Source organism: Pistacia vera, unplaced genomic scaffold (assembly GCF_008641045.1).
Source record: "Pistacia vera cultivar Batoury unplaced genomic scaffold, PisVer_v2 Contig119, whole genome shotgun sequence".
Lineage (NCBI taxonomy): Eukaryota > Viridiplantae > Streptophyta > Magnoliopsida > Sapindales > Anacardiaceae > Pistacia > Pistacia vera.
Genome location: NW_022195237.1, coordinates 142,336 through 214,424, shown reverse-complemented (window position 1 = coordinate 214,424; position 72,089 = coordinate 142,336). Strand labels below are relative to the sequence as shown.

At 36.2% G+C, this 72,089-nt stretch overlaps 2 protein-coding genes across 2 annotated transcripts; both read left to right on the top strand.

The window, feature by feature from the left end:
- The first annotated feature begins 55,274 nt into the window (after nt 1–55,274).
- On the top strand, nt 55,275–57,044 carry LOC116111389 (extracellular ribonuclease LE-like). Its single transcript, XM_031397585.1, has 4 exons — nt 55,275–55,426; nt 55,504–55,659; nt 56,440–56,638; nt 56,733–57,044. The coding sequence occupies exons 1-4, from the start codon at nt 55,322–55,324 to the stop codon at nt 56,954–56,956; spliced, it is 684 nt and encodes a 227-aa protein (XP_031253445.1). The 5' UTR covers nt 55,275–55,321; the 3' UTR covers nt 56,957–57,044.
- Nucleotides 57,045–61,338: 4,294 nt separating this feature from the next.
- On the top strand, nt 61,339–62,609 carry LOC116111424 (ribonuclease 3-like). The gene is made up of 4 exons (XM_031397611.1): nt 61,339–61,443; nt 61,579–61,734; nt 62,080–62,278; nt 62,386–62,609. The coding sequence occupies exons 1-4, from the start codon at nt 61,339–61,341 to the stop codon at nt 62,607–62,609; spliced, it is 684 nt and encodes a 227-aa protein (XP_031253471.1).
- Nucleotides 62,610–72,089: the final 9,480 nt, after the last annotated feature.

The following is a 72,089-nucleotide window of genomic DNA, read 5'->3' as shown; positions in this document are numbered from 1 at the left end:
ACAGAGAACCAGTGGTTGAGAGATTACCATTCCACCTGCAAAACGAACAAAAAGTAATCTTCGATCCAAATAAGTGTTTAGTAACATATTTAGAAAGTAGAGCTATTGCACATACTTAATTAACAGAGTGGATGAAATGCAATGAAGAAAACCCTCAAGCAAGATCATTGACGTATTCTAATTTTCTAAGTAAATGGGTTTGGAATGATACAGAGAGAAAATGGACGGAAAGAAAAAATGGAAGATGTATTGGCAGAATCTACTTTTCAATTACAGGTAGTGGTGAGAAATATTATTTACGAATGCTCCTAAATTTAGTTAAAGGAGCAACATCGTTTACAGATATTAGAACTGCAAATGGAGAAACACACCGTACATTCAAAGATGCATGTTACGCTTTGGGTCTGTTGGATGATGATAAAGAATGGAATGATTGTCTAGACGAAGCATCAGTGTGGGCTTCTGGAAGTCATTTACGACAGTTGTTTGTAACCATTCTATTATTCAATGAAGTTGTTAGTCCTGCAGATTTGTGGAGAAAAAATGAAGTTAAGTTATCTGAAGATATGGCATATATTCTAAAACAGCAAACGGGAATGCAAGCAGTTAGATTCAGTGATGAACAACTACAAAATCATGCATGGATTGAAATTGAAGACTTGATTAAAAAGGGAGGGAAAACAATGGCTGATTTCCATGGAATTTCGATTCCAAATCGTTCTGAATTCGAGAGTACACATAATAGATTGATTGTTGAGGAGATGAGTTATGACATTGCTAGCAGTATAACATTGCACGATGATTTGTATGATGGTCTCAATGATGGGCAAAGAAATATATATTATTCAATTATGGATTCAGTTGAAGATAAAAAAGGTACAACTTTTTTTGTTTACGGTCACAGTGGAATAGGCAAGACATTCCTATGTCAACAATAATAAGCAAGTTACGATCTGAAGGCAAAATTGTACTTGATGTTGCAACCTCAGGAATTGCTGCATTGTTATTACCAGGAGGAAGAACAACACATTCACGTTTTTGGATACCTTTAGATACCATTGACAATAGTACATGCAATATTAAAAAGGGCACGCAATTGGCAGATCTTATCCAAAAAACGTGTTTGATAATTTGGGATGAAGCACCTATGACAAATAGGAACTGCTTTGAAGCTCTTGACAGATCATTGAAAGATATTTTATGTGATGATGACCAATCAAACGTTGACAAGATGTTTGGAGGTATGACTATTGCTCTTGGCGGCGATTTTAGACAAATTTTGCTTGTTATTCCAAAAGGAAAAAAATTCGATATAATGCAAGCGTGTTTATGTTCATCTCATCTTTGGAAAAATATAACACTGTTGAAACTTACAGAAAACATGAGATTGAAAAAAAAACACAGCAGCATTGCAGATTTTGATAAGATGTCTGCTTTTGACAGATGGTTACTTTGTATTAGATAAGGAATAGGTGTATCAGAAGATGAAAGCCTGTTAGAAATTCCTAATGACTTAAACCTTACTGAAGATTGTGCTCACAAGAGACAATTCTCAATGTTGTTTTCCTAGGTTTAAGTGATCAAATAGGAAATGCTCACTATGTGAGGGAGAGAGCAATTCTTACAGCAAAAAGAGAAAATTTAACTGACCGGCCATCTCAAGTTTGGATTTAAAAAAATGACCTTGAAACTGTTTACCATTTTTTTTTTTATTTAGAGAAGCTGACGTGGCACAGTTAGGAGCCATTAAACATGTAAAATGGGTTAAAATGAAAAGATTAAAACATATAAGGACAAAATCATAATTAATGAAAGTTTTTAAAATTTAAAATTTACAAAAGAGCCCCAAATATTCAAATCGCTTAATCGAAACCAATTAAGGCAAAAATTGATATCTTCAATCCCTAAACGCATCTTAGCAATTTTCGACGATATCAGTCCACATTCCGGCGATAACAGTCCACAATCTGGCGAATTTTCACACCCAAATTCAATCCTAAAACTTCTTCCTTTCTTAAAACTATGGCTGAGTTTAATAATGAGGAGGAAAACCCAACGCCTCTTCGAATCGTAGACTCCGGCCACGCAAGCAGTTCAATGGCTGCTTCGGTGGATCCTCCGATCAGTGAAGGTGTTCCAGCAACGGAGACGACGGCGGCACAACAAGAGAGAGAAGAGGAGCAAAACGGTTCTGAAGGGGAAGAGAAGGCCGAGCATAATTCAGGCTAGGAAGAGGAGTCCGGCGAGACTTCAGAGGAGGAGGAGGAGGAGGCCGCGGAGGAGGAGGCCGCCAAAGAGGAGGAGGCCGCCGAAGAAAAGGTATTTGTACTTGCCGAGACCTAAGATCGCTTAAGCGATCCTTTGTATCACTTAAGCAATTGATGGCTTTTACTCCATTGATGGCTTTTACTCTTAGTCGCTAAGCCATTTTGGATGCTTAAGAGTAAAATCGATGAATCCCTTAAGCAATATAAAGATTGCTTAAGCGATCTTAGATCTGGCAGATGTTGATTCTGTCTCGTACAAGATCTCTTAAGCAATCTGTAATCGCTTAAGCGATCTCTTCCGAGGCAGAACCAAATCTGCCCAGATCTATAATCTCTTAAGCGATCCTTTGTATCGCTTAAGCGATTTCAGATCGCTTAAGAGATCTTATATGAGGCAGAATCATCTGCCCATCGCTTAAGCGATTCTTCCGGAGCGTATTTTATTATATTTGATTTGGTTGAAATTTGTTGCTGATATTTTGTGTTTATCGATTGTGCAGATTTTTCGGAGCGTAAACTATAGAGAGTACGGATTGGAGGTTGTAAGTGATACGGTATCGTAATTCCCTGTGAGGGTGACAGTGAGGTCAAGTTGGGATGTTTTAATGAGAATAATAGGGATTTAGGGACAATGAGGAATGGTGAAAGGAGATTTAAAGAGACTTGTTTCAGTCATTTTTAGGATATGGAACAAAATGGAAAAAGACATTCTGGGGGTCGGGAGTGCGTTATATTTGCTGCACTCAATAAAAAGCAACAAAAAGCACGAAATGTGGTTATGGTGGATGGAAAGCCAGTACGTTTGGGATGATGGAATATGCGTTGGTGACTGGCTTAAGATGTGGGGAATTGCCAGGTGAGGTTGAGGAAAAAAGAATAACGGACAGTACGAGAGCCAAAAGGTTGGCTAACAAGGTTTTGGCGGGAAAGAAGTCTATTAAGGCACAGGAATTAGAGGACAGGTTAAAGATGGTGAGTTTAACGATTCAGAGACATTCAAACTGTGCTTGGTATTGTTCTTACATTCGATCCTAATGGCTAGTGACTCAAAAAAGCCATTGATATTGATTGGGGAAGTTTGTAAGCAACTTGAACTTCTTTAATGCTTATCCGTGGGACGGGTATCATTTAAGCGAACCATGGAGTCCTTGCAAGCAAAAGACCTGGCGTTAAAGCACTCCCAATGGGCCGAGAAGAAAAGACCGGCGACGTACAATTTGTTTGGCTTCCCATGGGCAATGCAGGTAAATATTAATAGCTTTTTGTTATTATTTTTTTTAATATATGTGTTTGAATTATGATATGGACTATTTTTTTAAAATGTAGGCTTGGATGTATGAGGCCATCCCTATCTTGGCTAAGGCAAGGGGAGGATTAGGGCTTCGGTTGTACAACAGACATTTCCTAGGATGTTACGGTGGCATGACCAGAAGTGTACCCATTCGGTTATGAGTAAATAGAGATTGAAATTCACATCAGCTCGGGTAAGATTAAAGGATAAGCTTGAACATGCACTTGCTTTAAAATGTCGATTAAATCTGATTGATTTGTTTCTTATTACAGGGGGTTGTCCGTCCCTTCCTCACCGCTACTGGGGGTGAAGCGCAACAGCACTATGTCACATCTTTTCGAGCACTGGAGGATCAAAGGGATGAAGGGATAGACCGCCTGACGCGGGACCTAGAAGGGTCACACATGTGAGGGCAGTTGCAGGGCCACTGCTTGAGAATGTGGTTGACGCTGAGGAGGATGAAGGCGCAATCGGTGGGAGGAGGAGGAGGGGAGGGAGAAGAGGTTCGTATGTTTGTAGCAAACCGGTACAACAAGTACCGCTTTGCCGAGGCGTCGGGTCGGGAGAGTGAGGTGGTTGACCTCATAAAGAGTTTGTTTGATAAATGGAAGAGCAGTTGAAAAGGGTGGAGGAGAAAGCGGATAAGGTGCAGAAAAGTTGTTAGGGTGGAGGAGGAAGTTGGTAGGGTGCAGGAGGAAGTTGGTGGAGTATTGAGAGGCGGTTAAAGTGCAACCTGGGCTGAAAAGAGAGAGCCGAAAGAGCAGGTTTGTGAAATCACCTTACACTGTACTAACACATGGAATTAAGAGGAAACAAAGAAACAAATTGAGGAAGAAGCCAAAATTGAGAGGGTTAAAGAGGTTTCTGGAGGAAGTGGGGTAGTTATAATGGAGGAGGTTGAGACGGGAGGCAAAGGAAGTGGGGATGTACAAATGGAGAGGGGGAGGAACGGGCAAGCAAAAATGGAGTCCACTGTCGATTTGTATAGGCCAATAGAGGAGGAAAGAAAAAAACCCTTCTATGCCTATTACAATGAATCCGGAAGTGATGCCCTTGTAAAGTGTAAGACTGGGGATTATTCTCGGGATTGGTTTGAAAAGATTTTGACGATGGGTAGCTGGCTTCACGACTCAGTGAGTTATTTCTCTTAATTTTCCTTATTTTTGTTTATATTTTCCATGAGGTATTGTATACTTATATTTGTTTTTATTTGATGCAGCACATCGATGAGGTATTGGCACTGATGAGGCTGCGACAAACCAGCAATGGTGATCTACTATATCCCAATTGTGCCATCACCGATGTGGCCTTTGGCCATACACTGGCATCGACATATCATAGTACATCTGTAGTAAAAGGAGCCAAGCGAAATGATCAGGCACAGAAGACTTGGACTGCGTCCCTAATGATTTTAAGTTTGATGACAGGATGATGCAGTATGTAATGGGGGACAGGCCCAAATATGGCCACAGTTGGGCAAAGTTAAAAGTGTCTACTGCATCATCCTGGTCAAGGAAATGCACTGGATATCAGTCGTCGTGCCTTAGAGGAGAGGTTGCTGAAGATCCTTGACTGCAACCCAACAATTTTTCGAGACAAGCAGTTGGAGGCCGAGTTGAGGAACTGTCCGTGTTGTCCCACGGCTGTGTTGCGCGAAAGCGGGATGTTTGAGCACCTCGGTGATGAAACATTGACGGGAAAGTGGCCACTCAAGCGCGTTCTCGTCCCAACAAATGAGTCAAGGTAAATTTTGTATAAAACTAATTTACATAATACAATTGTTCTATAAGCTGATTCTAATGCTAATGGCATCTTCCTATTGTAGTGCTGATTGTGGGGCATATGCCCTGAAATTTATTCAGTTCGACATGACCAACAGCCTGATGGACGGATTGAATGACGAAACAATGACCATCTTTCGGGAGCGCTGGGCTGTTGAGTGCTTCCATGGGGAGATGAATCCGTTTTGAGTGACCACAACCCAATCAAAAGGTTTGGAGCTTGTACTTTTAATTTTGTAGTTTATGTGATGTTCATGTTGATACTGGGTTATGGTGCTGATGTTGCAGGTGTCATGCTTATACACAGCTTTACTGAAATAGACGGACTCCAGTGAACTTTTAAATCTTGCACTCCTTAACTTCGGTTCGTGAGGAGAGAACATTTTACTGTCCCGACATCCCAACTTTCCATTTAACAAATTGGCCCTGAAAAACTTTTTTGTTTTTTTGTGTTTTATTTAGAAAAGCTGACGTGGCTGCAGGTGTGCTGGAAAATTTTGCAGGTTGCTGGCAAACAATGAGAGGGAACTCCTCAAACTGGCTTGGGCTGTCAGATTAGGCGCCGACAAGGCATCTGCAATCAAGGTGGTGGCTAGGAGGAGAGGTGCAATCAAGGCTGCTGGCAAGCCATGGTACCATGAAATGATCTCAGACAGTGATTATACCGAATTTGAAAACTTCTCATAGTGGCGGCATCTGCAATCAAGGCTGCTGGCAAGCCATGGTACGAAAGAATGATCTCAGATAGTGATTATACCGAATTCCAAAACTTTCAAACTGGCTTAGGATTTATTCATTTTGGCACTATTATGATGATATAGTAATATAAACTTTCAATTACATTGATGTCTCTTATATTTTGATCTGTGATGGATTAGATTGATGTAAATGACTTCATTTTGCTGCTTATTTTTTTCGTATTTAGGAGTAAAAGTGTTATAAATGACAGATTATTACATAATACAGGAGAAATGTAGGATTTTTTTTTTCATGATCGCTTAAGCGATATATGAGCGACCACAAATATCTCTTAAGCGACCAAGATTTTTTCTCAATGATCGCTTAAGCGATCTACAATCGCTTAAGCGACCAAGAGTGAAAGCGAAGAATCGCATGAGATACCAGAGGATTGCTTAAGCCATCATAGATCTGGGACGATTTTATTTTGCCTCGGAAGAGATCGCTTAAGAGATCCTAAATCGCTTAAGCGACCAAGAGTAAAAGTGAGGAATCGCTTAAGAGATACAAGAGGATCGCCTAAGCGATACAAGAGGATCACCTACGGATCATAGATCTAGGCAGATTTTATTCTGCCTCGGAAGAGATCGCTAAGAGATCCTAAATCGCTTAAGCGACCAAGAGTAAAAGCGAGGAATCGCTTAAGCGATACAAGATGATCGCTTAAGCGATCAGAGATCTGGGCAGATTTTATTGCTCCTCGGATGAGATCGCTTAATCGATCTTAAATCTCTTAAGCGACCAAGAGTAAAAGCGACGAATCGCTTCAGCGATACAAAGGGATCGCTTAAGCGATCATAGATATGTGAAGATTTTATTCTGCCTCTACGAGATCGCTTAATCGATCCAAAATCGCTTAAGCGACCAGGAGTCAAAGCGAGGAATCGCTTGAGCGATACAAGAGGATCGCTTTAGCGATCATAGATCTGGCCATATTTTATACTAATTAAGAGATCCTAAATCGCTTAAGCGACCAGAGTCAAAGTGAGGAATCGCTTAAGCGATCATAGATCTGTGCAGATTTTATTCTGCCTCAGAAGAGATCGCTTAAGAGATTCTAAATCGCTTAAGCGACCAAGAGTAAAAGCGACAAATCGCTTAAGCGATACCAATGGATCGATTAAGTGATTATCTGTCTGGGCAGATTTTGTTCTTCCTTGTAAGAGATCGCTCAACCGACCAAGCGCGACTAAATAAACACGTAAAATAGGTTAAAATGAAAGGATTAAAACATATTTGGGTTGAATACACAAATTTTTTTTTTTAAAATTTGAAAATTCTCAAAACAAGCCGCAGCTAACTGTTCACCTCTCGCTTAATCGAAATTCATTAGGGCAAAATCGATTTCTTGAACCAAAAGGAGACAGGCAATTTTCGATCGAACCCCGCAAATTTTCACACCATATTCAATCGTAAACTCAATTTCTTGAACCCTAAACGGAATATAGACCGATTTCTGGTGATAAGTCACGATTTTTCTATCAATTTCTTGAACCCAAAATCAATTTCTTCAACTGTAAATGGAATCTGTGCGATTTCCGGTGATACAGCCCTATTTCCGATCAAACTACAAATTTTCACACCAAATTCAATCCAAAACCATGGCTAACACTCACAATGACGACGACAACCCAACGCCACTTCGAATCCTAGATTTCAGTGGCGCAAGCAGTTTAATGGCTGCTCCGGTGGATCATCCGATTAGTGAACGTGGTCGACAGGAGAGAGAACGCCCACGGCACAAGAACAGAGGAAGAATCGTCAAACGGTTAAAGACGAGGAGTTGGGCGATCAGTCGGCCAGGAGGAGGATTCCAGTGATAATTCAGGGCAGGAGGAGTCTTCTGAGGATTCAGGCGATGAGGATGGGCGGGGCGGGAACGAGCATGCAGCCGAAGAAAGGGTATGTTCTTAACTATCGCTTAAGCGATCATTTGTATTGCTTAAGCAATTAACCTCTTTCACTCCATCTGCCCAGATCTAAGATGGCTAAGCAATCCTTTATATCGCTTAAGCGATTGATTAAGTTGACTCTTGGTCGCTAAGCAATTTAAGATCGCCTAAGCAATCGCTTAGGCGATCATTTGGAGTCAGAATCATAGATATAAAATCGCTTAAGCGATCTTGCACAAGGCAGAGTCAAGATCTCTAACCGATCTGACATCGCTTAACCGACCACAGTCGTAATCTTTTATGTTGAGTATCTTGTTTATGTTGTTTGGGTTTATTTTTGTTGATCACATTTTGTTTATATCGATTGTGTAGATTGTGCGGGCCGTAAACATCAAAGACTACGAGTTGGACCTTATAAGCGATAAGGTGCCCTACTTCCCTGCAAAGGTGACGGTAGGTCAATTGGGAAGTTTTTGACAGAATACAGGACATTTTGGATGGAATTAGGAATGGTAAACGATATTTCAGTGAAACTTGTTTTGGTCATTTTAACGACTCGAAAATCATTGGAAAAAGGCATTTTGGGGGCAGGGAGTGCATTACATGTTGTGCACTCAGTAAGATGCAAAAAAAAAAAAAAAAAAAAAAAGCATGATGGAATAGACCCTCGTGACGAGCTTAGGATGTGGGGAAGTGCCAGAAAAGAAGGCAGAGAGAGTAAAGAATAGTCGGGGAGCCATACAGTTTCTTAATAAAGTTTTGCAGGGGGTAACTCTATTACAGCACAGGGTTTAGAGAAGAGTCTAGAAACAGTTGAAATACTGTTAAAGAGAGATAAAAGTGTGCTTGGTTTTGTTTTTACATTCGATCTTATTAGCTGGTGACTCAACAAAAGCTGTTGAGAAAGATTGGTTTTTGATTGCAAGCAACTTGAAGTTCTTTAATTCTTATCCATGGGGACTGAAATCATATGAGCGAACCATCAATAGCCTGACAAAACTCGACATGGCGTTAAAGCAGTCCCAATGGGATGGGAAGGATAAATCAAGCACGTACAATTTGTTTGGCTTCCCATGGGCAATGCAAGTAAATATTAATAGCTTTTTATTATATTTTTTGTAACATATGTGTTTGAATTATGATATGGACGTTTTTTTTTTTTTTCCAAGCAGGCTTGGATGTATGAGGCCATCCCTATCTTCGCTAACCAGGGGGGGGGGGGGGGGGGGAAGAGCAATAGTTTGGCTATGCAACAGCAATTTCCTAGATGTTGCGGTGGCATGTCCAGAGGTACACCCATTCGGATTACGATCAAATAGATGTTGACATTCAAGAGACTGCGGTAAGATTGAAGGACTAAGCTTTTGCATATGCAGTTGCTTTAAAATTTCGCTTTAATCTGATTGATTTTGTTTCTTATTGCAGGGACTCGTCCGTCCCTTTCTCCACCGCTACTGGGTTGAAGCAGAAGAGGACTATGTGAAATCTTTCAAGGCACGGAGGATGCAAGCGATGAAGGGATAGACCGCCTGATGCGGGACCTAGAAGGGTCACGCATATGATGGCAGTTGCAGGGCCACTGCTTCACAACGTGGTTGACACCGAAGAGGATGAAGCTCCAATCAGTCGGAGGTCCGAGGAGGAGAAGGAGAAGAGAAGAGGGAGGAGAGGTTCATATGCCTCAGCAAACCGGTACAACAAGTACAGCTTTTCCGAGACATCGGCATCGTGAGAATGAGGTTGTTGACCTCATAAATGGCTTGTTTGAGAGTTTTACAACAGCCGTTGAAGCAAGGTTTGAGAGTTTTACAACAGGCGTTTATGCAAGGTTTGACAAGATGGAAGAGTGCCTGAAAAGGCTGGAGGAGAAGTGTATAAGTTGCGAGAGAAAGTTGGTACAGTGGAGGAGGAAGTTGGCGGAGAATTAAAGGTGGTTGAAGTGCAGATTGGCTTGAAGAGAGAGAGTCGGAAGAGCAAGTTTGTGAAATCGCCTTACATGGTATGACACGGGGAAAGAATAAGAAAATTAAGAAACAAATGGAGCAAGAATCAGAAAATAGAGGAGGTTGGTGGAGGAAGTGGGTGCGGTAGATAGGGGAGGGCGAGGTGGGAGGCGAAGAAGCAGGGATGAAAAATGGAGGAAGCGGGAGGAAGTGGGCAAGGGGAATTGTAGTCAAATGTCGATTTGTATAGGCCAATAGAGGAAAGAAAAAACTCTTCTATGCCTATTACAATGGATCAGGAAGTAATGGCCATATAAAGTGTAAGACAGGGATTATCCCCGGGAATGGTTTAGGAAGTTGTTGACGATGTGCACGTGGCTTGAGGACTCGTGAGTTTTTTTTTTTTGCTTAATTTTCCTTATTTTTGCCTATGTTTTCCATACTTATCTTGTTGTTCTTATTTGATGCAGCATATCGATGAGATATTGGCACTAATGAGGCAATGACAGACTATTGATGGTCATCTATTGTATCCGACTGTGCCATCACTGATGTAGCGTTTGGCCAAAGGCTTGTTTTTGGCATATCGCACTTTACTTAAAAATGTCGTTGCTAGTGGTGTAGTAAAAGAACCGAAGCAAAAAAGATTGGCCCCAGTACAGATGGACTGCATCCCTGATGATTTTCATTTGATGACAGCATGATGCAGTATATATGGGGGGATAGCCCAAATATGGCCACAGTTGGGCCTTTGTCAAAAGAGTGTACTGCATTATCCTCGTCAAAGAGATACACTGGATAGCAGTCGTTGCACATCTAGAGGAGGGTTGCTAAAGATCCTGACTGCAACCCCACTATTTGTCGAGACAAGCAGTTGGAGGGTGGAGTTGGAGCCACTGTACAGGTTGTTCCCGCGGCTGTTGCGTGACAACGGGATGTTTGGGCACTGGGTGATGAAGTACTAACTGGAAAGTGGCCAATTAAGCGCTCTACCGGCCCAATAAATGAGTCAATGTAACTTCTGTATAAAACTAACTTTATAATACAATTGTCTATAAGTTAATTCTAATGCTAATGTCTCTTCCTATTGTAGTGCTGAATGTGGGGTATATGCCCTGAATTTATTGAGTTCGACAGACCAACACCCCGATGGATGGGGTTGAATGACGAAACAATGAGAGACTGTTGGAGGGCTGGGCTGTCGATTGCTTCCATGGCAGATGGATCCGTTTTGAGTGAGCAGAGAGGTTGCTGGGAAGGCATGGTACAAAATAATGATTTGAGGGAGGTTGCTGGCAGTGTATAGGAAATTTTTGTAAAGAATTGATCTGACTTTGGCAGATATTTTTTTTGTCCATTAAGATATCTCATTAGCAGGTTGAATTTACTATGTATGGTGTGATCATTTGCTTCACCAAGCCGGATAATGGTTTTTTAGCATTTTGTTTCATTTGTGTATCACTACAACGTGTGATATACAGGTGTGATTATTTGATTCACCCAAGTGGGGCTAATGGTTACTTGTCATATATTTTGATATTTGCCGCATCCATGCCTATTTTTTATTTTCTGTTTCAATTACATTGATGTCTCCTATATTTTTGATTTGTGATGAATTTGATTGATACAAATTCTTTTCGGATTTGCGAGGGAAATGAGGGATGTACAAATGTTTCCCAAATGACTAGACTTATCCAGATATGATCGCTTAAGCGATCTAAAATCGCTTAAGCGATAGAGACAACGTTTAGGAAGCATCGCTTAAGCGAACCGTTAGATCGTTTAAGCGATGACCATCTGGGCAGATGTTCATTCTGCCTTGATAAAGACCGGTTAAGCGATCTAAAATCGCTTAAGTGACAGAGACTCGTTTAGGAGCATCGCTTAAGCGATACGTCAGATCGCTTAAGCGATTACCCATATGGGCAGATGTTCATTTGCCTTGATAAGATCGCTTAAGCGATAGAGACTCGTTTAGGAAGCATTGCTTAAGCGATACGTCAGATCGCTGAAGCGATTACCTATATGGGCGATGTTCATTCTGCCTTGATAATGATCGCTTAAGCGATCCATATCGCTTAAGCGACAGAGACTCGTTTAGGAAGCATCGCTTAAGCGATACATAAGATCGCTTAGGCGATCATAGATCTGGGCATGCATTCTGCCTTGGCCAAGATCGCTTAAGCGATTTCAGAATCGCTTAAGCGATCAAGAGTGTGTTTATTTGAATCGCATAGCGAAACAAATGGGTAGCTTAAGTGACCAGGAGTAAAAGCAATCAATCGCTTAAGCAATACATGAATCGCTGAAGCGATCATAGATCTTGGCCATTCATTCTGCTTGGCCACGATTCGCTTAAGCGATTTTAGATCGCTTAAGTGAGCAGGAGTAAAAGCAACGAATCGCTAAGTGTTCCTATGTATTCGGTATATTTATTGTATTTCAGAGCATCGGTTTAGCGATTAACACTATACTAAGATATGGGTTTACGATTCGTCTTTGTGGACTATGACCTTATTATATTTATATTAAACCTATGTTTCTTTTACGTCAGTAGAAACTATAAAGTATAGAATGTATACGTCTATGCTCAACATATAGGGTTTACGATTCGTCTCAGTGGACTATGACCGTATTATATTTATATAAAGGTATAGTTCTTTTACGTCAGTATGAACAATAAAGTGTAGAATGTATACCTTTATGCTAAACATATAGGGTTTACGATTCGTCTTTGTTGACTATGACCGTTATATATTTATTAAACATATAGTTCTTTTATGTCAATATGAAACATATAAAGTGTAGAATGTATACCTTTATGCTAAACATATAGGGTTTACGATTCGTCTTATGGACTATGACCGTATATATTTATATTAAACCTATAGTTCTTTTACGTCATTATGAAACATATAAAGTGTAGAATGTATACGTCTATGCTAAACATATAGGGTTTACGTTTTGTCTTTGTTGACTATGACCGTTTTATATTTATATTAAACATATAGTTCTTTTACGTCAATATGAAACATATAAAGTGTAGAATGTATACGTCTATGCTAAACATATAGGTTTATGATTCGTCTCAGTGACTATGACCGTTATTATATTTATATTAAAGGTATAGTTTTTTACGTCAGTATGAAACATATAAAGTGTAGAATGTATACTCTATGCTAAACATATAGGGTTTACGATTCGTCTCAGTGGACTATGGCCGTTATTATATTTATATTAAACCTATAGTTCTTTTACGTCAATATGAAACATATAAAGTATAGAATGTATACCTTTATGCTAACATATAGGGTTTACGATTCGTCTTTGTGGACTATGACCGTTATTAATTTATATTAAAGGTATAGTTCTTTTACGTCAATAGAAACATTAAAGTGTAGAATGTATACCTTTATGCTAACATATAGGGTTTACGATTCGTTTTATGGACTATGACCGTATATATTTATATTAAAACCTATAGTTCTTTTACGTCATTATGAAACATAAAGTGTAGAATGTATACGTCTATGCTAAACATATAGGGTTTACGATTCGTCTTTATTGACTATGACCGTTATTATATTTATATTAAACTATAGTTCTTTACGTCATATATGAAACATAAAAAGTAAGAATGTATACGTCTATGCTAACATATAGGGTTTAGATTCGTCTTAGTGGACTATGACCGTATTATATTTATATTAAAGGTATAGTTCTTTTACGTCAGTATGAAACATATAAGTGTAGAATGTATACCTCTATGCTAAACAATAGGGTTTACGATTCGTCTCAGGACTATGACCGTTATTAATTTATATAAACTTATAGTTCTTTTACGTCAATATGAAACATATAAAGTGTAGAATGTATACCTTTATGCTAAACATATAGGGTTTACGATTCGTCTTTATGGACTATGACCGTTATTATTTTATTAAAGGTATAGTTTCTTACGTCATTATGAAACAATATAAAGTGTAGAATGTAACGTCTATGCTAAACTCATAGGGTTTACGATTCGTCTTGTTGACTACCAATCGTTATTATATTTTGTATAAGTATGTTACTTTTACGTCTTATGAAACATATAAAGTGTAGAATGTATACGTCTATGCTAAACATATAGGGTTTATGATTCGTCTTTGTTCAGAACATAAAGGGTGCGTTTGTTGATATTCGATAATATTATAATCCTATTCCCATAATATTTCTTTGTTTAATTATTTAGCAAATATAAGTATTTTTTTAATAAATTTTAGACCCATTAACTGATTAATTTAATTAATACCGCCTGAAAAAGTTTCCAAAGTAACAAAAACACCCCCACCCACCAAACGTCCTAGATTCTGGCACCACTGACGGCTACAAATGACCAAAAATGGCCGGTAATTCATAGATGCAAGACATTTTCTGGCCAGATCCACTGTGGATCTGGCCGAAAAAAGCCACATCAGGTCGTCATCGACTTTCAAAAGAAATGGTTTGACGTTGAAGGTCAACGCGGCCAAATCTTGGGCATTGTTGACCGAAAATGATGGCCAATCTTTGGTCGTCGTTGACGGCAATGTCGTATTTTCCACCATCGACGGCCAGATATGGCCGTGATCTGGCCTTTTTCGGCCCATCCATGGTCGATGTGGCCTGAAAAGGCCATATCGACGCCCTATCAGCTAATCCGGCCGCATGCGTCATAACGCCCTTTGATAGGTTCCGACAGTGGTGGCAGGATCTGAGAAGTTGGGTAGGTAGGGGTGTATTTGTTAAATTTTCAATCTTTCGTTGGTCCATTAGCGATCGTAATAAAAGGAACTTCGTTTACACAGGGTTCTTAAGCGATCATAGATATCGCTTAGCGATTCTTTATTTTTAGTTGGTCGATTAAGCTATCGTGGATCGCTTAAGGAGATTTGATTCTGCCCAGGTGCATGATCACTTAGTGATTCTTCTCTTTTTGTCTCTCGTCGATTAGGCGATCGTAAATCGCTGTAGGCGATCTCGCACCTGGGCAGAATCAAATATTTCAGTGACGAGCGTTAAGCGATCCGTGATATCGCTTAAGCGATTTTCTCTTTTTGTCTTGTTCGAGTTGGCGAACGTGGATCGCTTGGGCGATCGTGCCCCTGGGCAGAATCATCTACCCAGTTGCACGATCGCTTAAACAATTCTTGTCTTTTTGTCTTGTCGATTAAGCGATCGTGGATCGCTTAAGAGATCATGTGATTGGCAGAATCAAATCTGCCCAGGTGCATGTCGCTTAAGCGATTCTTCTCTTTTGTGGTTCGTCAATTAGGCGATCGTAAATTGCTTAAGCGATCGCGCACCTGGGCAGAATCAAATATTTCGGGTGCACGATCGCTTAAGCGATCCGTTATATCGCTTAAGCGATTCTTGTCTTTTGTCTTGGTCGATTGAGCAAACGTGGATCGCTTGGGCGATCGTGCCCCTGGGCAGAATCATCTGCCCAGTTGCATGATCGCTTAAGCGATCGTTAATCGTTAAGGATCCTGATGAATAAACCGCGTAGTCGCGTAAGTGATATACTTAGTCGCTTAAGCGATCATTGGCGATATATACTTTCCTGCTTTTTCTCGATTATGACAAACTAAAATTACCAACATGTATTAATTCCATACTTTCTCCTCAATTTCACAACCTAATTCCAAACTAAAATCAACAACAATATTTAGGCCATGTACAAGAAATATAAAATTTATAACATCAATAATTGAAAACAATAACTCATCACGGTTGGCTTGTGGCAACTCGCTGAATTTCATCCTTCTTCGAACCTAATTTTCTGATGTGCATGTGATTGCTTTTGGAAACTGCTTCTCTTGTGCCAAGTTGCTTGCAAATTGAGCACTTATTCATCTTTTGCGAACCTCAAGGGCTGATGGAATATGCTTAACTCTTTTTCTCCCCTTTGCTGTCTTCTTGAATGGCGGTGTGGATGTATGTTAGCCACCTTTGCGGCACTACCCACTCCTTTCTGGTGGCACCGGATATATCGTTTCTGAATGAAGCCAAGTGTCCATGTAAATCTTGAACCGAAGACCAAAATTCAGCGTTCCGTTGTGTTTCAAGCTGGCTAGTGCATGAGGACAAGGTAAACGTTGAATGTCACAACACTTTATAGCTGCAAGTTTTTCTTAACAAGGTTACTAGAGCATCCGGACCATAGCCACACACAGTGAACTCTTGAGCATAAGAGGATAGGCAAACAGTGCATTTTGATAGTTTCATACTTCTCGCAATAATTTTCAGTTGACGGAACAAGGGTTGTATAAAATTATCTAACTCCGTACAACGCTCATGGACCACCCGCGACAGTGTCCTTTGGATTGCATCACAAAAGATGAACTATTGGAAACCTCTTTCTATTAACAGCTTCGAATTGATGGACTCGGCTATGTTCGTGGTCATGAAACAAACCTTCTTCCAGAAAGTAAGCTTTCTCCATTGCTCGAAACCAACAAATCAGCTCAAGATACTTAGAACTCTATCATCCTTGATTCGGATTTGCTGGAACGCTCCTACGATGCATCAACCCGATAAGCTTTGCTGCCATGTAGTTATGTTGAAGAGGCCAGCACACTTAACTTTTGTTTTATATTCTTACCAAGGTGCTCATACAGAATCCGTGATGTGCTTGACGGTAAATAGTGGCAATCCCCTTCTTTATAGAGTTGTGCCTATCGGATATTATGCATAACTCATCCGTGTCAGGCACTATCGTATGTAACTGCGGAAAAAACCAAGTCCACGACTCGTCATTCTCAGAGTTAACCACACATCATGCAATAGGTATGTGTGATTCTCGCTGTCCTGCGCAGTGGCCACCAACAATGTACCTCCATACTTTCCCGTCAGAAAGAACAATCAACAACCAACACCTTTCTCATGTTACAAAACCCCTTATAGCAGAATCGTAAGCATAAAAAAATATTTAAACATAATATTCCTGCCCACTTCAAGCGTCTTGCTACCTGGTTTGTCAACTAAGCATATAACGATACGCTTCTAATACTTGCGTACCGTGCTCCGGCGTGCCCCTAACAAATCTTGTGCATGTTGTCTCCCTTTCCAGCATTTCCAATACTAACAGCAATCCCAACTCTGTGCACACAAGCTCTGAATGTCTTTAGAGATGGACATTTTCCTTCAACGAACCGACTTTTGACAAATTGTCCATAACATTAGCGGACGCTTGTCGATGCTCACCTGAAATATGTCCCAAACCACAAGTGTGCTCACCGGTATATGTGCTAAACATAAATTTTTCCGACTCTGCCAACCTTCTACAATAAATCCGCCACTTGCACTTTTGGTCACGACATGCAACTGTCACAGCAATGAATTTGACTTTTTGGTGAGAACTCAAATTACCTCTCATGGCAGCAAGTTTTAGCTTCTTCACCACTTCCTCTTTGTTGTCAAATAAATACCCTATGTACAACTCTGATCCATCTGTAAACATGACTGATTCACTATTACCTCTACTTGCCCTCTCTGAACCTGCATAACGACCATGGTGTTCTCTTCCTCACAATCTACGCCTTCTGCATAATCTGTATTTAAAGGATCTCTACATCTGTGGGAACATCTACGGGGTCCTCCTCCTCACACATTTTCACTTCTGGCCCCCTACACAACTCTCTACATCCCACCCTACATTGACCGTCTACTCTTGATTTTTCAACTAACAAATCATTGGCCTTGTAGTTCAAATTAAAACCAGGCAAATCTCCGCCTATTCCTCGTTATCCCCTTCCTTTGAACAACTTCAACGGTTTTTCTCACAAGAGAAACCCGTAAAATCGACCTCCAACCATTATCGGCCACATCAATCATATAACTTCACACTTTCATCCCGACTTAATATAACAGGAGGTACCTATAATTTTCAGGAACTCTGCTTAAAAGATACTTCACAACTATAATCACTACGCGAGCACGCAAATTACCTCTTCTAATTATTTCATCAATCAACGCATCAAAACTAACTATGCTCACAGCAATGGTATAGCTTCTTTGCTCTTCCAATCCACTGCCAGCGTGCTCCCTCACCCACTACCAAAATATTCAACACCCAAACAACTTGTCCCATGTGTAATAATAGCTAACTACTGTATGCAAGAAAAAAAAAAAATATTAATATGCTGTACTAAGGGTTCAATATTTTAAAAGAATCTGCACAGTGCTTATATGGTCTGCTGTATCGCTTAAGCGATCATGGTATTTATACTGGATCATTAAGCGATACAATTGATCGCTTAAGCGATCTAGTATAACAACCATGATCGCTTAAGCGATCTTATGCCATTTACTGATCGCTTAAGCGATCTGCTCCCATACACTAGACTTTTACTAGATCGCAAGCGATCTATCTGCTGCATCTGATATAAGCGATCTATCTACCTTACCAGACCTACAAGATCGCTTAAGCGATATACCAGATCGCTTAAGCGATCCATCATACCCAGAACACATTTTCTATCAGTCTCCACCTCACAATGGATTCCATCATACACAAGAATAAATTTTCAACAAATTTCACTCCTTTCACTTGCATTACATCAAACACAACCCAATAACCTAAACAATAATCAAAATCAAAATCCTAACCCAAACCCCATCCATATAAATCTTTGTAATCTAAATATGAAATGTAAAAAGGAAATAACATACTTAGAGGAAATGTCAGGAGGAGGAGCAAGGGGATCTTTGGGGAGAGATGTTAATGGTGGAGGGGAGAATAAAGTGTTATGGGTAGGAATAAGAAGATATAGAGGAAGAGGAAAGAGAAGAAGATGCAGAGGAAGGCAGGAAGAAGAAGAGATGCGAGGAAGAAGAAGATGTAGACAAAGCTAAGAAAAGAGAAGAAGTGTAGAGGCGAGATGCGCTAATTGGCGGGAAGGTGTGGTGTTTGTTGTTTGCAACAATTTCGGGTTTGTGGGAATATAGTATAATTTAAAAGATTACATAATACTTCATTAATCCTAATTAAGCCTAATTACCCTTAATAATAATATGGCTATTGAGTAACACTTTAAAAACTTGATAGCCTTTTAATTAAATGCAAACTTGAAATGGCCTTTTAATAATGCCCCCAGCAAAACACGACATAGTTCATGAACTAAATGAGTATATTATTTAGACGTTGTCGTCACAAGGAAGACATACTACAGTTTGGATACAACTTGCAAGCAGGAGGAACGTCAAACATGATGAATCCTATACCAAATGAGTTTCTAAACACTTGATATGCTCGGTATGTGAAACACGAATTAAGTTAAAAGTTTAGGTTCCAATTATGTTGCTAACTAATTTGAACCAAGCAGATGGTCTTTGCAATGGCACGAGAGTAATTGTAACCCATCTAGTGAATTGGTGCACACAAGCAGAGATTATTAATGATCAAAATTGGGCATATGTTGTGATTCCAAGAATAGTGATGTCCCAATGCCGACGCAAGATGGCCCTCAGACTGAAAAGAAGACAACTGCCAATTGTAGTTGCATTTTGCAGACAATCAATAAAAGCCAAGGCCACTCTTTGAAAATAGTGGAGTTTTACATGAAGCATCGGTATTACTCCTGGATAGTTATACGTGCTCTATCAAGGGTAACTTCAAGAGAGGGATCAAGATCTTATTGGTGCAACAAGAAGAAGAATCGGAGAGAATTAAAAAACTTGTTTATAAAGAAATGTTCAACAAATACAAGGATAGATCTATTGCTGCTTTTGTAATTGTACCAAAAAGACCATATCAAAAGTTCATCTCATTACAAACAGCAGTTACACACATTTTTATTTCTACAGACTGTAACACAACTTGCTAGAAGAAGAAGGGTCCTCCTTCAACACAACAAAACACGGAGTCTTTATTTGGATATTTCAATTTGAATGCATTTGCACAGGCTTTCCTGGTGGCCACATACATATATGTCACAATATCACAAGCCTCTTCCTTTTCTTTTTCAGCCTAAACAATTAAAGATTCCATCTTTCAATCTCCTCACACAATTCCCTTTTTTTTTTTTTTTTTTGAGTTCATTTTCTTCGTGTTGAATTCCAATTTTGTGTTCGGCACTTTTAAGTGCATCATCACAACGTTTCAAATCATGTTCAACCTTATCTAACTTCTCTTTCAAAACCTTCTTCTCCTCTTCAATTTTACGGTTGTTAGAGATTATGACTTCGTTTTGTTGCTCTAAATTTGACACCATGGCTTCTGAAGCTAGCCACATTCCCCGACTTCTAACATAACATCATGACCTTATTTCAAACAATTCAAACCAAAAAAACAAAATTAATATCAGAATATTAAAAATATTACAAATGAAAATCTTAAATCAATAGTGTCAAAAAATATACATGTCTGGCCACATTCAAGACTATACTATCTAAATCTTTAGCAGGTAAAGCTTGAAAATCAATACCAGATTTCCGATCAACATTCTCTTGACGAGATGTTTTCTGCGTTTTATCAATCTACATAATGGAAGCTCTTCTGTGTTGATGCGTGATTTTGACACCAACGAAATGCACATGTGAAACGCTGAGCTGGCTCAGAAGACACACGTGAATATAAAGAAAAGAGGATAAATGCAATGAGAAAAGCGTTTTTAAAATGGTTCGGATGCTAAGGAAGCAAGTCCTACGTCCACTGTTATATTATTAATGATAGAGGTCAGGTCGCATGAGTTGACTGACCTTCAAATGATAGTACAAGAAAGAGAATGCTTTTGTATTACAGAGAGAATAGCTAATCAAGAGTAAAAATGAGCGAATCCCTTGAATGAGAGAGGAACTCTCAATTTATAGTGAGATGCATTGAGCTAATGATTACTCGATCTGTGAGTTGGTGAGATTATCCGTACAAATATTTCTTTATGTCACATTGCCCACCTTCTAGAGTGATTTGCGCGATTTGGCGCAGGGATTGGACACGTGGGATCACCACAGCTTCTGACTGGTCTAACGTGCACTCACTATTCTGACAGAAGCAGGTTGCGGGTGTACGCATGTTTTGATTTTTGCACGCTAACTGGACCTTACGTTCAGCCTTATATTTTTCAGGCATAACATTCTGTATCATTATTTTTTTCTTCAATCAATTTGACACGACATGAACAAACTTCATCATATCCTTAGGTACAATGTAAAATAACATGTTATTAGACATAGGAGAGAAAAATCAAATTAGTCATCAACAAATAACAAACCATTCATTCCACTAAAAATTTGCTTCACCAATTTACAATTAAATCAATAACTAATAACTAATTAATAAAAACGGCAGAAAAATACCCATAATTAAACCAATCAACCACAATTTAAAAAATGTAATATGAATTAACAAACATCACAATTTAGCTACAACAAATGAAGATATAAGTAAATTACAAACTATTTAAAACGTCAAATTTCTACCTGATTATGTCTTAAACATTTACTCAAACCCTTTATCTGCAAATGTAAAACAAAATAAAGACAAAAAAAAAAAAAAAAAAAATAGTTTACCGTTGAGAATGAAATATTTAACGTTCCCAATATATTCTAAGATAAAATTCCCAAGAACAATAGACTGCAATTGAAAAGAAAAAAAACAGTGGAAAAATTGTTAAAAAGTTTGGGGTTATGTCATTGACATTGAAAAGAAAAAATGTCATCTGGAAGTCAACGACTAATACACAATGACCCAAATTGAAACTCTTATTTTAAAAGTGACCAACTCTATAAACGATAACGTTTTACTGACTTAAAATTTTTAAAACGAAAACGAAAACGAAAACGAAAACGAAAACGTATTATTAACCTACTAACTGTATAAAACAAAACGTTTCATAATAAAATAAAATAAAAAACATCAATGCTAAGTACCAACAACATAAGATGCAAATCATTTAAAAAAAAAAAAAAAAAAGAAGACTATAATTAAAAAAAAAATGAATTTTACATAATCTAATACATTAATTATATAATAAATATATTTTTCCATTACAATGTTTTCCTTATATTTCCTAGGAATAGTTAACAGTATTAATGCATATTTTAATAACACTTTATATAAAACATTAGTATAATTTCTTTATAATAGAAATTATTCAACAAAATATATAATAAACAAAATAAACTGATCGATATACGAAATAAACTTATTAAATGCTTAATAAATATTAATTATAGTTATCGGTTTTTCAAAAATAGTAAACGACATATTTAATTCAAAATAATATGACGACTATTCAGTGTCAACTCAAAAGTTATATAAACAAGAATTGACACAGCAAAAACATAATGTTACAAACATTTAAACCAAAGAAAAAATCATCACGACTAACCAACTTTCGCCGACACAAAGAACAAATTTCTTACAACTACCACAAGAAATACTACAAAAAATTATCGTCAAAGCAACTAAGAATAGCAACAAAATTCTACAAGCAGTTCGTTTGACGTAAGTATTACTAACGTGTAGAATATTGATTATTATATATTGCTATATACAATTAATGTTTCCTTTATCTAACAAATTTTAGATGCAATTTTCTATACAAACAATCGAACGTAAAGCAAGTTCTGCATAAAAGAAAGATCTTTAAACAAAGACACAAACTATCGACAATTACACCAGAAGGGCTTTCAACTTTAAAGATCTTGACAAACGCAGAAAATGAACATGTTTGTTACTTCTTGAAACACATTTAGTATTCATCAAACAGGATGATTACACTGGTATACCTATGCTCGCTGCAGCCTGCAAAACAAAGACCCGACAATCACTACATATTTTTGCAATTGCGTTGCTAACAATATATGATAACAACGGTATACAAATTCTCCTCAAATTGGTGAAAGAACCAAATTCTTTTGACAAGATGAGAAATTGCTGAGAAACCTTCAAATCTATGATGCCGACAGTAGAAATTGTCCTCAAGCGAAAAATATTAGGAACTTGCAATCAGGAGGATCAAAATATTGTACACTGAGACAGAATAACAACACCACAAGATGTCACCTGCAAAAGATGTTTTATAGACTATGAAATAGTATGTGTGTAGACGTAAAAATCTACCTGTACGGAAGGAAGGACTGATCCCGTGAGGTTGAGGCCACTAGTGATCTGCTGTACCTGCACACGTAGAGAAACAGATGTGAAGTGGTGCGTGTTTCCTACAACATGCAATATGTAGCAAGTATACTAATCGCACAAGTAATATAATGATGAATAGAGTATCGTTCCCACGAGGATTGTTAGCTAACCACTAAGTATTCTACTGTTATCAAGTTGAAGCAATCAATATCTTTGGATTGATGGGAGCTAATTATAATTAAACTGAACAATAACTTTTAAACTAAAATTTAACTAAAAATGCAAGATGAAAACAAGGATAATCAATTCAAGTAAAACGGGTAGGGTTTTGACTTCATTCGGATTTTATGGGTTAAACCTAAAAATTACACTACATTCACATTCATATGCATTGATTGTAAACCGAACTCTCTAAGGTGTTAAACACACCTTCTCAGGCTATGTTTTCCTATTCTTCCTTTTTAACCTTCCGCACCCAACAATTTGAAAGTTAACAATTCCAAACTCATTAAGCATAAGAATCCTACAATGATTTCATTAATTCTTGAATCTATCTCTAGCATTCAATACTATAATGGTGATTACCCAAGAAGCCTAACATGATTCATTTCTCAATCTCATCATGTTCATACAAAAGCATTAAAAATCAGAGCAAACACACAATCAAAACAAGTCATATGAACATAACATGATCAATAATTAACCCATTAGAAATCCGAATACAATCAAAACCCTAACCCAAAATGGGTTAGTTTCATAGCTAAATTAACACTACAATAAGAAAAAAAATAATAAGCAAATCAACATAATGAAAAGTAAGAGAAAGGACAAGAAATCTCCCAATTGATGAATCCTTTGTTCAAAATGAATCTTCACCCTTTAATTGCTAAAAATCTCTAGATTAATCCAAAACAATGTAAAAGTTGCTAACCCTACTTCTTGCACTACTCCCAGCAAATAGGTTAAGTGTTTCTTTTATACCTCGCCCTAATTTCTCAGAAAAACACGCACAAAGTAAAACTGTGTGTTTTAAAAACGGAAATTAGACTGTCGCCGCGGGAGAAAAGAAGCAGACTTGTCGTCTGGCGTACTTCGCCGCGGCGAAGAACAAATCTTCGCCGGGGCGAAGCTACTTGAAAAGTTCTGAATTTACAGAAACTGCCACTCTGCTTTCTTCTTCGCTTTCTCTTCGATTCTTGGTGCTTCCCTTTGAACAAGTCTCATCGTGCTTTATCCTGCTTCAGAACTCTCCTAACTTTTGAGATCAGCTAACTTTTGAGTCAAACTTCCAATTTTGTCCTTATTTGCTCAAAATGTCCATTTTAACCTGAAACTAAAATGTAAAGAATTAAGCAACAATTCAGGTCAAAATGCACCAGAAAGTACTGAAATCCGAATAAAAAGTCTACTGAAAACTGTATAACTATGGATTATCAAATACCCGCAAACTAAAGATATCTCGTCCTCGAGCATACGGTACAAACCAACAGAAACAAAAACACAGACAATGACAAAACACAAAACACACGCAACAACTGGAAATAAACAAAACTAACAAGACTCCAAATTCAACAAACAAATTGCCTAGAAATTGCACAAGCCTCAAAGGTTGTTGAAAAAAATATTATAAGGAAATATTCAACACTCCAAGAAGTTATACGCATTATCGACTGTCTTCCTCAATCGGTCCACCAAGTAGGTAATCCCACTTCAATCCACATTTCAACTTCCCGGATATTTTATGCAAAAATGTAAGTTTATCAAATGGTGACGGACCCATAAGCCTAAGTATCGAACTACTCTCCACTAATGAGGACTAAAACAAAGAGGAATCAAAAGTCTTTAAAAGCTTGTAACGTTAGGCTCGGGTAGTGGGTTCAATAAAAAGGATAGGAATAACAAGTAAGAAAACTCGGTTTCCTAATGCAAATGCTAATATCAAACACCCGAACTCACTTCTTTTAACCACCAATTGAAATGTCCACTAATTCACAACCCTCAAACATGTATTTTTCTTATTCCCGAAACCATAAATGCAGGGGAATTTCGTTTAAGGTGTACGTGGCGTTGTTACACAGAGGGTTGCCAAGTACTCTAGGCAGTTTTTAAGGCAGGTTTTGGTTTCCAGCCGGTATACTCTTAAATTAAGCGAATTCGTTTTTTTTTTTTTTTTTTTTTTGAATAAAACAAATAACACACATTGAATTGAATTGAGGTGACTACTTTTGTTTTTATTCTCTTCTCCCAACTCCAATTCTCTTCTCCCAACCCCCAAACATTCTTTGGCTTATTGTTACAACTCTTTCGTTTGCATTAGGACCGAATTCTCCTAAGGGTGTCGATAAAGTGTTTAGGGTATAAGGATTGGACAATTTGTTGTTTTCAAGAAAAATAAAAGCAATAAAATTAAACAGCTCAAATGGGTGACTAGGACAATTTCATTCATGGGTCGGCTAGAAAGACTCAAACGTTTTGAAACAATGCCTAAATCATCTTTAACCATGTCTAATCCTAGAATTCTCCTCGAGCACTTCTCTACTAGGTTCTAGAGTCACCCAAATATCAAACTTCACCTAATCACATAAATGAATCTAAGTATGCCGAAATAAATGAACATTGTGGCTGAACCACTCAACAACCAACACAAAATCCAGTCAATACACGAAAACTAAGCAATGCTTAACATTTCTCAAACAATAAAATTGAACAAACCTATCTCATCATGATTTATACAATCATCATCGGCACAAACAATCAAACAAAAGAAACAAAATAATAAAATAATCATTCAAACATATCCCACAGTGAATGGTAGTGGGTCAAGCATTACTAGACCTACAATGCAAGAAACAACTTCAAGATCAAGCCGGAATCATTCAAATGATCCAGCAGTCGGTTAGATTTAATGGTGATTTGAAGGAAGATCGAATCAACACATTGCAAATTCTTGGAAATTTGTGACACCTGCAAGTCGAACGAAGTGTCGGATGATGCTGTTAGGCTGCGATTATTCCATCTCTCATGGGGGATAAGCCAGGGGTGGTTAATGCATTCCACTGAGAACTATAACAACTTGGAATGATCTAGCACAGAAATTCCTTACCGAATTCTTTCTCCAGCTAAATCAGCAAAATAAGAAAATGATATCACATTCATTCTACAAGTGATTTCGAGTCATTGTATGAGGCTTGGGAGAGTACAAGGAGTTAATGGAAATGCCCACACCATGGTTTACCAGTTTGGCTTCAAGTCCAAACGTTCTACAATGGATGATGGAGTAATGTACAAACATGGTGGATGCGCTTCAGGAGGGGCCTTGCAGAATAGCGCCAGAAAAGGCTTATGAGTGCTTGAGGTTGTGGCAAGCAACACTATCAAAGACCAAATGGAGGAGCCAACACCAAGAAATCTTCGGGTCTTCATGAAGTTGATGCATTCACAGCCATCTCAACCCAACTCACGGCATGCAGAAACAGTTGGGAACTAGCAGGTAAACTCTATTCAAACACCTCAACTAACATGTGATTTTTGCAGGGAAACCATGTGAGCAGCGCAGTGTCAAGTTGGGAACACATTTGCTTCATCATCTTCATCACGGAGCAAGTGAACTACTGGTAGGAAATCAGAGACAACCAAACAACCCATACTCCAACACATACAACCGGGTGGAAATCACTTCGAACCTGGGCTGGGGAAATTAGAACCAGCAAACATAACAATGGAACCAGAAGACCGTCAAATAACCAACCAGGGTGTGAATAACCAACGGGAGATCCAAGAAGAGTGACAAAGTGGAAGATAGTTTGGGAAATTCATGCAGGAGACCATAAGATTTATGAGTGAGACGAGGAAAATTTTAGAAATCAGGGGCGTCCATTCAGAGTCTTGAGGTACAGGTGGGCCAATTGGCCGAGAAATGATGAGAGACCGCAAGGTTCCTTCAAGCAATACAGGTACACCCAGTGAGCAAGCGAATGCTATTATGTTGAGGAGGGGACAGTTTGGATAAGTTGAACAAGCTGGAAAGAAAGAAATGAAAGGAAGAATCTGAAGAGGAGTTGATGAAGAAATGAAGCTGAGAGAAACCAAGTGGTTTGGGGATGAGGAAAAAAACAAAAAGGATGAAAGGCAAAAGAGAGGATAAATTGCCATTCCAAGATACCACCAGAGTTGGCATCACACCCCCCGTGCCTTTCTAGAGATTGAAGGAAAAAGAATCAGGATAAGCAATTTTCAAAGTTTATTGAAATTTTTAAAAAATTGCATATTAACATTCCTTTTGCAGATGCATTGCAGCAGATGCCGAGTTATGCGAAGTTCCTGAAGGAAATCTTATCGAACAAAAGGAAGTTAGACGATGAGGAAACGGTGATGCTCACGGAGGAGTGTAGTGCCATCCTCCAGAAGAAGTTACCCCCAAAGCTCAAAGATCCAGGGAGTTTTACTATTCCTTGTATTATAGGAGATATTACATTTGATCATGTTTTGTGGAGATTGAGAATTGGTGAAGTGAAGCCAACGACCATGTCGTTGTAACTAGCGGATAGGTCAATAAAACACCCAAGGGGGATATTAGAGGATGTGTTGATGAAGGTGGGAAAGATAATTTTTCCAGCATATTTTGTGGTGTTAGACATGGAAGAGGATAAGGAAATTCCTCTGATTTTGGGCCGACCATTCTTGGCCACGGGGAGAGCACTTATTGATGTGCAGGAAGGAAAGTTACTATTAAAGGTTCAAGATGAAACAGTAACTTTCAATGTTTTTGAGGCGATGAAGTTTTCGGCTGAAACAGATTCGTGTTTTAGTGTCGATGTGGTGGACAAATTGGTTAAGGAATCTATGGAAGAAAACACCCCACAATTACCTCTAGAAGCGTGTATAGCCAAATCAAAAACAGTAGAGGTAAAAGAGTCGGCGAGTAATGACTGTGCTAGGATGTTAGAAGCACTCCAACCGATTGATGAGAGTCAAGATGTAAAATTTGAGGAGTTTGATTTTGACAAAGAGAAGGAGAAGGAAAAAAATGAAGAAGCTCCAAAACTGGAATTGAAACCCTTACCTTCCCACCTTAAATATGTTTATCTTAGAGGTTCAGAAACCTTCCCGGTGATTATTAGTTCAGATTTGAGTACATTAGAGAAAGAGCGGTTGATTAGGGTGTTGAGGGAGCATAGACTAGCAATTGGATGGACCATTTCGGACATTAGAGGTATCTAGCCATCATTTGCATGCATAAGATACTCATGGAGGATGATTTTAAGCCTAGGGTGCAACCTCAACGGAGATTGAATCCTTCGATGAAGGAAATGGTGAGAAAGGAGGTGGTGAAACTCTTAGATGCGGGGATTATTTATCCGATTTCCGATAGCCCATGGGTGAGCCCGGTACAAGTGGTTCCGAAGAAGGGAGGTATTACGGTGGTAAGGAATAAGAGTAACGAGTTGATACCAACGAGGACAGTGACGGGCTGGAGAGTATGCATTGATTACCGTAAATTGAATGAGGCGACAAAGAATGATCATTTTCCATTACCTTTCATTGATCAGATGTTGGAGAGGTTGGTAGGACATGCCTATTACTGTTTCCTGGATGGGTATTCAGGATATAATCAGATTGCCATCGCTCCTAAGGATCAAGAGAAAACAACCTTCACTTGTCCCTACGGCACCTTTGCTTACCGAAGGATGCCTTTTGTGTTATGCAATGCACTAGCAACATTCCAAAGATGCATGATGTCAATCTTTGGAGACATGGTGGAACGGTTTATAGAAGTCTTCATGGATGACTTCTCAGTTTTTGGTTCATCATTTGATAGCTGTCTAACTAATCTTTCTTTGGTTTTACAGCGATGTAAGGAGACAAACTTGGTGCTGAATTGGGAGAAATGTCACTTCATGGTCCAAGAGGGGATAGTGCTCGGGCATAGGATCTCCAAGGATGGGATAGAAATTGATCGAGCAAAGACGGAAGTGATTGAGAAGCTGCCACCACCACCACCATCAAATGTCAAGGCAGTCCGTAGTTTCTTGGGGCATGCGGGGTTTTATAGACGCTTCATCAAAGATTTTTCTAAGATTTCTAAACCCTTTTGCAATTTGTTAAATAAAGATGTGGTTTTTGACTTTAATGATGATTGCATGCATGTTTTTCTAACTCTAAAAAAATTATTAGTATCTGCACCTATTATTGCAGTTCCCGATTAGGGATTACCTTTTGAATTGATGTGTGATGCTAGTGATTTTGCTTTAGGGGTAGTTTTAGGACAGAGGAAAAACAAAGTGTTGCATGTAATTCAGTATGCTAGCAAAACACTCGTTGATGCACAATTGAATTACACCACCACTGAAAAAGAAATGTTGGCTGTAGTTTTTGCTTTTGACAAGTTCCGTTCTTATTTGTTAGGTGCAAAGGTGATCGTCTACACGGACCATTCAGCAATCAGGCACCTATTGGCAAAGCAAGAAGCAAAACCTCGGCTGATAAGATGGATTTTACTACTTTAGGAGTTCAAGTTGGAAATTCGAGACAAAAAGGGGTCGGAGAATGTGGTGGCTGATCACTTGTCAAGGATTGAGAGACCAATCAAGGGAATTGAGGAGGAATTGCCAATTACAGAAACATTTTCGGATGAGAAGTTGATGAGAGTGGAGGAAGCACCATGGTATGCAGATTTTGCAAACTATTTGGCATCAAGGGTGCTCCTAAGTGGTATGACATACCAACAGAAGAGAAAATTCTTCTCAGATTTGAAGTATTATTTTTGGGAAGAACCTTCTCTTTACCGACATTGTGCTGATCAAATGATACGGAGATGTGTCCCGGAAGAGGAGATGGAAAGCATTCTACGGCATTGTCACGAGAAGGAAGTAAGTGGCCATTTTGGGGGAGCTAGAACAACTGCCAAGGTTTTACAATCAGGGTTTTATTGGCCAACCCTCTTCAAGGATTCTTTCCGGATGATTCAAGAGTGTGACCAATGTCAACGGATGGGTAATGTTTCAAAAAGAGATGAGATACCATTGAACAACATCTTGGTAGTTGAGCTTTTTGATGTGTGGGGGATTAATTTCATGGGTCCTTTCCCAAGTTCTTTTGGAAACACATTTATCTTAGTAGCGGTTGATTACGTGTCAAAGTGGGTTGAGGCAGTTGCATTGCCGACTAATGATGCTAGGGCAGTGATTAAGTTTGTGAGAAAGAATATTTTCTCAAGGTTTGGAGTACCATGAGCAATCATTAGTGATGAAGGATCTCAGTTTTGCAATAGGCAAATGGATGCACTGTTGAATAAATATGGAGTAACACATAGGGTTGCAACACCTTACCATCCGCAAACAAGAGGGCAAGTGGAACTGTCGAATAGAGAACTCAAGGGGATTTTGGAAAAGACAGTCAATGCATCTAGGAAAGATTGGTCACGGAAGCTGGATGATGCATTATGAGCTTATCGAACTGCCTTTAAGACTCCGATTGGTATGTCTCCATTTAGGATGGTTTATGGGAAAGCATGCCACTTGTTGGTAGAACTTGAACATCAAGCATACTGGGCCGTCAAGAAGCTAAACCTGGACTTGAAAGCCGCTGGAGAAGAGAGGATGCTAACTTTGAACGAACTCGATGAGTTTCGTCTCGAAGCATATGAAAATGCCCGGATTTATAAAGAGAAGACAAAAAGGTGGCATGACAAGCACATCCGGAGGAAGGTTTTTGAAGTTGGACAGAAGGTGTTGTTGTTCAATTCTAGACTTAGGCTTTTCCCCGGAAAACTTAAGTCTAGATGGTCCGGACCATTCACTATTACGAGGATTTACGCATCCGGAGCAGTGGAAGTGACACATCAAGATAAAGGCACTTTCATAGTTAATGGACGGAGATTGAAGCCATACATTGATGGGGTGATGAGTTGCAAATCCATCCCAATCCGGCTGGACATCCCAACTTAAAGGATCGAGAGAGTCGAGCTTTCGACTATAAACAAGCGCTTCTTGGGAAGCAACCCAAGTGTTTTTAACTTTTTGCTTTTCATTTTGGTTGTTTGATTTTGCTTAATTTCATTATGAGTTTTTATGAATTTTTATGTGTTTGTTTTTGGGTGTTTCAGGTGATGTTTTCAGCAAAAGAAAGGAATCCAAATGCTCCAGGCTTCGCCGAGGCGAAGCAAGCTGAGAAAAAAAGAGAATTGCCCCTGTAGGATTTCGCCCCGGCGAAGGAATTGTCTTCGCCGCAGCGAAGAAAGGAGAATTATTATTTTTTTTGTAAAATTTGGCTAAGGCATTTCGCCGTGGCAAAGATTTTTAATCACCGAGGCGAAGTAAGCCTTGTATCCTCGGGAGGTTTTCGCCCCGGCGAAGAAAATTTCTTTGCCGTGACGAGACCTGGGAAATTTTTAGGGTTCATCAACGATGAATGTCGCCGCGGCGAAGCTCCTTCTTCGCCGCGGCGACGACACTTTTTAGGAGCTTCGCCGCGGCGACGACACTTTTTAGGAGCTTCGCCGCGGCGACGACACTTTTCTATAAATACAAACTTTTCTCTTTCATTCTTCCCACAGCCCTTCACTTCCATTTGAGAGAAAATTTTTTAAAATTCAATCTTTTGCTTCCCTAGTGCTTTTCCAACCAAATTTCTTACTCCATAACATTCCTAAACACCAAAACAACCCATTTCAACAACAATTTTCGCGAAAATTTCACGAAAATTTCTGGATAAAAAATTTGGGACTTTTCAATCTGGGTTGTTTCTAGTTTAATTGGTGGTGAATACTCCTTCATTTTGGTAAGATCTCAATTACCCAAAGCTTTTTATCGAAAAAAATTCAAGTTTCTAATCATAGATCTGAAAATTTTATTGCGATTGACTTGTGAATTTTGGGGTGATTTTGAGTTTTGATATTGCTTGAGGAAGAGTTGTTTGTGCATTAAGTGATTGTGAGGAGTGTGGGTTTGTGAAATTTTGGAGTTTTTGTGTTGAATTGAAAATTTGAAGTTTGGGGGGTGAATTGTGAATTTTTGGAAGTGTTGGTTGTTTTTGCAGGATTGAATTAATTGTGTTGAGCAACTAGGTTTGAATTATTGGGTTATAATTTTGGATTGAAGTTAAATTGTGAACAATGGCTCTGAAAATTAAGCAGCCATACAAGGGTAAGGGCAAAGGAAAGCAAGCGGATAACCGCTTTGTAAGTGATGCCGCTCGTGAAAGGTATGAGAAGGCTATCCAAAGGAAGGATAAGGGTATTATCCCGGAGCGCGGTTTAACCGCTAGTCAGGCCTTTGACTGGAGTAGAGGGAGACGTTGGGACATGTTTATGAGAGCTCCTAAGCAAGCGGTTGTTGAGTCGATAGCAAGGGAATTCTATGCCAATCTCCCGGATTGCAAGGAAGATACTGTTTATGTGAGAGGGGTTGATGTGCCATTTACGGACAGGGCGATCAATCAGTTCTACAACCTGCCTAACCTTGGTCAGGATGAATACATAAGGTTTAAGAGGTCACAATTCGAGGACAGTATCATCCTTCCGGTTATTGCAAAACCGGGTGCAGAGTGGGAAGTGTCAAAGAAACAGAAAAAGACTCTCAAGGGAACGTAGTTGACACCGATGGCTCGGCTGTGGCAATATTTCGTCTGTGCGAAATTAATGCCGGAATTGCACTACAGCACAGTGACTCACGAGAAGGCAGTTTTGCTCTACTCTATTGCCACAGGGAAGAGTATTGACGTGGGAGACATAATTTTGAACAGCATCAAGCTAGTAGCCAATCCGGGGCGAACAAGTTACTGTTTCCCACATCTCATCACAGCCTTGTGCCTTAAAGCCAAAGTCGAAGTTCATGATGACGAGCATCGTATTCATGCTTCTCCAATTCTAGACTAAGAATATTACAAGAAGCACCTTGACCGTTCGGAAGCTGCGCAACCAAGAGTAGGGGCGAAAAGGCAGAGAACAAGCTTTGCCACATCATCCAGCTCCACAGGTACACAGAAAGAGATGATGCAGGAAATGATGGGCTTAATAAAATATATGAAGAGACATCAGGATTGGGTGGTGGAGCAGACTGAGATGATGCATGAGCTGCTGATGAATGACTTTAAGGAGCTCAATGTTGACACTTCAGCATACCAATGGGCCGACTGGAACTTGGATGAGTGGATGGACTCCAAGGAAGGTGAGGAAGAAGAGGAAGAAGAAGATTGAGCTAGAGCACCTGTTTCTGTTTTGTTTTTGTTTTTGTTTTTGTTTTTGTTATTTGTTTTCATTTGATTTTGTCTCAATTTGAAACATTAAACTCAGTTTTGTTTTGGTTTTTGTTTAATTGTTTAGTTGTTGCTTTTAATGTGTAGTTGTTGAAAGGACGAGATTAGGATGTAATATTTTCAAGTTAGTTGTGAATTTGTGCTAACATAAGGGACACCACAGTTTCAATTGTTTTGACAGATTATGGGTAATGAAAAGTTCGAGACCGGGTGTTCGTTGTGGAGCGACACTTCATGGATTAACTAAGGAGCATTCTCGTACCTTTGTTGTTTTTATTATTTTCTATTCCTGATTTATGCATAATGAAACATTGGGGTGTAACGCCCCACTTGAGGTACGTATTTGCTGTTTCTTCTTTTGCTTCTTTCGCTCTTATTTGAGTTGATTTTTGGTAAGATGGTTTGTTTGAGTGTTGTGATGAATGTTTGCCCTGAAATTGGTTGAAAATAGAAGAAGTTCAGTGTACCAAGCTTCGCCGGGGCGAAGAAGAATCTTCGCCGCGGCGAAGATGTGTTGAAACCATGGGGAAGCTACTGGATAGTTTCGCCGCGGCGACAGAAGTTTCTTCGCCGCGGCGACAGCCCGTTTAAAATGTTGGTTGAGTTTTAGATATTTCTTCCCTAAGGGCATTTTGACCTTTCTACCCCTAATTAGCAGGAAAAGTGGGGAGTTAATTGTAAGGATTTGTCATGGAGAATATGTTGATATGGGGGTGAGTTTGTAATGAATCAAAGGATATAGATGGAATTCTCAAAGAAGAGTAAGGGCAAAATGGGAATGAGTGTGTATATATTTCATTAAAAAGGAATTAGAATTGGAAAACCCCTCATTCTTCTTCTCCAAAAACGCAACTCTCTATCTTTGCTCCTCTCAACTTCTCTTTTCTTTTGATCAAGGATTTCCAAGGGGTTTTTGAAGTGATTGGGGTAGAAAATCAACCTAAGGCTTCCTAAGGTAAGGATTTCTACTTAAGTTGTGTAATTTGTGAGTTTTAGTTTATATTGAAGTTTAAGGGTTTTTGCTCTTTTGGTTAAGAGTAGAGAAAAAGTCAAGCAAAACAAGTGAAAGGAAGAGTTGGTGAAGTCTCTCCTTAACAAGGTAAGTAAAACCCAACCCAAGTTGAGATTTATCAATTTTCTTGATTAGGGTTTTGATAGAAATAATGTATGTATGTGATGTACATGTAATATGCCATGTATGGAGGTTTAAATAGAGATTTCTATGCCTTAAAAATGCTTACATCTTGCAAATGTGAGAAATGAGTTGTTGGGTTGGAAAGGTAGTTTGAGATGGAATTGAAGGGGTATTGTGGATCCCTTTTTAGAAGTGTTTTGTTTGACAGGTTTTATGGCTTTGTGAAGGGGNAAAAAAAAAAAAAAAAAAAAAAAAAAAAAAAAAAAAAACGATTTCTGCCTAATTTAAGGGTATACCGGCTGGAAACCAGAACCCGCCTTAAAAACTGTCTAGCAGTACTTGGCAATCTCTGGTGTAACAACGCCACGTACACCTTAAACGAAATTCCCCCGCATTTATGGTTTCGGGAATAAGAAAAATACACGTTTGAGGGTTGTGAATTAGTGGACATTTCAATTGGTGGTTAAGAAGAAGTGGAGTTCGATTTGATATTAGCGTTTGCATTAGGAAAACCGAGTTTTCTTACTTTGTTATTCCTATCCTTTTTATTGAAACCCACTACCCGAGCCTAACATTACAAGCTTTTAAAGACCTTTTGATTCTCATCTTTGTTTAGTCCTCATTAGTGGAGAGTAGTTCGATACTAAGGCTTATGGAGTCCGTCACCATTTGATAAACTTTACATTTTTGCATAAAATAATCCGGGAAGTTGAAATGTGGATTGAAGTGGGGATCACCTACTTGGTGGACCGATTGAGGAAGACAGTCAATAATGCGTATAACTTCTTGGAGTGTTGAATATTTCCTTATAATAATTTTTCAACAACCTTTGAGGCTTGTGCAATTTCTAGGCAATTTGTTTGTTGAATTTGAGCCTTGTTAGTTTTGTTCATTTTCCAGTTTTGTTGCGTGTGTTTTGTGTTTTCGTCATTGTCTGTGTTTTTGTTTTCATTGGTTTTGTACCATATGCTCGGGGACGAGCATATCTTTAGTTTGCGGGTATTTGATAATCCGTAGATTATACAGTTTTCAGTAGACTTTTTATTCGGATTTCAGGTACTTTCTGGTGCATTTTGACCTGAATTGTTGCTTAATTCTTTACATTTTGTGTTTCAGGTTAAAATGGACATTTTGAGCAAATAAGGACAAAATTGGAAGTTTTTGACTCGAAAGTTAGCGGATCTCAGAAGTTAGGAGAGTTCTGAAGCAGGGTAAAGCACGATGAGGCTTGTTTCAAAGGGAGAGCACCGAGAATCGAAGAAGAAAGCGAAGAAGCAAGCAGAGTGGCAGTTCTGTAAATTCAGAACTTTTCAAGTAGCTTCGCCCCGACGAAGATTTGTTCTTCGCTGCGGCAAAGTACGCCAAAGACGAACAAGTCTGCTTCTTTCTTCGCCGCGGCGAGATTTCTTCTTCGCCGCGACGATAGTCGTAATTTCCAGTTTTGTAAAACTCACAGTTTTACTTTGTGCGTGTTTTTCTGAGAAATTAGGGCGAGGTATAAAAGAAACACTTAACCTTTTTGCTGGGAGTCGTGCAGGAAGTAGGGTTAGCAACTTTTACATTGTTTTGAATTAAGCTTAGAGATTTTTAGCAATTAAAAGGGTGAAGATTCGATTTTGAACCAAAGGATTCATCAATTAGGGAGATTTCTTGTCCTTTCTCTTACTTTTCATTATGTTGAATTTGCTTATTATTGTTTTTCTTAATTGTAGTGTTAATTTAGCTATGAACTAACCCATTTTGGGTTAGGGTTTTGATTGTAATTCGGATTTCTAATGGGTTAATTATTGATCATGTTATGTTCATATGACCGTGTTTTGATTGTGTGTTTATTCTGAATTTTAATGCTTTATGTGATGAACATGATGAGATTGAGAAATGAATCATGTTAGGCTTCTTGGATAATCACCATTATATAGTATTAAATGCTAGAGATAGATTCAAGAATTAATGAAATCATTATAGGATTCTTATGCTTAATGAGTTTGGAATTGTTAACTTTCAAATTGTTGGGTGTGGAAGGTTAAAAAGGAAGAATAGGAAAACATAGCTTGAGAATGTATGTTTAACACCTTAGTGAGTTCGGTTTACAATCAATGCATATGAATGTGAATGTAGTGTAATTTTTAGGTTTAACCCATAAAATTCGAATGAAGTCAAAACCCTACCTGTTTTACTTGAATTGATTATCCTTGTTTTCGTCTTGCATTTTTAGTTAAATTTTAGTTTAAAAGTTATTGTTCAGTTTAATTATAATTAGCTCCCATCAATCCAAAGATATCGATTGCTTCAACTTGAGAACAGTAGAATACTNTAGACACTGGGGTTACCATCCATATGGAATCCTCTGGTGGGTCAGTCCAGTGAACTTGCTGCGGTATATCCGCCTACAACAAGCACCCATGTGTTGCACCAGGTTGTCACCAAACAACCTTGACAAGTGAGATCAGTCACTGCCTTTCGACAGGGTCGTTCAACACTATGATAGCCTTACCGTATTATCTGTGCCCTTACTTCAAAATAATACTGGGGCTACATACGTTTCTAGAATGGCCACCATATGTGCTCATAGGGTTCTCACTATCAAGATTTGAAACACTTGATACCCTCGTCACGGTTTTACCATTCTAAGGACATATATTAATACATATTGCAATAATAATGATTTACGCGATATAAAATAAAATGCCTTTTATTGATTAATGAACATTATTACAAAGAGTCAATTCTATAATAATTGATTGGCTCTAGGGCATCTACTCTAACAACTAATGGAGCCACATGTGCTATATTTCCAACTCGTAGGTCCACTTCGCCCTTGGCGAGCAATCTATTATGCCTTAGTCCTTGCACATCAGTACAAATGTGAGTACCACATCCTATGTCAATGACCCAAGAAGTTGAAGGAGAGAAGTTAATCTCAATCATGTACATACCTAAAGTCGAAGCCTTTGACTTCTTCTTGTTCGCAAGGAAAGCCTTGCAGTGTTTCCTCCAGTGGCCAGGCTTGCCACAATAGAAGCAAACTACCTTCCCACCTTTCCTAACGCCACCTCAGGCTTGAGAGCATCCTGTCCTTTGGGCTTGGGCTTGGGCTTGGGATTGGTCTTGGCCTTTCCCTTGCCCTTTCCCTTGCCCTTACCCTTTCCTTTACTGGCAGCAACTAGTAAAACAGGCTTGGACTTTTTCATGTCCTACTCTAAAGTCCTAAGCATGTTCAGAAGCTCTAACAGAGGTTTCATCATGGTGTTCATATTGAAGTTCATCATGAACGATGAAAAAGTATCAGGTAAGGATTGCAAAACTAAATCCACTTGTAATTCTGCATCTAACCCAAATCCCAAAGTCTCAAGCCTCTCTATGTACCCAATCATCTTGAGCACATGAGGGCCAACTTAGGCTCTCTCAGTCATGCGACTTCTAAACAACGCACTCGATACCTTGTACCTCTTATGTCAAGCGTTTCCTTCGAAAAGCTCCTTGAGGTGCAGAATTATGGCAACAACGTCCATATTCTCATAATGCTTTTGCAGCTCAAGTGTCATCGATGCTAACATAAGGCATTGAACAGTATCAGCATCGTCAAGGAACCTTTGGTAAGTTTCCTTCACTTCCTAAGTGGCATCAGGATCATGCTCAGCCAAATAAGGCTTGTCAAGGATATATAATTTCTTTTCGAACATTAGTAGAATCTGAAGATTTCAATACCAATTTGAGAAATTAGATCCATCCAGCTTGTTTTCGTTCTCAATTATCTATCATAGGTTGATATTGCTCATCTTTAAATGAATCTACAATACATAAAAGTAAAGTTATTATCATGTTTATTTTCATTATTTAATAAGGCCTTTTATTAGATAATCGCTCCCACTATTTTCCTTAAGCCAATAGCCCTCACTATTAACTCGAGAAAGCCCGTTGGCTTTCTTAGTGGACTAAGATCCTATCTAGCCCATTTCAAACCTTCACTTTGGTGAACAAGCCAAAATGGGTTGATTAGATAGGCTAACAAACTTAATCCATACCAGTTGATAGCTCCCATTACCAACCTCAAATGTGGGTTAGGAAATGATCAAGTGATGGTAGCAAAAAACAAAAATATATAACAGTAGATCGTTCCCTTAGAACCAAGATTAGGGCACAAATTTTCAGTTTATACGTTAAATCAAAATATGCAGAAAAATCAGAATAGTGTTAAGAATTCATACGCACTTTTGGAGGCTCCTTCAACCTTATCTCTGAATGGGTTTCGCTACCGATCCAAGAGTAGGATCTAACCAATGGTAGTCCACACGAAGATAACCCCAAGGAACTAAAGAGGGATTTACTAAATCCTTTTTAGCCTTAAAAACCAAGAACAAGAATCAAGTGAAATATTTGATTCAACCAAATGTAAAGTGGCGTGGGAAGAGAGAAAAGGGGGTTGGAATTTTTAATCAAAAGTGATTGAATGAATTGTTATTTAATTCACAAAAATCCTGCACTTATACAGTGCATACAATGCCCTATTCCATCATGGAATAGGCTTGGGCACCAACCCAAACAACCCCTATGTCCAAACAGACCCATTTAGATATTTTTTTATTTTTATTATTATTATTTCAATTCAATTCAATTCAATTGATATATGTAAAATATATTAACATTTAACAATAACAATAATTCATTTAAATATATGCGTACACATATTTAAATATAATCTCACTTATTTAATTTTTAATGTCAAATTAAATAAAGGCAACAACCTCAGCAAATTTAATTGTATTGTGAGATTACCAAAATACCCTTTCACCTAAAAAGACAAAAACGCCCTTCTCATAAACTGATTTTTAAATTATCTTCTATGTGTGTGGCCCATAGACTCCTCATCATACCAGTAGTGTGTAGTATCACAATTAACACCAATTAATCGTCTCACTACACACATACCAAGATTGGCCCCTAGCAAGACATCATGGCCACCCGATAGATTCGGATTCAGCGAAGCAGCTACCTGTCAACGATATGGTTATCGTACTATCAAATCCTTTCACCATCTGTTATCTCATCGAGACTGTGGCATAGAAATAGTGTCAACCTCAGTTACTCTCGATATGTTTGTATTCAGTTACTAGACCAATGACCAGAATAATGAATTAGATTGAGCAACAACTCAATCCCACTGTGATCACAGATTTACTGCCATTGTCATTAACTGAATTGCGCCATGAGATAACTTCTCCTGTACCCAGGAGTGATGAATCCTCTGTCGATCCACCATAGTCTTGATACACTCCTCGAAGCAGCCAATCACTACCGCATTGACAACTCTGAATAGAACTGTGTTGGTTTAGTGTCAAACTATATTAATCGGTGCACAAGGCGCTCCGCTGATCTCAATCTAAGGATCACATGCACCACCATTTGTTAGAGGATTTGTTCCATAGACAATGCGGTTACCATCCATATGGAATCCTCTAGTGGGTCAATCTAGTGAACTTGCCTCTAGCAAGCACCCATGTGTTGCACTAGGTTGTCACCAAACAACCTTGACAAGTGAGATCAATCACTGCCTTTCGACAGGGTCATTCAACACTATGATAGCCTTACCATATTCTCTGTGTCCTTACTTTAGAATAATATTGGGGCTACGGACGTTTCTAGAATGGCCACCATATGTGCTTATAGGGTTCTCACTATCAAGATTTGAAACACTTGATATCCTCGTCACGGTTCTACCATTCTAAGGACATATATCAATACATATAACTATGGTTTACATGATATAGTAGATAATGCCTTTTATTGATTAATAAATATTATTACAAAGAGTCAATTCCATAATAATTGATTGGCTCTAGGGCACCTACTCCAATAATCTCCTACTTGCACTATAGCCAATCATTCATGCACTCAACATTGAATGACCTATGTGCCCATCATGCTTCTGCTACAACAGAAACTTCAATAGTGGGTTAGTAGGTATTCTGCAAATCTGCACATTCCCTTTCTGATCGATCTCTTAGATCAGATTGAATCAACTAAGTATGTGTTTGGATTACTAGTGAGACTGTGATTCCTCAGCCACAACAATGGCTCTATTGTTATCATAGTAGAACTATACTAGATCAGCAATGCTTGGAACTACATCAAGTTCAGTAATGAACTTCTTGATCCAAACCACCTAGACGGCTGCATTAAATAATGCAATATACTTAGCATCAATTGTAGAATTCGCTGCAGTACACCGATTTAAGCTCTTCCAACTCACTACAGCTACATTGAGACCAAATATACAATCCCAAATTGTGAACTATAATCATTTTTATTCGTTTGAAAATAGCATCACAGTATCCTCTTGCAATGATCTTATCCTCCCCTCCATAATCCAAGATCACATTCTTAAGCCTTTTCAAGCGCTTAAGGATGTCCATTGACACTCATCCAGTGTCACTCACTTGGATCTGATTGATATCTTCTACTAGTGCTGAATATACATAAGACATCAATCTAAGTACATAACATATAGCTCACTTAGATCCTATTGATATCTTCTACAAGTGCTTAATGCACATAAGATATAATTTTGAGCATGCAATCACAGCATTGCTCACTAAGATCTTATTGATATCCTCACAAGTGCTTGGTGCACATGAGACATCCATCCGAGCATACAACATGGCATTGCTCATTTGATTCTGATTAATATCCACTACAAGTGCTTGATGCACATTAGATATCAATCTGAGCATACAAGATGGATCCACTTACTGAAGCATGTGTGATCCTTTTCATTCTATCTCTCTCATCGTGTGGTTAAGGATACATATCCTTACAGAGATAGACACCATGTGCCATCAGAAGAAATCCCTTCTTAGATTCTTCCATACTGAATATGTTCAGGACCTTGCCTATGTAATTTGACTTAGTTTAAGCAACCTACATGTTCTATCCCAATAGATCTTCATTCAAAGAATGTAGGTTGTTTCTCCTAAGTCTTTCATGGAGAAGCACTTGGATAACCAAGTCTTTACCAGCTGCAAGTTTGGTATGTCATTCCCAATTAGAAGAATGTCATCAATATACAACACTAGGAATGCCATTGCACTCTCACTTACCTTCTTATAAACACAAGCCTCATCTTCGTTCTTGATAAAACCGAATTCTTTTGCGGCTTCATCAAAACGAATGTTCCAGTTCCTAAGCCCATTTATGGACCTCTGCAACTTGCATATCTTATTAGCCTTTCCATCAAGAATGAAACCATTGGGTTGTGTCATATACGCATCATCTTCAAGGTTTTCATTTAGGAAAGCAGTTATAACATTCATTTGACAAATCTCATAGTCATAATATGCAGCAATCGCAAGCATAATCTAGATAGATCTAATCATGGCAACCGGCAGAAGGTTTCTTCATAGTCAATACCATGAATTTGTTTGAAACCTTTGGCAACCAGTCGTGCTTTATATGTATGCACCTTGCCATCCATGCCAGTCTTCTTCTTGAACACCCATTTACACCCTATGGGTTTTACCCTTTTCAGGTGAATCCACCAGAAAACCATCACTGGTTCTAGTACATGGAGTCCATCTCAGATTTTATGGCTTTAAACCATTTAACAGAATCTAGATTAGATATAGCTTTATCGCAGGTTTTGGGTTTATTGTCTTAGTAGACTAGTACGTCACCACGTTGAGTAACGAGAAAACCATATCTCTCAGACTGATGATGTACTCTCCCTGATCTGCGTAGCTCTTGTGCTACCTGAGGTGGTTCACTTTGATCCACAAATTGTGGAGTAACCTCTTCGCGATGTTCAACCACCTCTTGTGGCACATCTACCCGTCTTTTGTCTAATGTATCTTGTGGTATTAGAACTTCATCTAGTTCTACTTTTCTCCCACTAGTACTTCTTGGAAAAATTCCTTTTCTATGAAGACACCAGTACGAGCGATAAAAATTTTGCGCTGTTCTGGATGGTAGAAGTAGTATCCTTTGGTCTCCTCAGGATACTCCACAAATATACATGTACAGGACTTCGGGCCCATCTTTTTCAAAGTTAATTTCTTGCCATAAGCTTCGCAAATCCCAATCCTTAAATAAGACAAGTTGAACTTTTGCCCACTCTATTGATCATATGGAGTCTTATCTATAGACCCTGACGGCACACTGTTTGGTACATGAGTCGCAGTTTCTAGGGCACGACCCTAGAATTATGTGGGAAAGTCATAGAAACTCATCAAGGATCTAACCATATCAAGTTAGGTCTTAATCCCCTCTTTTAGATACACCATTATGCTGGGGTGTACACGAAGATGAGAGTTTTAATACTATCCCAATTCAAAAACAATCAATTTTTGAATTGGGTAGGTTAATTATTAATTACCCCTTGACAATTTGTATATCTATATTTGGTCCAAAAGTTTTGAAACTTTTCACTTTGGCCCCTGCACACTCGAAAGTATGCTAGCTGCGGCGATGGATTATATCGCCGCAGCATGTGCTGATTTGCGTCGCATACATACATCACGTGCGATCTGTAACGACTCCATTCTACTCATATTCTTTTAAAATATACATAGTAAAAATACATGTAAGAAAGCATAAAGGTTGGGCCCAAATTTTTCTTTTATTAAACATATACACTCTTTATACAAAAAGTTGTATCATGTACAACAGCATCAAAAACAGGGTGGACAGTGTAGCCATTTCCCTTCGCTTGCTGACGCCCATCCGACTGTATCCTCACCTAGATCCTGCAAAAACATAGGAAACAACGTGGTGAGCACAACTAAGGCTCAGTAAGTAAATCCTCTACTCATCTATCCCCGCAACTCTCTCTCTAATTCTTTCCTTACAATTCTCATTTACTCTCTATTTTCTCTTTCTCATAACTCTTTGCTATTAACTCTCTTTTGTAAGTCACGGCCTCATCTTACCGGAGGCACGGCCGAGACTCGCTCCCATTATCCTTGACTTCTACTCATTCTAGCCGATCGGACTCGGTTATGCATGGATTCGGAACCCTTGGCCATGTGAGTATATAATCTATCTCTCGAGTATAGCCCTCATTCGCACGCACTCTCACGGGTTACACCACTTATCTCTCTCATACTCATGCCGCTCACTCAATACGGCGTACATGCGGGAATACTCTACCCATTACTCACTGGTTCCCCATCGCACAACCTACTCTATTCTCTTTTTAGCAAATTTATTTCTTTTATTCTCTAGTGCTCAATTTCTCTTTCTCTTTACTAGTAGAGAAGCTTATTCTCAACATTCTCAACATTCTCTACTCTTTCTCAAACTAATACTCATAGTGTGACTCATACTCGAAAGTCTCGACATTCTCTCTCAAGCTAATTACCCAATACACAATTAATACACATGGGTGGTTTATGCTCATTAATGCAATTAGAAAATGTCAATATGCAATGTTGCAAGAATTAAGGTTCATAATTCATGCTCATATTCCTCTTAGGCATTTCATCAAACAATTCATGTGCATACAAAATCTTTACTATAATTACTACTCTACTACATTCTCTAGCCATCCAAATTGGGAGAAAACTCCCTCAAATAACCATAAACCCTGTCAAAGAAAACACTTCCAAATAGGTTTACACAACATCTCCCAAACTTTAACTCACTTTCCACTTCTCAATACACATTCAAATACTTCTCATACATGAAGTGCATCCAACCACCACAAAATAAAATCTCATCTCAACTCAATTTCTCAACAAACATAAACATACTTGTACATGCATACATCTATACTAAATCTCTACTCAAAAACTCATTCAAGTCTCAACTTGGTTGGATTTACTTACCTTGTGAAAAAGTGACTTCTTTAGCACTTTTCCTTTCCCTTGTTGTCTTGTCTTCTCTCTACAACTCAACAACAACAACAACAAAAACCATATAAGACTTCAATAAAACCTTAAGCAAAACTCACATCTAAAGCAAGAATCCTTACCTTAGGATGCTTTAGATGAAATCTCTACTCAAAGTTACTCAAAAGCTCTCTTAAACCCCTTGGAAATCTTGGAACAATTGAAAGCAAAATGGAGAGAATTGAGAGAATGGGTATGGCGGTGGAGAAGAATGAAATGGAGGGTTTATTACACTTAACCCTTTTTAACTCATGAGAAAATCATCACTTCCCAACTTTGCCCTTTTTCTTCTTTAAAAATTCTATCTATATCATTTGATTCATTACACTCACACCCCCATACTAACTTATTCTCCATGAAATTTCCTTGCATTTTACTCCCCACTTTTCCTGCTAATTAGGGGTAGAATGGTCATTTAACCCTTATGGAAAAATATCTAGAAACTTTCTTAAACTTTTCAACTGGCCCTTCGCCACGGCGAAGAAACTTTCGTCGCCCTAGCGAAGAATTACAAAGTCGACACCATCTTACTCGAAGCCAACATCGCCGCAGCGAAGACTGAAATTCTAAAATTCCTCAAATCTCACTCAATTTCAAGGCAAACACTCAACCAACTCAACCTACAAACTCAATCAAAGCTGAATTAATAAACATTTAAGCAATACAGCAAAACTTAAGTACATACCTCAAGTGGGGCGTTACACGATCGTTGCGACGAGCGTTGATTTTCGTCAACGCGCACCTTAGACTACAATCGTCGCGACAAGCGCTGATATTCAATCAACGATCGCGCTAAGGACAACTGCAGCGGCGAGCGCTGATATTCAATCAGCGATCGCGCTAAGGATGATCACTGCGGCAATAGGTTATATTGTCGCGACGAGCGCTGATTTTCAATCAGTGAGTATGCCAAACAACGATCACTGCAGCAATGGGTTATATCGCCACGGCGAGCATACACTGATCTGTAACATTTAATTAGTTCAACCAACCACCAAAAATACGCCAAACGGATTTTGCAACCAATCCAAACTTCTGATTTCAACAAAAATCCATATCCAAATATACCAATGTTTGCGGATCATCAACAAATTAAATTAATCAATTAAATTGATTTCTTAAAACATGCTTTCAAGGAAGATTTTGTGCAGATTCAACAAGGAAATATGTTTTCAATCAAATACATGTAATTAAACATACATTAAACTATAAAATCTGGTACCCTAGGCTCTGATACCACTGTTAGGAAATGATCAAGTGATGGCAGTGGAAAAAAAATATATATAACAGTAGATCATTCCCTTAGAACCAAGATCAGGGCACAAATTTTCAATTTATACGTTAAATCAAAATCTGCAAAAAAATCATATTAGAGTTAAGAATTCATATGCACGTTTGGAGGCTCCTTCAACCTTGTCTCTAAATGGGTTTCGCTACCGATCCAAGAGTAGGATCGAACCAATGGTAGTCCACACGAAGATAACCCCAAGGAACTAAAGAGAGATTTACTAAATCCTTTTTAGCCTTAAGAACCAAGAACAAGAATCAAGTGAAATATTTGATTCAACCAAATGTAAAGTGGAGTGGGAAGAGAGAAAAGGGGCTGGAATTTTTAATCAAAAGTGATTGAATGAATTGTTATTTAATTCACAAAAATCCTGCACTTATATAGTGCACACAATGCCCTATTCTATCATGGAATGGGCTTGGGCACCAACCCAAACAACCCCTATGTCCAAACAGCTCCATTTAGATATTTTTTTATTATTATTATTATTATTATTTCAATTCAATTCAATTCAATTGATATATGTAAAATATATTAACATTTAACAATAACAATAATTCATTTAAATATATGCACACACATATTTAAATATATACGTACACATATTTAAATATAATCTCACTTATTTAATTTTTAATGTCAAATTAAATAAAGGCAACAACCTCAGCAAATTTAATTGCATTGTGAGATTACGAAAATACCTTTTCACCTAAAAAGACAAAAACGCCCTTCTCATAAACTTATTCTTAAATTATCTTCTATGTGTGTGACCCGTAGGCTCCTCATCATACCAGCAGTGTGTAGTATCGCGATTAAGATTAACACCAATTAATCGTCTCACTACACATAGACCAAGATTGGCCCCTAGCAACGCATCATGACCACCTGATATATTCGGATTCAGCGAAGCAGCTACTTGTCAACGATATAGTTACCGTACAATCAAATCTTTTCATCATCTGTTATCTCATCGAGACTGTGGCACAAGTATAGTGTCAACCTCAGTTTCTCTCGATATGTTTGTATTCAGTTACTAGACCAATGACCAGAATAATGAATTGGATTAAGCAACAACTCAATCTCACTGTGATCACAGATTTACTGCCATTGTCATTAACTGAATTGCGCCGTGAGATAACTTCTCTCGTACCTAGGAGTGATGAACCCTCTGTCGATCCACCATAGTCTTGATACACTTCTCAATGCAGCCAATCACTACCATATTGACAGCTCTAAATAGAACTGCATTGGGCTAGTGTCACACTACACCAATCGGTGCACAAGGCGCTTCAATGATCTCAAGTCTAAGGATCACATGCACCACCATTCGCTAGAGGACTTGTTCCACAAACACTGGGGTTACCATCCATATGGAATCCTCTGGTGGGTCAGTCTAGTGAACTTGCCTATTGCAAGCACCTATGTGTTACGCCAGGTTGTCACCAAACAACCTTGACAAGTGAGATCAGTCACTACCTTTCGACAGGGTCGTTTAACACTATGATAGCCTTACCATATTATTTGTGCCCTTACTTCAGAATAATACTAGGGCTATGAACGTTTCTAGAATGGCCACCATATGTGCTCATAGGGTTTTCACTATCAAGATTTGAAACACTTGATACCCTCGTCACGGTTCTACCATTCTAAGGACATATATCAATACATATAACTATGGTTTACATGATATAGTAGATAATTCCTTTTATTGATTAATAAACATTATTACAAAGAGTCAATTCCACAATAATTGATTGGCTCTAGGGCACATACTCCAATAGTAAGCCAACAAGCTAATCACACAATACGATGACTGAAGCCATTGTCCTCAAGTGTGATTCTCAGTATCAGTAGAGTGGACACTACATGTCCCACGTACACACATGAGTGTACTTCTTTACTATGCCTATGACTGTTTATCAACCTTCGCTTTGGCGAACAGGCAAAACTGCCATTTTAAGTCGACCATCACCATTAAGGAAACTCCAATGAATCTTAACCTCCTATGGTAGAAGTGTACCCTTCGCTTTGGTAAACAAGGTTTCGACAACAGTGGTTTGATTAAAACCATGGTGATGGAAGGCATATGTGACTTAATATACTTAAGTTTAGGGTTTTTATAATGTCCACCAAATTATTATCTTTGTATAATATCATTGTTTGGTATGTTATTGAACATTCAACCTTAGCATGCATTCTAAACAAAATAAAATGTGCTAGTACATGGCCCACTAAAACCATTTCCTTGAGCCTAAAGGAATCGATTCCACTAGGGGTTTAAAAGTAAATCTTGGGTCTTCAAGTTATTTCCTTCATGGCTCCTTCATTTCTTCTTCACGATCATTACAAAGTATTTTATAATAAAAAAAAACTCTATTCTAATTTACACGGTAAAATAGAATCGCATTACATACAGGGGAGTGAGATGAGAAAAGAAATACATGAAGATTAAGAGAGAAGAGAGAAGAGAGAAGAGAGAGAGAGGCGACATGCATTTCCTATTTCCTTATAAAATTACAAGCAAACCCAAAATTACAAAACTACCAAAGGTCTAGGCTCATGTACCAAGCACCATCAATTTCAAACAAGAACATTGCATACATCCAAAATTAATATTTTGAATTTGGGTGTGGAATTATTAAATTACCCTTTTTATATGTGCAGAATTATTATTGGCTTTATAGGTTCAAAAACTACAATTTGGCCCTTGTGCGAAAACAGAAAAGCAAAACAAAATAGAGCTTTCTTGCCGCGGCGAATGATTATTCGCTCCAACGAAGTTCATACACACATGGTTGCTGTGCAAAGTTTATTTCATCGCGGCAAATACCTAAACTTCCAGAAAACGCAAAATTTTCCAGAGACTTTGATGCCATGGCAAAGTTTTTTTTCGCCGCAACTAGATCTACTTTTCCGGCAAGTCGTTGCGGTGAAGGTTTATTTTGCCACGGCCAGATTCACATTTTTGCCTCTCGCCGCGGCAAAGTGTTATTTTACTGTGGCTAACGCGGCAAAATAGTGATCGCACAGTAACCCTTTTTGCAGTTTTTCATGTAACGTAATGGATCCAAATCGAATCGAATGCACAAGCATTCGACCAAGACATCAACCAACCTAAGTCATTCATCAACACATTATTAGTCAATTGATCAATTAAACAAAATTTTACAGATTTAAAACAATCAATTTGTGCATCACATGATCAATCAAATATATGTTATCAACAACGATTAAACATTATACTCTGGTACCCGAGGCTCTGATACCACTATCAGTAACTGACCAGATTCGTACAATGAAAAAACGTAATATTTAAAACAAATTGATCAATTACACGAATCAAGATCCGAGTACAGATTATAACTTTTTCATGCATAAACTGAAATGGAAAATAAATTGTATAAAACAAATCCATACAGGATTTAGTTCATACTGACGTTTGGAGGCTTCTCCGAATATCTCTGACTTTGAAGACGTTCACCAGTTACTGTTCATCAAACTGTTCACTGGATTATGTCACTCGACACTGTTCACGAGATTCTCGCTAATCGATCCAATGTAGTCGCACTCACGGAAGTCCACATGAAGATAATCCGCAAACCCTTAATTATTTTGTTAGAACAATCAAGGGCTTCATAATCAAGAAAGAAGAATAAGAAAAAATTTCTTCTTCACACAAGAGTTAACGTGAGAGAGAGAGAGATAAGGTGACCAGGGTTTTTTTTTATTGAATGATATATCACCTTTGTTAATTTTAAGTTGCACTTATATGTACAACAGTTAAAACCCTATTCCACTTAGGAATAGTCATGAGCTTCATCCCTATTCACCCTTGCAGCCAAGCCACCCATTATGGTATTTTAATAATTAATTATTATTATAATTAAAATCAATTAATATATTAACATTTAATTTATAATAATAATTTTTAATATATACATAGATATATTTAAATATAATCTCACTAATTTATTTTAATATAAATTAAATATATAACAATCTCGGCAAATTTAATTGCACTGTGAGATTACCAAAATACCCTTTCGTCTGGAAAGATGAAAATCCCTTCCTACAAATTGATTCTTAAATTTCTTCTAATGCGGACCCATAGGCTCCTCATCATACGGCAGTGTGAGTATCGCAATTAATATCAATTAATCATCTCACTACTATAGACCAAGATTGGCCCCTAGCAAGGCATCATGGCCACCCGATAGATTCGGATTCAACGAAACTGCAGCCTGTCAATGATATGGTTACCGTCACATCAAATCCTTTCATCATTTGTTATCTCATCGAGACTGAAATACAGAAATAATGTCAACCTCAGATACTCGCCTGTTTGTATTCAGTTATGGACTAATGACCAGAATAATAATGGATTGAGCATCAACTCAATCCCACTGTGGCCATAGATTTAGTGTCATTGTCATTTACAAATTACCTATGGAATAATTCTCCCTACCCAAAGTGATGAATCCTTTGTTGATCCACCATAGTCTCAATACACTTCTCAATATAGCCATCACTATTGTATTGATAGCTCTGAATATAACTACGTTGGGCTAGCATCAAACTACACCAATTGGTGCACAAGACGCTCTGATGATCTCAGTCTAAGGATCACATGCACCACCATCCGTTAGAGGATTTATTCCATAGACACTAGGGTTACCATCTTATGGATTCCTTTGGTGGGTCTGTCCAGTGACTTGCCTCTAGCAAGCAGCATGCATGCACCAGTTGCAGCAACAACTTTGACAAGTGAGATCAGTCACAGCCTTTCGACATGGTCATTCAACTTTATGATAACCTTACTGTATTATCTGTGTCCTTGGTCAGAATAATACTTGGGCTATGGACATTTCTAGAATGACACCATATGTGATCATAGGATTCTCACTATCAAGATTTGAAAACTTAATACCCTCGTCACGGTTCTACCATCTTAAGACATATATCATTACATATAACTATGATTTACACGATATAGAAGAATATGTATTTATTTGATAAATAAACATTTATTATAGAGTCAATCTTACAATAATTGATTGGCTCTAGGGCACCTACTCTAACCGTTTTGACACCACATTAAGCATTCTAATGGTCGTCTGATCACTTGATGTGAAGAATATCTATTTCGTCCTAAGAAGTTAACAAAGAAATTCTTGATCTTGAAGTATCATATCTCAATACAATTGGTGCTCTTATGAGCTTACAATAGTACACGACCTATTATTTTTTTTTTTTTTTTAATCAATTTATTTAGGGGTGAGCGATTCCAGTACCTTGAGTTTTTTGGGGGAACCGGAACCTATAGGTTCCTAGGAAAAGGAACCGAAACTGGAACCGAAATGTAGGTTTTTGGTTCCTTACCCGTGTACCTTGTAAAAAATTAGTTACCCCCATTAGTTTAAAAATGACAAACAACCTTAAAATTTTAGAAATACATCCCTGACATATGAAGAAAACCTTAAAATTATAAATATATATATTTTACAAAGTATAGTTACGGAATTAAATTTTAGTAAACTTTATTATCCAAAAATACAAATATTATAATATTATAATTACTAGAGTGAAAATAAGTTAAATTAACATTATTATGAATTTGCGACAAAAGATAAAATAAATATTATTATTATTATGATTTATGAATCTAATTAAAAAATTAGTATGACTCTAACTTTAAGTTTGTTTAATGATTTCTTAATATATCGTGACTCATGAGCATGAATTGTCATACTATAATATCTAATCATTTAATTAAATTGTAATAACGTAGTAAATTACAATGTTTATAATGTAATATTATAATTAATTAAGTAATCATACTATAATCTATAATGTAATGTTATAATTATTAAATTTCTAATAATTTAATTAAGTAATGTGCTAATGTATAAATTACTAATGTTCATAACGTAATTTTAATTAATTAGCTAATCATTTAACTATAATTTAATGTTATAATTAATTAATTTTTTAATCATTTAATTTAGTAATGTACTAATGTAATAAATTACTAATGTTTATAATGTAATGTTACAATTAATTAAGTATTATAATGTAATGTTATAATTAATTAAATTTCTAATCATTTAATTATGTAATGTACTAATGTAGTAAATTCTAATGTTATAATGTACTGTACAATCATAATAATTAGTTAATCATTTAACTAGTAATGTAATAATGTCTATCAATTTATGATATATAATTATTAATTACTAATTCTATGAATATACTTAAACTTGATAATTGAAGTAAATAACTAAATATTATTCAATCAAATATTATTTTATAAAAAATAATTCTTTAATAACATTATAACACTTTTAATTGGATCCTAATTCCAATTATATTTTATACACTTAACTAATCAAAACTTTAATATTATAAAATATTAAAGTTTTATTATATGGTGAAGTATATATGTATAATTATTGTATATATATTTGATTAGGTTATTGTTATTGGTACACTATGATTTTTTATATAACATTCAGTCCTTTAGCCATTTTAAATTTTTTATATGTAAAATTACGAAAGACCTCCAATTCTTTACTGATATTTCATTTAAATCTAGGTTCCAATACAAGTTCCTACTTGGGTACCCAGACTCGGTTCCAATTCAGTTCTGTGCCTGAGTACCCACCAAGGTACCCGTTTCAAGTTCCCATCACAGGTTCCAATTCCTGCACATATAGGAATCAGAACCAGACCTCACAACAACGTTCCAAAAAATTGGAACCGGAACCTACCTACACATTGACAATCCGGTAGGTTCCAATTCCGATTCCGATTCTGATTCTACATGTTACCCATACTCACCCTTTATTTATTGGCAAGATGTTTTGAAGCACCAATTTGAAAGCACTGGAATGGTGTTAAGCATACATTTTGTTACCTTCACAGGACAACTGATACGGGTTTCTTACTCAAAGGGATCAAATTCATAATTATGTGGATATGCTGATGCTTATCACCTTTCAAATCCACATAAAGCTCGATCACAAATAGGGTATTTATTCACATGTGGTGATATTGTCGTATCTGGACGATTTGTAAAACAAACATTTGTTGCTACCTCATCAAATCATCCAAAGTTATTGGCAATTAATGAAAGCAAGTTGTGAGTGCATTTGACTAAGATTTGTGATACAACATATCGGTGAGACGTGGGTTATCATCAATCACATGTAGCCCAACAATATTACATGAAGACGATGCAATTTGTATTGCAGAAATTAAAAGATGTTATATTAAAGGTGATAGAACCCTAGTTAGTAAATTCGTGTTTTATATGCGAATTATACACCCAACCATATAATTCGCGTATAAAACGCAAATTTCCGTATTCTATAAGCACAGCTGAATTATACGCGAATTATATGTCTTAGCCGTATAATTCGTGTATAATTCACATATAATTCCTGTATAATTCAGCCATATTTTTAAAAATAAAATTTTGTTATTTACTGAGCCAAAACGACGTCGTTTTAGGTGAAATTTGATCAAAACAACGTCGTTTTATGCTCAACCTCTTAAGCACGATGTCAATCTCTTTTTGGCGCCTTTTCTGCCCTTTTCTGCGCCCGCTTCTTTTCTCTTTCTTTCTTTGGCGCCCTCTTCTTTCTTTTTCTCTTTTTTTGTGCCCTCTTTCTCTCTTCTTCTCTTTTTTGGCGTCTCTATCTCTCATCCTCTTCAACTATTCTTCAACAAACACTACTGTTCATCTTATCTTCTTCTTCTTCAACTTAAAAGACAAATAAAATTATTTATTTTATTTAATAATTGGTCATTTCTATAATATTTGTAATAATAAACTAAAATATTATAATTAAAAAAGATATAAATCATACACTTATAAAAAAAATAGAGAATAATTAATTCAATGATCATAAAAAATACTAAAATTAGGATTAATATTATCGTATTTTTCAAAACGTATTATTGACAATATACCGTATTAAACCCGTATATACCCGTATAGTATTTTTTCCGTATCCGAATTTTAAGACCGAATTTTTATAAACGTATTTTTCACTGTTTGCCGTATCATTCCCGTAAAATTCCCGTACCGTTTTTTTACCGTAACCGTATTTACTAACTATGGATAGAACTAAACATACATGCTCGAACTCGAAAAGAATGGATATATTGATGTCCAACAAGTGTGTTCAAGTGATAATCGGGCAAATTTATTCACCCAGGCACTACCAACAGACACATTTAGAAAGTTGGTACATAAGATAGTAATGCGGTAGCTCAAAAGACTTTCAAAGGGGCCATGTCAACAATAAGGGGAGTATGCATAATGAAAGGAGTAATTGACTTGAAGGAAAGTTTATACTCTATTTTTATTTTTTTTTCCTTCACTAGGTTTCTATCCCTCAGGGTTTTTCCTAGTTAGGCTTTAATGAGGCAACTTTATGCACCCAATAGCAGGGGTGGATGCAGCACTAGTTGAGGGTGGGCAATTTTTTTAAAAAAATATTAATATATCTACAATTTTTGGATTTTGACTAACCCTAATAGAAATATTAAAGGACAAAAATATTAATGTGTAATTAGTTTTTATTTTGATCCACCTTAACAGAAATTCCTGGATCCGCTTTATACCCCTAATATAACAGATTGGCTATCGTTGATGACCAAACGACGACAGTCAAGATATGGCCGTCAACGATGACCAAATCTGGTGCCATAGGTTGACATTTTTAGTCAAATTCACGGTGGATCTAACCGAAAAATATCAAATCGGCGCACTATCGGTCATATCCAATCATAGTGAAATAGGATAGGGTAAAAAAGTTGTACCAAAGGGCCCTTGCTCTAGCATTTTTTGCTTCTCTGCTATTACTTGCATTCTTATTCTAAGACATTTTATTTATTTGCTTATTGCATTATTTTATAACTGTAGGATATATAGCATTACTCTTTTTTTTTTCTTTTTTTTTTTTTTTTTTTTTCTTTTTTTTTTTGTGGGTTTTACATTGCATTGGGCTTTAGGCTTAAAGCCAATGTCTGTCCAAGCCTACGTGCGGTTGACAGCCCAACAAATACCATATTAGCATATACACACAAAAATTTGTAATCATTGGACACTTGGAACGAACACAAAACGGCATATGGATTGAGTGTGAATGGAGGACTTTGTGGATGACAAAATCTCTTATAGTTTGTGTGAAAGCATTCAAGCAATAGTAGTATGTGACGTGAAATTGTGAAAGAAAATTTTGGCTACAATTAAGGTGTTTGTGCTATTGAGTCAATCTCTGATCTCTCAACCTGACTGTTTGACTTGCACGCTCTGCTGCCCATCAACATCAACTGCATTATCAGTTATCTGAAATGGTTAATTAATTCTATAACTTGCCACATAAAATCTGAAAATTAGAGATAATCATAGCTGTAATGCCATTCTTATCGTTCCAAACAAGGGTTGAGTTAGCCCATTTTGCTATTTCTCCACCCGAATTTTCCTTGTTTTAATTACCATAAATTAAGTAAATCTAGCAAAACAATGAAAGTGACATTAGACAGACAAGATAACAGAAAGATGAGCCGAAATTTGAGAATTATGGGGATTCCTTACACACTTTAACCCATAATTGTAATTAATAATAAAAAGCATATACTTCTCCGGATTCTTTGTCCACAGCCTTCCATTTTAATCTATAAATATACATATCCAAATCAATTCACACCAACTTAAGTGAGAGTAACGGAAAGGAGAGATGAAGTCCAAATTCTACTCTGTTTCCATCAAATTTCTAATCATTCACCTTCTGTCAGTTCTTTGTGTTTCTCAAAGCTTCGATTTCTTCTACTTTGTTCAACAAGTAAGTGGTAATCTGATTAATCTTTCGTTTGCTTTGTGTTTGATTCGAGTTGAGTTTAAAATTGCGTTATTGTACAGTGGCCAGGGTCGTATTGTGACACATCACAGAGTTGCTGTTATCCAACGTCGGGAAAGCCTGCACCGGACTTCAGTATTCATGGACTCTGGCCTAATAATAACGATGGCAGCTATCCTTCAAACTGTGATCCCAATGATCCCTTCGATAAATCTAAGGTACTTCATTTTTTTTCATGCATTAGGTGCTTTCTTTCCAAAATAATTGTATATATATGCTGGACTGGTTCAAATGCATCCCTCATGGTTCTTGTAAAATAATACTTTATCTGCCATAATCAGCCATTTATAAAACTGATTAAACAAAATTATATTTGCTTGTTCGGTAACTTCTTAAATGTGCCAAACGAAACATATCATCAAACTTTGAATAAAACCGTGACCGATGTTTTTTTTTCTTTTTTTAATGGGAGGTGAGAAACAGAGTATTGTCACCAGATTAGTTAGGCAAGAGAGTTGCAGAGTGCTGATATCTCGCCCCTTTTTAAGCATTATGAATACACTTATGAGCCAAAGACAAAATTATGTAAAGGAATACAATCACCATTTCATATTGTCCCTTTGTGAAATAAGGAAAGTAATAACAATTAATGTTCAATAAATGGGATTTAATTAGGCTTTTAAGGAGTTTAGTAGAAAATGTTTTTTTTTTTTTTTTTTTTCAACTCTTTTGAGACCCGTTAGGTTTTTTATCTGAACAACCATATAATTAATTTAAATCTCTAATATTTTTCGTGTCTGAAGGTGTTTAATTTAATATTTTAGATATATATTTAGAGTTCAAAGTTTTAAATATTGAAAAATATTTGTTTTTAAAACGTTTTAAGTCCCTTTTCTTTTTTTTCTTTTTTTTTAAATATGAAAACTTATATTTGAATTATATATGAAACAAACCCAAACGTTCGTTTTTCTGTAAGTCGTCTATTTATCATTGTACAGATTTCAGATCTGACAGGCAGTATGGAAAAGAGCTGGCCATCACTGGCTTGCCCAAGCAGCAATGGGTTAAGCTTTTGGTCACATGAATGGAATAAACATGGAACCTGCTCAGAGTCTGTGCTTAACCAACATGGTTACTTCCAAGCTGCTCTCAACTTAAAAAACCAAGTCAATCTCCTCCAAACTCTAAAAACTGCAGGTAATCATCTCTGCCTTTAATGCAATACCAAAATATCATTAATTATATTATATTTAGAGATTTTATATTTCTAGTTATATATGCGATGGTCTAGGAATACAACCAAATGGAGAGTCTTATAGCTTGGAAAGCATTAAAGGTGCTGTAACAAAAGGAAGTGGGTACACCCCATGGGTTGAATGCAATGCTGATGAATCGGGAAACAGCCAGCTTTACCAGATTTACTTGTGTGTAGACACATCTGCCGCCAATTTCGCTGAATGTCCAGTGTTTCCAAAGGGAAAATGTGGCTCCCAGATTAGATTCCCTTCCTTCTAGTGGGAGTATTATATCTTTTTTAATAAATTTAATAGAAGATTGATCTACAAACACTTTGTTGCATTCTTGTTATATTCTACCATCTGTTTTTTTTTTTTTTTTTAACTATTTTGTACCAAGTAACAGATAAACTAGTATGGCTTTCCAAGGTAATAACAGGATTTATTAAATTGGCTATGCATGTTGAGTGTGTTAAAATAACTTGCCACAAGTTTACTTCTTCAATTACCTAAACACAAACACTCTGAAACCGTGAAGTTTACAAATTGGTCATGCTTAATGACCTAAGTCTAAAGGCGGAAAAATAACCCACCCGGCCCGGCTCATAACGGGTTATAGGGATTGGCGGGCCAAGCCTAACCCGACCCGCCAACAAGGGCGGGTCGGGTTAGGCCCGCCTCTTGACCAAAAAGGTTGGCCCAACCCGGCCCGCCAACCCTAACGCGACGGGTTTTGATGCTGGTCAGGTCGGGTTAGCCCATAATTTTTTTTTTTTTTTAATTTTTTCTTTTGTGCAATTGTTTTTAGTTAACTTTTCAAATATCAATAATTCAATTAAATTTTTTTTTTTTTTGTCAACATTTCAAATATTAATTCAATTTTAATACAATAAAATTGTATTATAAGAAAAATTAGATTTATTCATTTATCAAAAAATAAAATAAGAAATTACAACAATTATTGCCTCGTTAAAAACCTTACCAAGAAAAATCCAATGGGACAAAAACTTGGTAAGGAAAAAAGAGTGCAATAATTGACAATTAATTTACAAGTTACAATTTACAAAACACCTAATTTGGGGGTTGACTAGGACCTCCCTCATCCGTATCATCTATATTACAAAATTGAAATGATTATATTAAAGTATCGTCGACAACCTCGTATTGATCCTAATGATGCGACCGTTCCTAATCTCAAAAACATGTGAGGACTTCAATCATTTTTTGTGAAAGTTTATTTCTCCTTTCATTTAAAATTCTTTCACTTGCACTAAATGTTTATTCGGATGAGACGGTTGAGACAGGAACAGAGAAAACATCCAAGGCAAATCTTGATAATACCGGAAAAATATATTTTCTAGTTTTCCAATATTCTAAGACATCAAAATTGGCTCTTTGTTGTGGATCTGTTGGTAACACTTCGGGGGTTCTCAAATATTGATGAAGTTCATTACTCTGTAACTGCATAGAGGACAATATATTTGTTGTTGGTACTTTTGAAGAGGAGGTTGTGCTTCAGGTTCGGGTCCTATTCGGCCTATTAAGTGCACTCTATGAGTCAAAGTCTTCATTTGTTTCTTCTGATGCAACTTCCCCGAGTATTTCGCCTCTTTGCTGGTTCCCATACTTTTTTTTATATTACAAATATACCTCTGCAAGACACTCTCTTACCTCTCCTAGTTGATTGGCATATGCTTCGTTTTATAAACTTTCAGTTAATGTGTCTAAACTATTTTCTAAACCTGCTACTCTAATTATAGGATCAAATATAGCACCTAAACAATAAAGAAAATGAATGGGTTTCCAATATTTTAAAAAGAAAAAAAAAAATTTCATTGCCTGTATTAGTTTCGCTAAAATTTCATTATTTATGTTTTTTCTAAATAAATCTGAAATTTTTATAATTGTATGTATTACCAATGTACTAGTATGATAATACACACCAGAAAGTTGTAAAGTGGATTGGTAAAAAAATTTAAGAAAATAATGAATTTTTTTAACTATATGCCAATCATTTTCTACCAAATAATGAAGACCTCTATTATTAGCTACAAAATAACTAATTAAATTTCATTAGGTAAACATGAATTAAGCATTAAAAAAGTAATATTTCATCTAACAGGCATGTTTAATGCAAAAGTTCTAGAAGACATATTTGATTTTATAAAAGCTTCTTGAAATTGAGCATTTCTTTTATTACTACTAGTAAATAGTAATCCAAGTTAAAGAATCCCTAATTCTATCAATATTATTTCTAATTTTTTTCATACCACTTTTCACAATTAAATTAAGAATGTAACATGCACAGCGTTGATGAAAAAATTTCAAATTGTCATAAAAAATATAATTAATTTTAAAAAAATCTATAGTTATACTATTAGCACTTGTATTATTTAAAGTTAAACTTATCATTTTATTAACAAAATCATAATCTTCTAAAACTTCAACAATTTTATTATAAATTTGTTGACCACTATAATCCACATCTATTAATCTAAATCTCAATAAAGATTTATTTAATTTAAATTTGTTATCAAAATAATGACTAGTCACATAAATATAATCTTGTTTAGCTCTACCACTCCAAATATCGGCGGTTAGAGCCACACTAACATGACAACTTTGAGTTTGATTGGTTTCTCTATTTCCATGTTGAGTAAAATATTTATTAGCATACCTTTTTAAAGTACTAGTACCATTACTTAAATCAGCTTTATAAATATTTCCACAATACTTGCATCTTACTTTCTTCACTTGAACTCAATTTTCTGTCTTGTAAAACTTATCGAAATGCACCAAAACATCTTATGTGTGTCTGTCGTCGGTTTCAACAGCAGTTGATAACCCGCTTCTGCTTGAGATGAAGTTGGACGAGGACGACTTCTAGAACCATCGGGAGCTATAGTAGCATGGGGAGGAATCGGGGGAATATTATAAGGTGTATCAGATTCTGAGATTAGGAAAGCGGGACTATTTGAATCTACTGCATTTATGTTAGTAAATTCAGGAGGACTATGATAGTTTCTTTCATCATCGAAATCGATGGGATAGAAATATCTATCCATTGTAGTTAAAAAAAAAATTATATAGAAGAAATAAAAAATTAAAGAAGGAGAATTGGAATTTGAAAATATGAATTGAAAATTACAAAAACTAATAAAAATTAAAATGAGAACAAATTGACAACAAAGAGAATAATTGAGAGATTTCAATAGAGATTAGAGAAAATGAGAGAATGAGAGAATTTGAGATGTGAGAAAATATGAGAGTTTAGACCATATTTATAGAAAAAAATGGAAAAAGAAAATAACGAAAAAAACCCTTCCAACTGCTATAAAACAGCTATATTTCAAAGGTAAATGGGATATTTGCAAAAAAAAAAAATTTATTATTTTTTTTTTAATTTTTTTCGTCCAACCTACCAGGTTGGAGGGTTTTTCAGAACAAATAAAAAATTTAACCCCTCGGGTTAATATATTAAAACCCGGCCCATCCGACAGGGTATATACTGATTAGGTTAGGGTTGATCCGCTTAACTCGACCCATTTGTTCCACCTCTAGACCTAGCAACCATATAGTGGGGTTTGTTGTTTATCAAAGTAATTAAAATCAAATTCAAGCAACATATATCACCTACTCTATACGTCACTCATTTTAATATGCTTTTAAACGAGTGGATTATAAAAAAGGATTCAACAAGTAGAATTTCGGGGAATCGATGGCTCCTTGTGCTTGGTGTGCACGAAACATTTGTCAATGACATTAATTATCCATTACAAAAGGTTATTGTAGATGCCGTGGGTTCTCTAATTAGTTACAAACTGAAACCGTCCAAAAAAAAGGTGCTTTATGAGGCCAATTGGCATAAAGGTCCAGGTGATGCCACGTTGCATTAAACACAGTTGACTTGCACGCAATATTGAGACCAACTAACATAAATTGCTAATTAAACCACATTTAAACCTTATTAATTTTGCTGACAGCCTTAGGGAGGATAATTTAATAATCAGTTTATACAGGCTACGTGGATAATAACTTTTCAATTTTGTCTTCTCACGTCAGCAATCCTATAAACTCTGCCTCTGGTTCTGGAGTTTAATTATCTATTAATGGTAGAATTTCTCCATAGTCTTTCCTGGAACATGCAGGAGAACTGAATATGCATGTTTTAAGAGAGAATCAAACTGAAACTAAACTACTTTTACAGGCAAATATAAATGTTAACGAGGATATATAACCAAAAAAAACTAAACCTGGTCCGGGATTATACGTAGAAATACGTGAGAGACCTGATGTATAGTTAATTTTAAATCTGCGTAATAATTTACTGAAATTAGATTACTCTCTCTTCATTTCAACTTTTGATCGAATAAACAAATCTTAAGTTCACTTAATTAATAATTAAAGAGATGAGGATGCACATACATTAAATAATAAATGTTGGAGAAAAGGTTAGGAAATATAAAAAGCCAAGCAAACACATAAGACATAACAATCGTGAAGAGACCGTTTTGTACGCAAACTATGTGATAAAAAATAAAAAATAAAAAAGACTGTCTCGGATATTCTGCTCATTTTGCATATAAATCCATGTATCTAACCAGCAAATTACCAACCTCTCTTCTTTATCACTTTTGAGAACGAAATTACAGCACATTAAAGATGAAACGCTCCTTTTCAATCTTTATCAAGCTTTTCGTAATATTGCAATCTATTTCAGTTCTTTGTGTTTCAGAGGAATTTGATTTTTTCTACTTTGTTGTACAGGTGAGTGAGAGCATTCATAATTGTTCAATGGTTGCAAATACGATGAAATATAAGTTGAGACTTGAGATAAAATCAATTTATAAAGTTTGTGTTCATCATGATGTATGCTTAATTTGTTTTGATCTTTGGATGCAGTGGCCAGGATCATATTGTGATACAAAGAATCATTGCTGCTATCCAAAGAGTGGAAAGCCTGCAGCTGATTTTGGTATTCATGGACTCTGGCCTAATTACAAGGACGGTTCATATCCATCAAACTGCGATCCTGATGCCCTTTTCGATGAATCTCAGGTGCGATTCTTGATTAAAATGACTTCTCTTTCAAAAAAAAAAAATTAATTATGTCCGGTTGACAAGGTTAGCTACATATGAGATTTCAATATAGAATAGAACAATGTTAAAGTATCATGTGTTCATTAGATTGATGCCAATTAATTGGTGTTACAAATTTAAATTAAAATATTCTAAATCCTAACAGTCTCTCTCTATATATATGTCCACAAGAAGCGTGAAAGAGGTTCATATATATTGCACTAATAAATGAAAAAGATGATCTCTCTCTTTGAGCTGTCAAATTTTCCATTGATGATTTAGGTTTAATGTTTTTGTTTATTTTTTGTATATAATATGGAACAGCTTACAGATCTGATGAGCAAAATGCAAAAGAGTTGGCCAACGCTATCGTGTCCAAGCAACGATGGGTTGAAGTTCTGGTCACACGAATGGGTGAAACATGGGACATGCGCAGAGTCTGAACTCGACCAACGTGAATACTTCGAAGCTGCTCTCAAATTGAAAGACAAAGTTAACCTCCTTCAAATTCTCAAGGATGCAGGTACCTGCTATCCACCATATATATATATATTCATTTCATTAATTCTTCATGCAATGAATTAACCATCATGCATGATTTGTCTTTTAATTCCCGTTTCTAAAGTACAGGAATCAAGCCAGACGATAGATTTTACGACTTAGACAAGATTAAAGATGCCATAGAGGAGGCTACTGGGTTTACTCCAGGCATAGATTGCAATGTTGATTCCTCACATAACAGCCAGCTTTACCAAATTTATCAATGCGTGGACACTTCGGGTTCTGACTTTATCCAATGTCCAAGGCTGCCAAGGAGCAGATGCCCTTCAAGGGTTCAGCTCCCGAAGTTTTAGAAATTGTCTACATCGATCCATAACCCATTTTTTTCTTTATTTCAATAATTGTTAATTTAATCTGATTCCTGTTTCTCTATAATAAAATTTTATGAATTAGAAAATTTGATTGACACGGCCGGAATTGAACGAACAGTATATGTTAATCAGAATAACTAAAATTTACGGGTCAATAAAGAACTATGGTATAATTTAACCAATATAAGACTGTATATGGCCTATAAATATGAGTAAAACATACTTTAAAACTGGAGAAATATGAAAACACTCCTTATTGATTGTAATTGTATGCCTCAAATTACACTTAAATCTAGTCTTGATCCTATCTTATTTTTCGAATAAAGGTGTGATTAAATAAAATGAAAATGGGGGGATAATAATGAAAAGACATCTTAAGTTCATTGGGTGTCAGAAAATTTTTTATTTGTTCTGTTGGTTAGCGAAAAAGAAAATTCAATTTACATTCTGGATATTCAATAAATACAAACAATGTGCCTCAAATACAGTTTTCCTAAAGTAATTAAAAAAAAAAAAAACAAATGGCACATGTAGTACCAACTAATATCTTATCATGATAAGCTTTTAAAGGAAATAAAAAGGAGTAATTTTAAAACAATACTCGGGTTTTCACAAATTACAAATATAGGGCATTAGTCATAAATCATCAAATATTTTTCCAGAAATTAGTCACTAAGCACTTGTAGTTATAGAGCACTCATGGTTGAATTGACTATTTTGTCCTTAATTATCCATTTGTTGAAAGTCTAAGAAAAAGAATAAGAAATTCAAGGCAAAATGACTTTATTAATGGTAAAACTTTTTAAAGTAAAAAACACTAGTAAATACAACCGTTTATAACAATTATATTTGCCAAATATGTCTAAAGTTTTATACCATTACTTAAATATATACAAGCAAATTAAGTTTGTATACAAAATTTAATATACAAAGTAATATGACATTATCCATTAATTGACATATTATTCATCCTTATTAATGAGTTAACTTTTTCTATTCTCCGACTCTTGTTCATTATGTGATACTTCACTTCGCAAAGAATACTTTGTATATGAATTTCTTTGGCTATCAAGGATCAATATACGACAGATCCATAATTTTAACTATCTGATAAAGCTTAACCATACACTTAGCAAAGTGGGTGGTGTTAGAATTTGAGGTGGGCCGTTGGTCAAGCGCTCAGCTCAACTGAACCTGGGCTCTGATACCATGTTAGAATTTGAGGTGGGTCTGACTCCTCACCCAATAAGGTCTTGTTGAATAGGAAGATTACCCTCTCTTATAAACTAGTAGGCTTGAGCGTGTCTAGTCGATGTGGGACTCCAACACTCTCCCTCACGGTCAAACACATATGTTGGGTCATGCCTGTTATTGGAGGTAGTTGCTAGCTCTAACTCCTCACCCGCTGGTCAAGTGTTCAGCTCAACTGAACATGGGCTCTGATATCATGATAGAATTTGAGATTGGCCTAACTCCTCACCCAATAAGGTCTTGTTGAATGGGAGGATTACCCCCTCTTATAACCCAATAGGCTTGAGCGTGCCTAGTCGATGTGGGACTCCAACACTCCCCCTCATGGTCAAGCCCATATGTTAGGTCATGCCTGTTATTGGAGGTAGTTGATGGCTCTAACTCCTCACCCGCTGGTCAAGCGCTCAGCTCAACTAAACCTAGGCTCTAATACCATGTTAAAATTTGAGGTGGGTCTGACTCTTCACCCAATAAGGCCTTGTTGAATAGGAGGATTACCCTCTCTTATAAACTAGTAGGCTTGAGCGTGCCTAGTCGGTGTGGGACTCTAACATGTGGCATTCTTTTATGCATATAACATCTTGATAAAACATAATGCAAGTTCACGTAACAAAGTTGACGATGCAATAAGAGGTTTTAATTGTTAAAAATCACTACTTCTATTCTTATTGGAAAAAACTAATATATCACTGTAGTACCATATCATCCATACCATCAACCAATGAACTTGTAATATCTTGGATTTTTTTTTTTTTTTTCTCTCATCTATCTTTAAATTTGTTCCGGTTGATAATTATGAAATGTAATAATTACCTGGCATGTATGTATGTAGCTTGTGATACTATATCAGCAATATCACTGTAGCTACAACTTTTTCCAAGTATTAGAAACATTTTCTTGCTTTCTAATGTTATCTACATTTTTGCCAATAAAAAGAACCCATGTAAAATCTTAACAAAAGACATATTAAATAATATTTTTAAGCAACAAATAACAACACAAATGAAAACAAAATTGGAGCACAAGAAGAATCCCTAAATGTAACACAACTTGGCAATTTCATGTAAATATATTGACTATCTTAAAACAAAATAAAACATGTACAGTTCTGGTAATCGTCGATTTCGAGCTTCTTATGGCACCCAGTAGTTGGATTTGCAATATTAAACTGAAAATAACCAAAATGAAACCATATGAGAAGATTCAAAAGAATTTGTGTATTATTACGCGTAAACTTCAAAACCCTAGAAATGTTATCCAGAAAACAAGAAAATAACTTTTTGTTGACCGAGCCAGTCGCTTCGCGGCTCACTTGAGAATGCTAAAAGCCTGCTATTCAAACGACTCCTCGAGGCAGATGAGTTGATGATAGATTGGACCCAAAGCCCATTAGACTATAATTTCGCTGGTGTAAAGCTACAAATTTGGGTGGAAGAGGAACAACAATAGATAGTGGCTGATTGATTTGCTTGTCATTTAATTGATTTCTTGAGGGTGAACGGTTCCGGGTACCCTATATTTTTTAGGGGAATCGGAACCGCACAGTGCAAGTTTCCAAAAAAATGAACCGAAACTGGACCCGCACAGTGTAGGTTCTTAAATTCAAGGAACTGAAACCTAAAATACAGGTTCTGGTTCCTTTCCGGGGTACCTTGTAAAAAAACAAGTACCCCCCAATTAGTTTAAAAATGACAAAAATACCTTAAAAGCTTACAAATACACCCTTAACAAATTTTGATTACTCATTCATTTTTATCCAATGTGACTCATAAATCCTCTAATCTCTAGGCAACACTTGAATTCAATCAATTCATCACAATTCACATAAAATTCCTCAATCAAAACCAAAACCAAAACACAAACAATTAATTATATTAATTAAACAATCATACTATAAATCTATAATTTAATATTATAATTAATTAAGTAATCATAATATAAATCTATAATGTAATGTTATAATTAATTAAATTTTTAATCATTTAATTAATTAATGTACTAATATAGTAAATTATTAATGTTTATAATGTAATGTTATAAATTTATAATTAATTAAGTAATCATTTAACTATGTAATGTTACAATTAAGTAAGTGATTATAATATAATGTAATGTTATTATTAATTAAGTAATTATTTAATTATAATATAATATTTTAATTAATTAAATTTCTAATCATTTAATTAAGTAATCATTTGTTTATAGCATACTGTTATAATTAATTAAGTAATCATACTATTAATTTTTAACGTAATGTTATAATTAATTAAGTTTTTAATCATTTGATTAGGTATTGTGCTAATGTGGTAAATTACTAATGTTTAAATATAATGTCATAATTAATTAAGTAATCATTTAATTATGTAATGCTGTAATTAATTATGTGATGATAATGTAATGTTGTAATGAATTAAGTAATCATATTATAAATCTTTAATGTAATATTATAATTAATTAAATTTCTAATCATTTAATTAAGTATTATACTAATGTTTATACTGGAATGTTATAATTAATTAAGTAATTATTTAATTAAGTAATCATTTGTTTATAACGTAATGTTATAATTAATTAAGTAATCATACTATAAATTTATAACGTAATGTTATAATTAATTAAATTTGTAATCATTTAATTAAGTATTGCACTAACGTAGTAAATTACTAATGTTCATAATATAATGTCATAATTAGTTAAGTAATCATTTAATTATGTAATGTTATAATTAATTATGTGATCATAATGTTATAATGAATTAAGTAATCATGATAATTAATTAAATTTTTAATCATTTAATTAAGTATTGTACTAATGTTTATAATGGAATGTTATGATTAATTAAGTAATCATTTGTTTATAATGTAATGTTATAATGAATTAAGTAATTATATTATAAATCTATAATGTAATATTATAATTAATTAAATTTCTAATTATTTAATTAAGTAATGTACTAAATTACTAATGTAATGTTATAAACTTATAATTAATTAAGTAATCATTTAACTATAATGTAATGTTATAATTGATTAAGTAATCATTTAACTAGTAATATATTAATGTTTATCAATTTATCATATATAATTAATTAATTACTAATTTACAACGGATATGCTTATAACTTGCTAATTGAAGTAAATAACTAAATACAATAGAACTTCTCTATAGTCATAATGTTAGGACCAATTAAATTTATTACTATAAGGAGGTTGCATTAGGATAGCACGGAAATGGATATCAAAGAATCACTGTAAAACTGACTGATCAGATTCGACAACTTCACTACACTAATCAAATAAATATTAATGTTTTCCTCAATAATTCAAATGAACAACTAGTCATGTATGTTTTAACTGAAAAAGAAATCATTACTGAAATTAAACAAGAAGAGAAAAGAGATAATCTTAAGGATGATAGTACGGAAATACCAAAAAATTCATGTCAAGAAACTCTAAACATGCTTGAGAGCTAAAAATATTTTGGTTTCAACAAGAAGGTATCTATACTAATGGCTTATTATGTACCCGCAAGATAAAAGATGTGATAACAACTCTAAAGTATAAGTCATTGTCCCAAACAACTTTAAATAAATATTTTATTTCATCTTAAACTTTTAACGTACTATAGTACTGTATATATTTTTTGCAATATGCATATAATTATTACTATATAGAGGCAAGTTCCTTAAGACGGGACTTAGAAAAATTATAACTTATTATAATATAAAATTTATTCTTATTTATAATTGGCCCAAGTTTGGACCGGAAGTTTTTATGACTACATGGAGGTTATTCCTATATAGAGTATTACTATAGAGGTGTTCTACTGTATTATATTATTATTCAATCAAATATACTATTTTATTCAAAAATAATTCTTTTAATAACATTAAAACACTTTTGATTGATCCTAATTCCAATTATACACTTAGTTAATCAAAACTTTAATATTAATATATTATAATCTATTAAATTTCTTATATGATGTAGTTTATATGTAATAAGTATAATTGTATATTTATTTAATTAGGTTATTGTAAAAATTTAACTTTTCTCATTTTATATTTTTTTATATGTAAAATTACATGGATCCCCCATTCTTCACAAATATTTCATTTCAGCCTAGGTTCCAAAGCAGGGTACCCACTGCAGGTTCCAAGTCGGGTACCCGCTGCAGGTTCTTTTTTCCAGGTTCCAGTTTCGATTCCAATTCCTCCACATGTAGGAACTGGAACCGCACAATGTTAATTCCAAAAAAATGGAACCGGAACCTGCTCGCATAGTTTCAGTTCCAAGTAGGTTCCAGTTCTACCTACAGGTTCTGATTCTACCCGCTACCCGTGCTCACCCCTAAATTTTCTTTATACCATATTTAAAAGTTAAAATTTCATTACTAAGACTTGAACCCAGATCTCTTAGGTAAAAGCCCAACCTACTGACCACTAGGCTAAATTTTTTTGTTAGTCAATCTCAAATAGTTTAAGATATATTAGTCCAAACCCTATCCATAACAAAGTCAAACGGGTCAAGTTGACCTAGATATTCAATCGGACAGTCAATGGATTAGTCAAACCCGATCAATGGTCAACAGATTCAAATTGGGTTAGGTTGACTTGGTCAAAGGACAAACGGGTCAACCCGACCCAAAATTTAGGGTGAGGTAACAGTCTCGCGCGTGTCAGGGCATGGGAACTATAACCGGTGTGTGCTGAGTTGATGCCGACATGTGTCAACGTGTGGCATGTTGATACAGGCACATGATGGTGTGTGCCAGTGCATGAAGGCTCATGACGATACGTGTATGTTAGTGTATGCCCTAAGAACCAATCGTGTTGTTAGTTTCAGGACATTATATCTTGTTAATGTATTATAAATAAAAGAAAGTGTTCTTATTTCACATATTGATTTACTGCTTCATTTATATATATTTTTATTTAATATTGCATATGAAATGTCCGGATGACTTGGATCTTCAGAAGATCAAATCATCGAAGCATTCCCTACGCAAGTAATGTTAATTAGGCAATAACATTGTATAGTAAGCATGCTGAATGTCTCCATTGAATATCATGTGATGGTATTAGTGTGGGTGATTACAAGAGGTATGTCACTAAGGCATTAGCATGGATAAACGGTTAGTGAATTGTTTATCGAATATAACAGATTATGATGAATCACATGGACGTGGTCAATGATGCACGTAGGATCGTGCTAGTGTACTACTGATCCTTAGACTTGAGACATCACGGTTGGAATCAACATAGGATGCATATGGTTCATATGGTGTATAAGCACGAGACTAGTCATGTCTTGTATAATAAGTCAGTTTGGTCATATGTTATTCATGTGCGAGGACAAGTGATGGTCAAGATGGGATCCTTTAACTCAAAATAGTCCAATCTCGAGTTCCCAGACGAATTTCAATAAACATTGGAAAAGGAAAATCTCTGGCCAAAGTATAATGAATGTTAAATGAAATGTAGTTTCATGTTGGCGAGTTCCATTGTATCAATTGACAATTCGATTAAAGATTAAGTTAAGTGTTTTGACATACCATGAACCATTCTTAATCGGGATTAGATGACGGAGGGATTTTACAACATGATATGTACGATCAAAAAAAGGTTCATTGGAGTTTACACTTCATTGTGATTTAGGGGTTATGGAACATTACTATACGTCTACCATAATCAGTGAGAGTTTTGATTATAAAGAATTATAACGAAACATATCGAAATCTGATATTAGGCCGATGTCTAGATCACGGTGAACCAAAATGGTCATACATAAAACCATGCTCAAGGAGAGAGAGTAATACATATCATTAATCGGATTAATGATGTTTGGACATAAACAGTTGCATTCGAATTAATGTATTGGTGATAAATGATTATCTAGGGATAGCTAGCACTAACCAAGGGTAATAAGGATTTATTAAATATTATTATTGAATTGGATTCAATAACGGGGACAAAAGTGCATTGGTTTTATTCTAAAGAGTCAGAATATTTAATGGGATTAAAATTTAGGCTAATTATAATTAACCATATAACCAAGGACTTGACATAAATGCTCTTTTGCAAGATTAATTTTAAATTGTTTTAGGATTTCCCAAGACAATTTAAAATTACACTTTGTGCCCATGGTATATAAACCAATTGTTATACCATTTTCATTTAATTGAAACAAAAATCACTCTCTCATTTTCTCTCTCACTCTCTCGGCTCTCTCTTCCTTGGCTTGTGAGGATCACATTTTGAGGTTCTTCAAGTTCATTTGAAGATCTAAGACTCCAAGAAAGAAGATTCAAGTGTTGAATGGCTAAGGAGTAGATAATTTTCCATCCTTTTCATGTAATATTTTTGGCTTATGTGTTATGTTTGTGTTCTACCTTGGATCCATCATCTTGTTCATCATTTTACACCATTTCCATATCCGAAAATGCATGAATCCCAACAGTGTATAGGTTATAACAATATGATTTTCCTCTTTTTTAAAAGAGTAGAATGCATACTTGGTATGAAATTGTGGGTATATTTTTCAGTTTTTAAGCCATAAACATGTGTAAATAAATTTATTTATCAAATCTAGTTAACCTTTATTTGATAAATGAATAGAATTTTTTTTTTTTTTTTTTTTTTTTTGTATTTGTTATAGAAAAAAAAAATGTTATGTTATAGACGTGTGAGGATTGTTAAAACACCCGCTCAAAAGGAAATGATACTAAACATGATTAGAACTTTACAAACTCACACTTTATTATTAAAACACACAGAAGATGAGTTGGTGCAAATAGTGGATGATTTCATTCACATGAATGAAATGATGCAGGATATTGTCTGAAAAGGAGGATTAATGAGAGATGAAATGAAATACTATGTCCTTAACGAGACTCTTAATTACCTTAGTCTCGTTAGTCTCCTTGGTCTGGTTCTGAACAAGTTGGAAGATCAAAACCCTAAAGATATTAATAAAGGTTATAGACGTTTAGTTAACAAAATCTTCAAGGTGTACATAGATTGGGGTGTCAGGAAGACGGCTGGTACATCTATTAGAGTCTCAACTTGTAAAAGACATCACAAGAGATTAAGAGTTCTCTTGTCTAGGATAGATTACAAGTTAGATAAAGAGTTAAATACCTTAAAATAAGGCTTATTAGATCTTTCTCAGTTCGTGGGATGTGGCATTACAATTAGTTTTTTTTTTTTTTTTTTTTTTTTTTTTTTTTTTTTTTTAAATTTGTTTGTTTTATGTCAATACATATTGAATTCTATTTATGCAATGAAATTAGTTTTATTTACATTTTTTAGAAATATTTTTAAATCATCATTTGAATGAGAATCGTATGTTCATTAGACATTTTGTTTTTAAGTTTTTTCGTAACTTTATAAGAGTTTCTTACATAATTAATTTTATTAATGATAATTAAATATTAGTATTTTAGATGATGATTGTTGACAAAAAGTGAACAGCTGATTCTAAATCTAATATGAGATTATTGTTGATATAATAAATTGATGTTAGGTAAATATATGTATGATCTGAACATTGAATAATGTGCATTATCCTATGTGTGTATATATTTTTTTAGAAATGGCATCTGCATCTAAGAACATTGTCGTCGAACTCAATAAAGGAGAAAAATTTAGCAACGGAAATTATGAGATATGGAGCATGAAAATTCAATATGTCTTGGAAGAATATGAGGTTCTTGAAGCTCTTACCACAACTATGCAAGAGTTAGAAGAAGGAGCCACGACTCAACATAGAAGAGACCGTGCTGTTTATGACATGTGGAAGAAAAAGAATTCCACTGCTTGCATCACTTTATTGAGCAGCATGGACAATGATCTCATGAAAAAGTACTAGAAATATGAATTAGCAAAGGACATGTGGTCCGCCCTTGCTACAAAGTTTGGAGGTACATCCATTACCAAACTCTGGTCACTTACAATCAAGTTTGACACATATAAAAAAAAAAAGCTTGAACATACTATGAGAGTACACTTAAGACACTTATCAAACATAATTAGCGAGTTAAGAGATGCATGTCATGTCCTAACTGATGAACAACAGGTTCAAGTTGTGAGAAGATCATTGCCTTAAAATTAGGAACACATAAAGATACACCTTACCCATAATGAGGGCATCAAAAATTTAGGAGATGTCACGCGACATTTAGAACTAGAAGAAGGTCGTCTTAATGCTAATA

Excerpts from the sequence above, each read along its gene's own strand:
- LOC116111389 (XM_031397585.1), top strand. The coding sequence starts at position 55,322 with ATGAAGTCCAAATTCTACTCTGTTTCCATCAAATTTCTAATCATTCAC. Across the intron at positions 55,427-55,503 it reads TCTTCTACTTTGTTCAACAA|TGGCCAGGGTCGTATTGTGA; the intron begins GTAAGTGGTAAT and ends GTTATTGTACAG. Across the intron at positions 55,660-56,439 it reads ATCCCTTCGATAAATCTAAG|ATTTCAGATCTGACAGGCAG; the intron begins GTACTTCATTTT and ends ATCATTGTACAG.
- LOC116111424 (XM_031397611.1), top strand. The coding sequence starts at position 61,339 with ATGAAACGCTCCTTTTCAATCTTTATCAAGCTTTTCGTAATATTGCAA. Across the intron at positions 61,735-62,079 it reads CCCTTTTCGATGAATCTCAG|CTTACAGATCTGATGAGCAA; the intron begins GTGCGATTCTTG and ends AATATGGAACAG. Across the intron at positions 62,279-62,385 it reads TCAAATTCTCAAGGATGCAG|GAATCAAGCCAGACGATAGA; the intron begins GTACCTGCTATC and ends TCTAAAGTACAG.